Here is a 72,089-nt window from a genome sequence, read left to right as displayed (position 1 = left end):
TGTCTGTCTGTCTGTCTGTCTTTCTATCATCCATCCATTCATGTATCCATCTAAGAAATTCTAGAAAGTTTCTGTTTATATGTATGTATGTATGTATGTATGTATGTATGTATGTATGTGTGTATTATGTATGTAAATTCTCAAGGAAAACAACTCCTGGTGGGAGCCCCTATCAGTTTCCTCCAGTCTTCAGTCTCTGCCTTTGGACAGCCCAGGAAAATGGATGGCCCTGTGCTGTTCTTCCGGTGTTGCTATTCGAACAACAGGCTCTGGACCGAGATTTGCTTGCCTCTTTAAAATTGAACACTCAGATGACAGGTGCCTTTGTGGGAAGCTCTAACCTACCTGAGGCCATCATCTGTGGCTAAACTCTCCTCTAAGTGTATCCTAGAAGACCTTGACCATCATTTCCTCCAAGTAAAAGTGGAAACCCATCATTTCCAGTGCTCTCCTCCTCCTTTCTGAACTCTGGGAGGGCTCAACTTTTCAATGGTCCATGGCCAAAAGAGGTGGGGCTGTAGAGATGGCTGTGCAAGTGACAGTGGAGATGGCTGTAATAGCTCCCACTGAACATCTTTACTGTGGTTCTTTATTTTAAGCTATCACACCCAACCCCTAAAGCACCCAGGATATAGCGAGGATCATCTGAACAGGACAGCAAAGCGTGGGGAGATATTATAGGAGTAGTATTAAATGTAAGAAGTGAGTTTCGGTCAGTTGTTTATTTAGTCCAATTAAGACCGGCATTATTAACAACTTGAAGGAAAAACACAAGGATGCTAAGCAGAGACCCCAAAGGGCTTCTCGAGGAACTCCTCTTGGCCCCCACTTGGGCCTGTTCCCCATTTCCTGGCATTCTGCTTTGATAATGGAAGAGGAGCAGAGGCAGGGAGCTTTCTGAGAAACGTATTCAGTGATTCTAGAATTTAAGCTTTCATTACTGACCCCCCTCAATTGCAGGCAGCTGTGCAAGTAATAGTTTAAAAATTAAAGGGCTAAGTAGTGGTGAGAACTTTCCACTTTAAAGGTCTTTAAACGTCATGCCTGATGTTTCTTTGGCATTAAACTTGCTGTCCCAACAGTCAGTGATGACACAGCCTCTGGACCCCGACAGACCAAGTGCAGCCTGAAGAGAACAGCTTCTCTCTGGGCCTTGTAACCCTGCCATCAACCAGGCAAAACTTGCCCCACACTCTGTGATCAGGCCTGATCACTCATGCAGTTTTTATTGTGGCAAATGAAAATACTTCGGAAATTTCCATTTTGAAGGCCAGCCCTTGTGGAAAACTTTGAGCAGAATTTTATTTACTAGAAGAAACCAGTTAAGGTACTTTTTTTTTTGTATGTGGTACTTAAAAAAATAATATAGACCATTCTTTAGAAGAAAAAAAGGAAAGAAAACCACTTCTTTGTGGAAGACAAATAATAGACAAGAGGTAGAGAATCTTATGCACTAAGTACATAAATTATCACACATGAAAAATCTCTAGACATTATCCACCATTTTCTTTGCCTCTGGGAGAGCTATTTGTTGGTATTTACAAGTAAGGAAACTAAGACAAAATGCAATTTCTAGAGCAGCCTGAGTGTGCCTTTCCTCTTTACATGTTTATTGCACACATGTTCACAGTCACCACTGGAGAACCTAGCAGCTGAACAACAGCGACCGGGGTGGAGACACTTGGGGTCCCTGAACTGGAGGATCTCCTAATGAGAGGAAAACAGGTGGTGCTGTCAGAAGGGCTTGTCAGACCTTGGAAAACCTTATACTCCAGAGGGGACTCAGCACCTGCTACTTCCCCCCAAGGAGTGACTCTCAGGGATATGCTGATGTATTCAAGATGCTCCATGGCTAGCATGAATAAAAGAGGAAGTTGCCAGGCTGCCATCCTTCCAGGCTTCCTCTCCAGGGTCCTTTTAGGCTTTGCTGCTCAGATTGTCCAGCTAGTTGGTTATTGAGGGCTCCTTCAATTGTCTCTTCAATCTACCCACACTGTGTGTGTGTGTGTGTGTGTGTGTGTGTGTGTGTGTGTGTGTGTCTGTGTGTGCCTGTCTGTCTGTCTGTCTGTCTGTCTGTCTGCCTCTCTCTCTCTCTCTCTCTCTCTCTCTCTACGTGTCTGTACAGGTGTGTCTCACTCTGTGTGTGTTGTGTGTGTGTGTGTGTGTGTGTGTGTGTGTGTGTGTTGTGTGTGTGTGTCTGTGCAAGTCTGAGGGAGGAGGGATGGGGAGAGTGAGAGAGAGGAGATGAAAGAGAGCTTCATGAGGCTCTGGCACTTCTTTACTTGGGCACTGGAAGATATTTCAGGCTCATGATGTATGTTCTCGGTCCAGCACTGAAATCAGCCCCTACTCTAGGAACTCTGGGCTCCTTTTATAGGACATGGTATTAGAAACAGAGACTTGCTTCAGGTTTGTTGATTCCTTTTGTGATGGTGCTGCTTCCAGGCACTATAAGGTTAACAAAACAGTATATACTAACATCCTGTCTTAGCTTCTTTCCCATTGCTGTAATAAAATACCCAGACAAGAGAGACTTAGGGGAGTAAGGGTATATTTTGACTTACAATTCAAAAGAATACAGTCAGCCATGGTGGTGAAGACATGGCAACAAGGCAAGAAAGTGTGCTTAACAAGAGTCAAGGCTGGTTGGACCGATCACTCAGACAAACAGAGAGTGAACTATTGCCTCGTTACCACAACTCATGGCCTGTGATCCACTTCCCACAGGAAAGCTCTGTTGCAGGATCCTGATGGGTGTCCCACGGGAGTGGGGGGAAAGTAGGCACAACACCAATGACGCAGGCCTCGGGAACAAGTTGAAACAACAGTCTCAGTTTATTCCAGGAAGGGGAAAGCCTTATATACCCGTCAACCTTGCCCCAGGGGAGGAGATCCACTAAGCCAGCATCTGCTGAGGTGAGGTGGCCGCTGTCCATAAGTCCTCTTCGTCTCTGGTCTGCTGTTGTCAAGGCTCTCTGGCAGACCCAGGCTGGCTGTCAGGAGGTATCTACTGTGCATGCTTTTACTATCACTCTAGGCTGGCTGTCAGGCCCATTGAGGCTTAGTTTTCCCACAAGGCTCCTCCTCTAAAAGGTTTCACAACCTTCCCCCAAAGTGTCACCAACTAAGGACCAAATGTTCAAACACTTGAGCCTATCGGGGTGGGGTGAATGATAATTGCCCCCATAGGCTCACATATTTGAATGCTTAGTCACCAGTTAGTGGAACTGTTTGGGAAGGATTAGGAGGTTTGACCTTGTTGGAGTAGGTGTGGCCTTGGAAGAGGTTTGTCAAAGGACAGGCTTCTAGGTTTCAAAACCCAATGCCAACCCCAGGCTCCTCTCTGTCTGTTGCCTAAATTCAGGATGTAAAGCTCTCAGTTACTGCTCCAGCACTATACCTGTCTGTCTGCTTCCCACCATGGTCATGGACTAACCCTCTAAAAGTAAACAATCCCCTAAATGAAATTCATTTCATAAGAATTGCCTTGGTTATGGTGTCTCTTCATACAATAGAACAGTAGATAAGACAAGTTTAAAGACAATGGGAAACTACTACAACCCAATCAAGGATGACAAAGAGCACAGAGCCTTTAATAATAAAGGTGTGGGTCACTACTCCAGGAAAAGACCTAAGACCTGCCAAGGAGCTTGCTGAGAGTGGAGCAAATACAGAATGAATAGTAGAGGAAGGTAGTTATAAGTACTGGATTGTCATGTAACCAGTTGCAACAATGAGGATTATAATTGACATGAGTGTTTCTGCTATATTTTATTAAGAATATGTTTGTGCAGGGGTTGGAGAGATGGCTCATAATTTAAGAAGAGCACAGGCTACTCTTCCTGAGATCCTGAGTTCAATTACAAGCAGCCACATGGTGGCTCACAAGATCTATAATGAGATACGGTGCCCTCTTCTGGTGCACAGGCATACATGCAGGCAGAACACTGTATACATAATAAGTCTTTTAAAAAAATATCTTCGTGCAGATATTTGTGTTTTATTTTCTTGATTTATCATGTAATGTAACATCAACTGAGAGAATACCAGTAGATGTTATATTTAAGGTGGAGATTCTAAAATTATATTCCTTAAGCGACAGTGCCGCCTATTCTAAACTATATAATATGTTTGCCATAGTTCATGAGATAGTTATATCATGTTAGGCATATTTAAGACTTGGTAACTGTTTTTATTTGGAAACTAACCTTGATGTATGGAGAAACAGTTGTGTGTCAAGTTGACAAGGGGTGGACTTGTGACAGTTATTCTTGGTTGTCAACTTGACTACATCTGGACTTAACTAAAATCCAAGCAGTTGGGTATACCTGTGACAGATTTGTCTTAATTAAATCATTTGAAGTGGGAGGACCCATCTTTAATCCAGATCTTTTGAGGTGGTTAGATCAACCTTCTTGTGGCAGCCTATTATAGGACATGAAAGGAGGCAGCTTCTGCTCGTTGCCTCCTTGTCCTCAATCTCACTGGCAAGTTTAATCCTCCATTGGTATTAGAGCCCACTTCTTCAGGAATCTGGCATATACTGAAGACCAGCTGAGACATCCAGCCTCATGGACTGAACAACTACTAGATTCTAAGACTTTCTGTTAGAAGATGGCATCGTTGGACTAGCTGGACCATAGTCTGTAAGCCACTCTAATAACTCACATATATATGAGCACCCTGACTAGTAATACAGGGGACATTTTATGTTAAACCACAACACCTTTAGTATATGTACTCACTTCTGAGCTTATTTCTATACTCATTTATCTGCATCTATATTAAACTATAGATGAGTTCATATTGATGTCCCTTGCTATGTATTTGAAGGCAAAAAATGGCAGCAGATGGTGTCTCACAGTAAATTCTATTTCAGTTTTGCTATGATTGCATTTCCAAACTACTCAAAAATCAACATCTTAAATCTTTTCTTTAGGCTGCCTCTAAAAATTTGATTGTAGTAAAATCATAGTTCTGGGATCAGGGCCTTGCATAGGCCTCACAAGAAAACACAAGTTGGTCACAAGGTACATTCATGCTGCTCTCTGATGAGCAAAAGTGACAGGCCATATGAAGTATGGATATACTGTGAGGATTCAACAGTCCTATGTTTTGGAATGAGTATTCTGCAGTCACAGATAGAGGCATGATTCATTTGGTGAAGGAGATCTTTGTCTTATTTGATTGACAGAGACCATAGAATGTCACCCAGCATCAGGAACTGGTGCCGGGAAATTCCCTGTAATCATAAACAAGACTTAAAGTCCTCTGACTGAGGAGTGGATTGGGGAGAGGGAGCAGAGAGAGTGGGACGAGGGGCTGGGAAGAGAGGAGGGAGGGGAAACTGTGGCTGGGATGTAAAACAAACAAATTTATTTTTTAAAAATGTGTTCTGATACCCTAAGGCTTCTGCAAACCAGGTTGGTGGGAGAAAGCCTATGTCACAGACCTGGGTGTTAGCAATATGGTGTTGGGGGGGGGGGATGCAGTGTTTCCATTGCAGAGGCAATTGTGATCAGTTGGCCTGGCACAGCGCTCCCAAGAAATGTCTCTTACGGTTTGCAAATGAAATGCCCGAGGAGCATTCTAGTTGGCCAAGCCCAGCTTTATCTGAACATCTCTTAAACGTCCCTGCAAGCATAGCCTGACACTGAAGAAAATGTGGGAGAACCAGTTTTGAAGTGCCATGAGACGGCATAAAGATTTGGCAACAGGTGTTCATAAAAGTTCACATCCATGAACATTTAATGCAGGAAACTACGGTTCAGGCATGGAGAATTGTGTGTACAGAAAGAATGAAGGGGTGGGCCAGATTGAAAATATTAGTGGGTTAGTCAAGATGGAACACTTTCAATAGCAGAGTTGGCTTGATCAAAAAAAGTCAAAGAAATATCACATTATCTATGCAGCATGCTTTCATAGGCCAACAAAGATAAGATTTATGAAAACAATACTACACATTTATAGGATGGCTTTGGCTTCTATCTACTTGTATACAGACTTCATCAATGGACATTGGCATGGGCTGGGTTTTAAAAGATTTTTATGTGAGAATTCTATTTTGAGTGCAGAATATGAGTGCAATCATGTTTAATTGGTGAAGCATCTCAATAAATTCATTAAAAATATAATATATTTTTATATTATCCCAGACCGGGCGTTGGTGGCGCATACCTTTAATCCCAGCACTCGGGAGGCAGAGGCAGGCGGATCTCTGTGAGTTCGAGGCCAGCCTGGTCTCCAGAGCGAGTGCCAGGATAGGCTCCAAAGCTACACAGAAAACCCTGTCTCAAAAAAAAAACAAATATATATATATATATATATATATATATATATATATATATATATATATGCTAGTAGATCAGGTTTTTAACTTTGATGACAAACTGTAAATATGTTCTCTCTGGTTCTGCAAACATACCATAATACTCTTGGCATATGTCACACCGAAGTTAGAAGTGTTTTCAGGATTGCTTTTATTCTGTAAATGTTCAAATTCATAGCAGAATTGTGGGCGCCCTGCTGAGTGTGGTTTCCCATCTGCCTGCTAAGAAAAGGGGGCAACAGAAGCTGTGTGTGTGTGTCTGTGGTTAAGTGTTTCAAGCAAACAAAGCTAAAGAAGATGTGGTCACACAGGACCCTATATCCTGCTCATCAACTCTGGGGGCCTCACTATTTTACTTCATGAAGCAGTAACAGTTCCCAAGGATTTAAATTAGGAAGATTTGAAAACAAATTTTCTTTTGTAGAGTTATATTTACTTTTCTTCCACCAACAACAGAAAAAGCTTTAATGGCTCCCGATGCCCAAGCTTCAAAGTGAATGCCAATGTTTATATTTAATAATGGTAACACTGACTGCAAGTTTTCTCTATATAAATCACTTTATGTAGTTACATTAATTTCACCATTCCACAGATAGGTATTTGAAGTTTAAAATGTAGATAAGATTTTTGTGAATCATACAGTTAGTAAACAGCAGAGCCCAACTCTTACATTCAAATCTGACATAAAGAAATCTTTTGATTTGAAAGTTTGAACACAGTTCTAATACTTTCCTATAAGCAAAGAGGAAAATTATGGCAAAACACTGTTATGGATTTTTGGTATACAACTGGCTATGTGTCATTGTCTTACTTGATCTTGGTGTATGACTAGGATTCCAGGGATAAAAATAGAAGCTAAAAGTACTTGTAAGGGCTCCACAATATTCTGGACTAAGACTGGAGAAAGCTTTTTTGTGTGTGTGCCTGCTGAACTACCAAATCCGGATGCAAAGATCCTTTGTGCTAAAAATAAGTAGGAAAATCATGATTAAAGCCAAGTCGTAAATAGGTTGCCACTGCATGCTAGGGTGCCGGAGGGGGCACAGGACATGGTTTCTTTATAAATGAGTTCTTCTCTGACATTGAACAACTTATTTCAAACCATGCTTAGAGCTCAGAAAGTCTTTTTTTTTTTTTTTTTTTTTTTTTTTTTTTTATTCAAACTACTTTGAGAACTGGAACGGAGCCAGAGAGCTCAACCCAGAGTGTTGGAAACACCTATATCTGTCTACTCTTGAAATCTCCAGCTCAAAGACAAGCTTTGAAGATGACTTGCCCCACCTGAAGGACTGGGTGAGATAGGAATCTAAGCAGTTTATGTGCACAAAATGGAGGTTCTATGATTTTCAGTGGTGATATGGTAAGTACTTTTCCACCAGTGATTCCTAATACTGTCAGGAGGTCTTTGTTGGACATAGTCCTGCTTATAGTCCACAAAAAACTTTATTGCAAGTCATTATCTGACATGTAAGAAAAAGTAGGCAACACATCTAAATGCCCCTCTGGCCACCTTGACAAACTCGTTTAGAATGCAGTTATTTATATAGTACTCAGAAGAAGAGGGGGCCTCAAGCGATGAGATCTGCCTGGCTTTGCCTAATGAGTGCTGGGGTTAAAGAGGCATACTGCTACACCCAACTAAGAACAGGGCTTTTGGAAGGACTCAGGAACTACAGGAAGTGGAGGAAGGAAGAGAATGGAGTCTAGAGTAGATGATGCTTTTGTGTGACTTTGATCTTCTCCTGGAGACTGAAGGCTTTACATTGATATCTGCTCACTGGCCACCTCCATCCCTCAGACATGTTTGGAGATTGCTTTTGGCCAAAGCGCACTGCCTTCTGGGGTATGTGAGTGCCAAAGGGCACTCCATGGTGCTACCTAGGCCTGTTCTGACTACGGGCTAGACTCTCAGTCAGAGCTTGCTTCTTGTATTGCTCTCAGGTGCTGACCCCAGGGGCTTCTGATGTTCCTTGCATGATAATTTGTTCCGAGCCAACTTCCCAGGGAACTTGACCTAGAGTAAACACCCCAGCAGCCTAACTCTTAAGCTTTATTTGCAGACTATGCCCTATGAACATGGTTTGATTGACTAGTTTTTAACTTTACAATGGTGTGAAAGCAACACCATTCAATATAGACTGTACTTTGATTAGTTCCCAGGCTAGTGATATGCAGGAAGGCAGTCTTGTGAGATATGGCAATGAGCCATAGCTCTCAAATCATTCATAGGATCATAGGCATAAATAATTAACACTCTCCTGTGCCAATTTGCTAAACTATTATATTCTTGTGGTGAAGGTTAAATATATTTCCAACCCATGAAAGATATTTTCAACTCATGTTGGAATTATCAGAACACATTCACAGTTTTACAAGCCTCTGTATATGGAATACTCATGTAGGATTTTAGTGAAAGCAAATCAAAATGGCTTCACACTTAAATGCTTTACCTAGTAAGGAAAATTATCACATGATTTTATATGCAAGACTAATTTATTGTTCATCTTTGTGTTGTTTAAAAGAAAATGACCCCCCCCAAAGGGAGTGGTGCTATTAGGAGGTGTGGCCTTGTTGGAGGAAGTGTGTCACCATGGAGGTGGGCTTTGAGGTCTCATATATGCTCAAGCCACACCCAGTGAGACAGATCAGTTCCTGTTGCCTATGAGTCAATATGTAAGAATTCTCAATTCCTTCTCTAGCACCCTGTGTGCCTGAATACTACCTTGCTTTCCACCATGATGATAATGAAGTAAACCTCTGAGCAGTAAGTGAGCCCCAATTAAAAGTTTTTCTTTATAAGAGTGTCATGGTGTCTCTTCATAGCAATAGAAACCTTAACTAAAACCATCTTCCAAACAAACATCAAGGGAGAATTGTTCCTTTTTTCTTCTTAGCCTTTGTTTTTGTATTGTACTTATACACATATGCTTATGCCTTCGAACAGAAAATATACTAGCTAATAGAATGTATCATGGCTATTTTTAATATTACATACCTAAAACCAAGAATGCTTATTAACAAAGTGACTGTAATGAACCAAAGAAGGGCTTTCAGTACATGATGTATATTCTCAAGCAAGGGCAGTGTTTTTACATATTCCCCTAAAGAAGAATAATTAACTCTCTTCTTAAGTCAACTTATGGTTTAAGTTGCATGATTATAACATGCAGGTAAAGATTCATACTCATAAGTCATTTTACTCTCCAATGTTCTGGGAAATTTGAAAGAAAACTTCCAGCTATTGAAGGTTAAATTAAGATGTTAATTGTTGCAAAGATAGCTCAGATTTACTAAGCATATGAATGCCCGTTATAGACCTCACCAGGCTTCTAGAATTCTTCCAGAATTCTAATTTATACAATTGCCAAATCAACAGAAAGAATATACACAGCATGGAGATCCTGACTTCAGTTTCCTTTCTTTTCTGCTGTATTAAGGGCCACACACATACAAACAAGTCAGGCTCTGACTTTCTGCTCCAGCTGCAGGCCACCTGAGTAGGTACAGTTTACTCTGCCTCAGGTGTGCTGTTACTCTGGCAATTTCCAAACCTGATGTGGTAGTAATTACCTGAGGAGTAGCATACGGCACAGGGAGACAGAAGAAATGCTGAGAATGTTGGGTTGGAAAACAATATTGTTTATTAGAAAGATTAGCAAAGTACTTTGTGAGCTCATTATTTAACCTAGAATATTTGGGCTACTGGGCTAAGTGGAATGGTGAACTTGTTCTAGAGCCTAAAATATCAAGATTAGATATTTGGAAATTCTTGCTTTAAAGTTGTCTTTGAAAAAAATTTAAATTTAGCAGATAAAACCTGATTGAAAAATATTGGTAGAATGAAATTTTAGTACCATCAGTAAAGATATCTATTATAAAATATTCTTTCTTGAGAAATAGTTACTCAACCAAACATGGCATCAACAATACATTTTCTCCTAAAAATGTGAATGTATGTAATAGTACTCAAGGGAATAAATGTTATAATATACAACCCAACCGATCTCTTTTTGGAGTCAAAGAATTTTGACTTGCAGAAGTTTTCCTCCTTTTTTTTTTTTTTTTTTTTTTTCCTTCTCAGTGCTGGGGAAGGAGCCGAAGGCTTTAAGCATGCAAGGCAAGCACACTACCACAGAGCCATCAGCCACTATCTATGTGGTCCTTTGTAAATGGACAAAAGAGAGAATGCAAATAAATGAGGTTGATTCACTCATTTGGCAATTATTTTGCAAACCTATTACATGCCAGGTGTCCTGGTAGGCACTGGCAATGTAACTATAGACAGACAGACATGTTCTCTGCCCATGTGAAGCCTTTTATCTAATGAAAGAAACTGACAAATAGGCTGTATAGCATGAGTACTGTTGATCAATTTCTACATAAAAAGGGAACCAAGCACACGAGGTGTCCAAGTAGACTTAAAGGGGGAAGTTAAAAGATGTAAGCTGAGTACGCCAGGTAGTTGTTGGCCAGTTGGGGTAGGGGTAGGGGCTGAAGAGAGTAAAGCACATAGAAAGTTCTGGAAGAGAATGTGTCTCTCTCAAGAAACCGATGAAAGCATTTAGTGAAGCTGAGTCTTGGAAAGTGTAGTGACGTGGAAAGATAAGGTGGGGAAGAATAATTGTTCATGAAAGGCAACATAAGTATTATAGAATAGGTTTTGCCATATCAGCAACAAGAAGTCATTAAAAACATTGAAATCAAGGAGATCAAAGTAATAATATTGCTAACTACAGAGTGGGCAATGAAGGTAGGGAGACTAATTAAGATTCTCAGAGGTGAGGATTCTCCCAGGTGAGAAGATGACTGCATGGACTGTGAGTGATTCTGGGAATGAAGAGAAGTTGTGACATTTTGTTTGTGATATAACAAATAAAGATTGCCCGAAGATCAGAGTGGGGAGCTAAGCCACTGGTTAGCTATAGAAGCCAGGCAGTGGTGTCACACACCTTGAATCCCACACTAGGAAGGTGGAGACAGGAGTGATAAGGCTGGGCAGAGAGAGGAATATAAGGCAGTAGACAGGAGCTCATTACATTCAGTCTGAGGATTTGTGGAGACAGGATCTTGTCCCTTTGGTAGACGTAAAAGCTCATTGACTCTGGACTGACAGTGGGGAGTCCTACATAGGATCAAACTAGGCCATCTGAATGTGGGTGACAGTTGTGTGGCTTGGGCAGTCTGTGGCGCCACGGGCAGTGGACCAGGATTTATCCCTAGTGCTTGAACTGGCTTTTTGGAGCCTATTCTCTTTGGAGAGATACCTTGCTCAGCCTAGATATAGTGGGGAGGGCATTGGTCCTGCCTCAAAGTGATTTGCCAGACTTCCTTGACTCTCCATGGAAAGCTTTACCCTCTCTTAGGAGTGGATGGGGGATAGGGTAGGAGGAAGGTGGGGGAAGCAGGAGGAGGGGAGGGAGTGGGAACTGGGATTAGCACGAGAAAAGATGGTTTTATAAAACAGTCTCTCTAGTGGCTGGCTCTGTTACTTCTCTGATCTTTCAGCATTTACTCCGATAGCTGACTCTGGGTTTTTATTATTATGACCAATTAGAATTTGAACTACAAGAAGTAGAAAGATAAATGGCATTACTAGAAACAAAATAGATAGGACTTGGTATTGGTTGTATGTGGGTAGTATGGGAGAGACAGGAGCTAAAGATTATATTTACAGTTCCTTCTCAGTAGCTGGGGAGAGGATTGTGCCAATGCTGAAGGGCAGGGGAATGCAAAGAAAAGACTATGGAGAAAGATGGTGAGGTAAATCTTTTTTTGAATGTGCTGAGTTTGAGGAACTTGTAAGCAAGCTAGCAAGCCAGCCCTTAAACAGAGGGATCTTCTAGTCTTCCCAGTGCTCTGACCTGGAGATGCAGATGGAGGAGCCCTGAGTAGACAAATAGCAACAACCAGGAGACTTGTGGAGGGATGAGAGATCAGGCTGCTCGTCTGACCTCCAAGGAAAACCTTTAAATCTTGGGCAGAAAAACAGTAGTTACAAAAGGAAATCCACCCATAACACCAAAGCCTTGACCTGGGTATTCTTTAATTTGTACATTTGTCCTAGCCAAGTATTTACTACGGTTTTAATAAGTCTGAAAGCATAATTTGATTTTTTCCTTTTGTTCACTTTGTAAGGCAAAAGCAGTTTCAATAATCTGTAGTTAACAAACATTTGTGAAACAGCTTAAATAGAAGCTATAAACCAAAGATCTCTGGATTTCTCACTGCCTGGATCTGACTATATTTTTAGATTCTAAATTACAACTGGCCTTTACTTAAACCAAAAATTGTAGTGCCTTAAGTCTTGTCTCCCTTTCCTGGTCTCCTGGCTAGTCCTTTGTGGGTCTGCAGCTCACTGACAGCCCCGAGAGATTTTTTCTCATCAAAATGTTCAATGAGACATACTTCAAAGACAACCATGGTCCACCACCGAGAAAAGAAGTGGCTCTGGCTGGGTATGTGGGGACATACTTCATGTACTTCTCTTGTTTCAGAACATGGGTTGTCTTCTTTTCTTTGAAGACTGTGGTAGCCATGGAAATGTGGCCTCCAGGGTGGTTGATTGGGAATATGCTGAGGTTTTTAACAACTGGCTCTCTAGGAAAATAAAATAGTCCTTCTTTGTAGTGCTTGCCAGATTTTATGATGTAAACATTCTCATCACAGAGCCAATTTAATCTACCCAACTTGATGTCATTGAAGGCAGAAAAACATACAGTGTAGGCTCTTGTCAGCCAGTGCGAGCGGCTCCTGTGTACAAATGCACTCTGTTTCGACTAGAATGGCAGCTTAACACAAAAAGAGTTGTACAAAATATGTTCAGTTCAAAGAGAATGGATCTACTGACTGTGGTCAGTTGGTGTTAGCTCCTGACCTCTCCTTCCAACACAAGGCTAACAGTATGGGCATCGTGCACACCAGCAGTTGGAAGACCTTATTAGCATTTATCTGCTATTTCTTGGTTTATAAGAAATCTTGCTATAACTTACAATTAAAATTGAAATAATTGAATCATTTTTTTTATACCATGAACCAAAGAAATTATGTTTCACTTCAGGATAATACTACAATCTGTGTTCTAACACGTTTAACAAGAGAAAAATACTTTATATCAAGGTTCTTATCAATACCAAGCAAAAACTTTGATGGCATACTACATTAATCCATAGTGTATGTGAAGGTGATAGCAGCAAACTCACCCTATTTCTTCATAAAGCATACCCATTTACACCAGGGGGCACATACAGTGTTGATGGGGGATTGTATAATAAACACTAGGTCTTCTTTTAAAGCATTTACAACAAGCAGCACTGGTAGAACCAGAGCTGTTATTATGTACACTGCCTCTTTTATTTTGCATTCCAAAAGGAAATTAGCCTTCCTGGTAGCACTAGGGAAAAATGTACTCATTAGCATTTTGTGCACATATGCAGAATCTCATGGCTTCTGTCAGAACCTTGCAATCCTACTGTATACAAAGGGGACCTTTTCCCAAACACCCTGCATCCATATTCAACTCAGGAAGGTGATTACAAAAATATTGTCAATACAATAAAAACATGATATAGTACAAACTTTTGTTTTTCAAAAGCCAAATTTTAGAGCCTATGTTTATATGCACAAGACACAGGTGCACAATACATGTTAGTATTCCTGCTTTTTTATTTATTTATTTTTTGTGCAAAATTGATTTTAGAAAGCTAAGCTAAATGTTTTCATAATTTTCTGTTTCAGAATTTCTTACAGAATAATGTTTAAAACTGCAAGAATAAGAACTTTACAAAGTGGCCTAGTAAATACCCTATTGCTTTAGTTAATGCCCTGCCAAACAAAAATACCTCGATGCCCCATTTCTGTATTTAAATTTCTTTGTTCAAATAGATGACTCTTAGACAAAAGTGTACAGATTTTAGGTTCTTTAACAAAACCAGACATATCAAAGTCATTTTTCATTTTCAAAGTATATACAAAGAAATGCTTGTTTCAATATAAAACCCCATAGTACACATTAAAAACCTGGCTAGCCAATGGCTTTAATCCTAGAATATTACAAGTGGCTACCGAGTTCTTAATTTAAGCATGTGGTTTTATTCTGTACTCTTGTATTCTTCAATACAGGTATCAAAGAAAAATGATCTGACTTTTTTTATCTTTTATAAGATAGAAATCATTCTCTTGGGGACAAACTCCATGCCATGACAGGAAAGGCATTGTTTTAAACCTTCGAGTAATTGTTAGAAAAGAACTATAAAATTATAAACCCTTGGAAACAAATGCACTGAAAATGTCTCTAGGAAAAACATGCAACTGGCTAGGTACAAATCACAGGCACTGCCAGGTGTGCAGCCTTAAAAATTCACACAAAGAAATGAGCACCAGAATCAACTCTAACTTTACAAACCATGTAATGGGGGCCTAAGTATAACACATAAAAACTTACATTTAACCCCAAAACTTCACCGCCAATAATAAATATATTATTTTCAGTCTTCTGGAAACAGCACAGCACTACGGCGGTATGTGGCAGCTACCATTTACTTTGTTTTGGACGATGCAGAGATGACAGAGAAACAAACATCTTCCCCCAATGGGACTGTTCAATGGAAAGGGGGGTGGAACAGTTTTCCAATGAAAACTTATTCTTAGCTGCTTTTTCCTTTGTCTTCCAAAATGTTTTATTGGAACTTTACAAGATCTCCATCACTTCCCTGCAACTCCATGCCAAGCTATTTCCCCCATCACTGTCGGGTGATGTTCAGATTTGGCATGGGAAAGCAGGTGTCTAAAGGTAGGTCAGATCACAGGAGTGAAAAAGAGTTTGAATAAGCTAATATATAGTCAAAAATATATATTCATCCTTGTTATAACAAAGAGTTGCATTTTAAAGAAACTCATTTATAATTTTAATTACAAAACAGCCAGTATACAATATGAAATATGTCAAACAATTGGCTTTCAAAAAGCCCAAGTGTATAGCTCTATCAATTACATACATGGCTACCAAATGTCCGATGTTTTACTGCTGTACATAAATAATGACAAGGCAAAGAACAGCAACTAGTCCAAGGGCTTGCAGGCCAAGGAACCATAGCATAAGCCAAAAGAAAACGACCACTACTGGTTCCACAATTCGTTCTCCAAAATACATCCTTGTGAAGCCCATGTTGAGGAGGTTTTTGTTCAGTTCACCAAAAAGTGTTCCCATCTTTTTGTAGTCATCTCCAATGGGATTGCCAGTGTGGTTTTGTGATTCTTCAACATCCTGAAAAAAAAAAAAAAAGACAAACCAAGATATGGACATAAGAAACACATAAATATCTTTAGTAACAATGATCTCACTACATCTCCAAATAACTGGGAACACACTTCTTGTAATCTTTAGTAAAGTCTTATCATGAAGACATCCATAGTACATAACTTCACATGGCACCGGTAGTCTTTAAATGAAAGTAAGGTCCTGATGCTGAGAAGGGGGCCATCCTGAACTACCTCATGGACTGATCTAACCACAAGAAACTTTATAGTAGTGAGCTGGTATGAAGCATAAGAAGATGCTGTGTTCCTGGTTGGAAGATGGAAGGAGGAGCCATGAGTGGTGAATGTAGGCAGACTGTGAGGCTGGAGGAGAAAAAGGACATATTTTTGAGTACCTCTGAAAGGAGTACATCCTTGCTGATTTCAACTTCTGATCTCTAAGAATATAAGATAATAAATATGTGTTATTGAACAAAAATACTTGTTAACAATGGGAATGTTCCTTTGAATTGACATATTGTCTCTCCTACCTTTCCAAAATAGAGAAAGTACTTACTGGTTTTGTAGACTTAGCACTACTAAATCCGTAGTTAGACCATTGACCTGTAAGATGTGGGTACAGTTCATTCATCCTACTCACTCTCCAGATGCTTGGAATTGCACCAGGATGAAGAGTGATGCTTTTATTTTCTTCTCTGAGAGCCTGATTGCTGAGCCACCTTTCTGCCCATCTCCTGTTTCATGAAACAGAGTCCTGGCCCCTCTGTCTTGATGAAGACATTCCAGAAAACTAAGATTTTAACAGTTCAAGCTTAGCTGTCTGGAGAATGACTAGTTACTGTGAGGTAGTCCTTAGCCATTGCTGTTGTGATCTTTCATTTTAAACCTCAGCTAGCTATGCAGGCTTCCATGGGGCCCTTGAATAGCTTCCTGTCAAAACACTACTGAGACTGTAAACGCTTCCTGTTAATCTCAACAGGGGAGACAAAGTTTTGAAACAGGATTAATTTTACACAAGGCAGAAAGCCTACTGAGAAGTCAGTACCCCCAGGAAATCTCCATGTATACCCACAGGATCTTCCAAGAGTATTAATTTTTATTATTGTCCAATTGTATGACAATTCAGGTCATCATGTTAATTCTTGATGTTTCCAGCCCACTTCTGGGGTTGTGATATTTGTTTCCTCAATGGTTTATGTGATCTTTTAATATGATGATAGAAGGTGAAAGCTTTATGAGGTGGGGCTTAGTGGGCAATTACGCCAAATGGGGGTTCTAAGAAAGATTATCAGGCTTGGGCCTTGTTTCAGCCAAGCTTTTGTCTGGATTCCAGTTCCACTATGCAGTCACTGTGCCTGAGATTTCAGTCTACTTGGAGGTGAGGTGGCCAAGGTGGAGCCCTCATCAGCCTATACCAGTGTATTTGAATTTTTAGAATCCAAAACCATTAGCTAAATAAAACATGTTTTCTTTATATATTAACCTGTCTCTGGTATTTCGAGACAGTAATGAAAAAAACTGACCAAAAACAGTCCTTTGGAATTTTGCAAACATTTCTGGTTCCTATTAGGCTCTGCCAACAGAAGGACCAGAAAGACACCACACAGGTGAAAAGAGAAAGTGATTTGCTTGGATTAATCTTATGTTTATTAGCATCTCATACTTTTATGTGTTACATGATACCATACTGCACTGAAACATGCAAATTTTCCTTGTCTGATATTAAGCCATGTCCCTCCACAGCAGCATTTGAAGGATCTTTCATTTAGTTTGCAATTGTTCTGAGTCCACATCTTGATTTCTCTAGTGTTTAATGTTTCTCTAGTATTTGGTGTTTAATATTGATAGTGTTTTTGGTTTCTTTTTAAAGTGCTTTAAAATAAACCCCCTTTATAATCAATTGTTGTCTGTGTACTCATTGTATTCAGGTTTTTGGCAGTTCTTAAAGGTTTCTAGGACTTTTTTTTTTTTTTAGCATTTTTTTGTGGTTTTAATATAAACAAAGTACCCCCGACCACACACAATAGTTATTTACTTTAATGTTCATGTAAAATGAATTAAGTCTATGAATGTCCCGGTTTTGAGGGGGAGAGGTAGGTCTTGCAATACATAACTCTGGCTGGGAATTAGTTAACTTTGCTGTCCAAGCGTAGTGACAGCAAGGATCCTGTACGAGTTGGTGGACTGATAAGACAAGGTAGGAAGAGTACATTTGGACAAACTGTAGTTATTGCAGCCTGCTTCTTTCTTTCTCTCTCTATACACAGACACAGACACAGACACAGACACAGACACAGACACACACACACACACACACACACACACACACACACACACAGATACAGACACAGACGCACACAAGCACACACAAATATCCTTCAAATATATGCAAATTAGAGAAAATAAGTACAACGAACTACTACATACCTATCAGCCAAATGGGATGATTACTAAATTTTGCCCACTCACTATGGTACTGCTCAATGTGGCCAACTAAGAAAAGGTTACTAGGAAAATGCCCCCCTGCCCCAAATGGGTCTTTGCAAATGCAGTCCCGTGAAAACATCAGATTCCTACAATGAACTCAATAGAGGTTCAAACAAACCAAAGATGACACGGAAAACACGGGGAGGAAATGGGCAGTGCTGGTAAGTTAGCAAGGGCTAGTAGGCCTCAAAGTGCTGTGCTTTCTGTATCCACAGAGAAGCTTTGGGGTCCTTGTGTGTCTCTCAGAGGTTTGTTATTTGCAGGGCAGTGAGATTTCAGTAGCGCTGTTGACGACGGGGCATAAGTGCTGACACTGAGGGCCGACTGTGCATGGGCACAGCACTATCCTGATGAGTCCCCAGCAGTGTCTGTTTGTGCACAGGAAAGGAAGCTGCCAGCTTTGACTCACACTCAGCAGTGGTCAGTTCTGTGAGTGTGAGTACACACCCCCATCCCCACACATTGCTAAAATCTCAATACCTCAGTTTTCACAGACAGCTTATAATCACCTCTGAAAAAAGAAGGCTAGGGTAACATTTTGTTTAACCCATAAACAGAGCAAACTGAATGTCAGTATGAATCTTGCTTCACATCTTTTCTAACAGCTCTAAAGTAAGTTTATCAAACAGGAAAATTGTTCAAGCTTCTATTTTCATCTTGTGTAAAAATTTAAATGAGGTACAGCTATTTGTAGAATAGTACATTCATAGCTTATAAAGTAGTGACTGGAATTCACATTAAAATGTCAAAAGAAAAAAAAAGACAGCGAGAATGAAGAAATACACCTAGCATAAAGAAAGTCTACTTTACAAACACAGTAAACCGAAGCAGAGATGCAGATGGAACTTTCCCTGCTCTGACATTAATCACCCGTGTTTCTGCCAGACTTCCTTCTTTGAGTGTGAGGCTCCAGGGAAGAACATTTGTCAAACGGACGGCTCCTTTTAGGGTTACACAGGACTACCAGAGCGTGTTCTCAGCAAGGTACTGACAGCCCTTGTTTGTCCATGATTGAAGACATACACAAAGATTCAGGAGTGACCCAACTTATTCAAAATCCTTTAAAAATTTCCCCATTATTTATTACTATTGTTGCCTGCAAGTGTGTGCATGTGTGATGTCTGCATGGGTATCCACGGCACACATGTGGTGATCAGAGAATGACTTTGTGTAGTTGGTCCTCTCCTTCCACATTTACACGGACTCTGGGGGACTGACTTAGCTCATGTTTCCAGGCTTGTACAGCAAGCAGCTTTACCACGTGAACTACCTTGCTGGCCCTCAGAATCCTTCTTAATGATAACAAATTAAAGGTAAGACTTTAAATAGGATATTTGAGAAAAACCCTTAAAAGAATTACAGTCTCATATTTTAGGAACCATGCATAAAGAGGTCAGTTTCCATAAGCCTACTAACAAAAACCAAGGCACAGTTTTAAAATGCTGCATACAAATATAGAGAGAAGCCATTATTGTAAATACTCAGAGGATAGAAATGATTACAGTAAAAAGTGAGATTGGATTTATCTTCAGTAAAATGAACCCATGTAAGTCCTAAGAAGGAAGGTAAATTTATTGCAGTACACATGCCAGGATGTATAACAACAGAGAAATGTCGTTGGGATAGTATTTGCGGACAGTTCGTGACTGAGCTTTACTAACAGAGGAATGAACAAATGGCAGACAAAGCTTGCTGGATTTTCTCAACTTGTTTATTCAATTGCTTCTATCAATTGTTTCTCAGATTCACTGGCATTCTAGCCTACTGGCCTCTGCTCTGCCCAAACCAATCTCTTTTCTTTACTTACCACAATGACAATTTCTCGTAAGTTAGTTGCTAGTTTCCTCAAGTTCTCCTGCATGTGATAAGTTGTTTTCTCCTGTTGCTTTTAGGGTTTTCTACCTTTCAACATTTTAACTAACACATGTCTGTGTGTTTCCTCATGTTTATGCTACTTGGATTTGCCTGAATTCTATGTGCACCTTAAACTTTTTCATCAAGTTTGAGAAGTTTTATCTTAAATGTTCTATCTTCTCTTTCTCCTCATTATCTCATTACTTGTATGCTGATGTGACTGAAGTTGCCCCGCAGATCTTGAGATTGTATAGCTTTATTGACCTACATTTGGATTACTCCAGAATTCTCATAAGAAAGACCTATTAAGTTCTTTGGTTCATCCATTCTTTAAGCATAGTTTCCCTCATTATTTATTTATTTTTTTGACACAGGGTCTTATTATGTAGACCAGGCTGACCTCAAGTTCACAAGAGATTTGCCTGCCTCTACCTCTGCCTCCTGAGTGCTGGGGTTAAAGGTGTGTGTCAACATGTCCAGCTTGGTGTAGTTTTAAAACAATGATCACAGCTGCTTGTTTCTTTTGTTTACCCCCATTATGGATTATACCCCCTTTCTCAGTGGAGGCTGGCTGGAGAGGTACAGGCCTGCTCCCACTGGCCATGCCTACACAGAAAAGAGCTCCATACAGGGAACTGGGAGTGAAGGGGAAGGGATGAGAAACACTGGAGGCCACCTTTCAGGTGAAATTCTAGTTCTAGATCAGAGATGGCCACAGAGATTCTAATGCAGCACCACGAGGGTGAATGATGAAGGAGTGGGGTGTCGCTCAAATGCCACAAACACTGTTTTTATGAAGACAGAGTAGATCTGCCTGAATAAATGTTTCTGCATTTGCTACCTCCCTTTAAAATGGCTCCAGACACTTTAGACTATTGTTGTAGTTAGTATCTCAACAGTTAACTATTGCTTTGCAGGGAGGGTCTGCTGAATTCCTTATTGTTCCAGAACCCTGATATTGGTTATTTGTGGGTATCAGTTACTTTTGATGACAAATTGAAGTCCAGTTTCTATAAGGCTGGACCAGAGTATTTTAGTTGGCTGAAAATGAGTATTCTGAGTCTGGAACTTTAAGAAATCTGGGGGTTTATTATTTTTATTTTTAATATTGCATGGTGGTCAAATTCTGGTGATAAAAGTTTGATTTTTGAGCATCCACTTAGTCAGATAGCTCTTAGCCCTCAAAGACCCTCTCTCCCTCTTTCATCATTTCTCATGTAGACTGTTAAACTGGCAATTTCCCTTCTCTGCTCTGCAGATTCTACCAAGTTCTTTAGCTGTAATTGATTCAGTTTTCATTAAGCCTAAAGAAAGCTAGTGGGAATCTAATATCTAAAGTCCTACTTTTCCTCTTAGCTGTGTGTGCCTAACAGATTAAATTTCATACACAGATTTGTTTGTTAAAACATTTTAGTATAACTAAAATATCTATCCATAACATACAATTGTAAGAGCTCCAGAATAATACTAAAAACTTCAGTTGTCAGAATTAAGCAAAGAATGCTCTGTGTCAAAATGATCTCCTTTGCATTCCTACCGGACAAAAATATACACATTAAGACAAGTAAAAGCAAGGCTGCGTAAGCTGTCACTTACATTCAGCACATTTGTCATTTTATTGGTTTCAAAAATATGTTTATCCACTAAAATCAATTCAACAAACACTTTCCTGGTGTCAATAATGTATTAAATAGAGGACTATACCTTAACTTCAAAAGGCTAGCAATCTAGTATAAAAGTTAGTATTAAGCAAGCATATTTTTGGTGGAAATCTGATATTTTAAAAGTTACAAAATGCTTTTGTTATTTTGGCTTAACTTGAATGAAAATTTAGAAGAGAGCTGGCAAAATCTGGATATTCAAATATTTATTTTTATGTTTTTAAAAGTGAGGTGTTTAGGGGCTGGAGAGATGGCTCTGAGGTTAAGAGCACTGACTGCTCTTCCAGAGGTCCTGAGTTCAATTCCCAGCAACCACATGGTGGCTCGCAACCATCCGTAATGAGATATGGTGCCCTCTTCTGGTGTGCAGATATATATGGAAGCAGAATGTTGTATACATAATAAATAAATAAAATCTTTAAAAAAAATGAGGTGTTTAAATGTCTTTTGTTTATAGCACAACCTATTTTGTGGTTGAACAAAAGTAAGAAAGATACAAAAACCCCTGACTGAAAGGACTTTAGACCAACTTGCAATTTCAGTTTGCCAGATGATCTGGATTTGTACCACAGGCTTCTTTCGAAAAAGCAGTGCTGTCCTGTCAAAGAGAGACAGTTATCCTAACTATCCCTTCTGCAGGACAGGTCAATTTATTTGTAGAAAATAACTTGATCGTCCCTACCATGCAATCTTGTTCAAGACAATCACATTCTCTGTGGCCTTGCTCCTTTATTTAGTTGGAGAACATAGTTTTCTTTTGGAGAAGAAAACTAAAAGCTATCCATTGGCAAACAAACAAGAAAACCCTTTACCTCAATATTTAATTTCTTACAAGGATTATTTTTTCCACTTTATTTCTCTTTATCTCAAAAAAGAAATATGATGTTAACCTTGAAAACCAGCAAACAGATAATGTTGAAATGAAGTTTTCAACTGGTTTTATAACACAGTATTAATAAAAGCAAAATTTATTAAATATCCAGTGCTCATGCGTCAAAGTTTTAATTATATTGATATTCAGAGCAGAAAAAACTGAAGAGAAGGGCATATGTAACTTGGTCAAATCACCTTATAGCTTATAGTTGCTCTAGGCAAACGCATTTAGCAACATGGCTCCAATGACCATGTTTCTAAAGCCTTGTGCTAATTGGCATATATGCCTTCTTATCAATATTAAACCAATCATGTCATCATTCCAATTCTAATCACCTTAATAGTTCAGTTCTTGATAGCACTTTAAATAGCTACACATATCTTCACTGCCCCCCCCCCTTTTTTTCGAGACAGGGTTTCTCTGTGTAGCTTTGTAGACCAGACTGGCCTTGAACTCACAGAGATCCACCTGCCTCGGCCTCCCGAGTGCTGGGATTAAAGGTGTGTGCCACCACTGCCTGGCATTTTCACCCATTTTATTTAGTAAAAATAGTAATTTTAAATGGCCTTATATGGCTATCATATTGCACCTACACTTAATTGTGATACTTATGATATAAATTTTCTTAAAAAAAAACCAAATAAGTCAAAATCCAAACCATTGTCTAACCTGAGTCTTATCCTTGTCTGTCAGATGAAAACAAAGCAAGAGAAGTTGGCAAAAGGACCAAGCATGTCAACAGGAGTGTCTCAGGGTCTAACATCCCAGCTCCTCAGGAGGATGAGTCAGGAGGAGCTCAAGTATTAAGGTCTTTTGGGGTTACTTGATGAAATACTAAAGCAAAAGGCAGGGGTAGAGTTCACCAAGGAACCCTAAATCCAATCCCAACTTCCACAAGAAATACAAATCACAGAAAATACCAGGAATATAAGAAACATCAGAGACTGGTAATTTCCCCAGTCTCCTAACTATACACAGTAACGAGAGAAATGTATTTCAGTCAACAGAGCTAACTACCACCATCTCCTTCCAAGCCCTTCTTGACTCTATAGCAGTTTACTTAGGAAGATTTTCAGAGCAAAGGCCTGCAGAGTGAGATCCAATGATCATGACTGCCTACAGACATCACAATTCTTAAAAAAAAAAAATCCATTTTAGTTACAGAGATTAAAAAAAAGAGTAAGAAAGGTGAGAAGAAATTGGAGCCACTCACTAAGGCCTTTTATACTGAAGTCTCCTTCTTTCACTTAATCAAATCGCCTCCATATCCCACTCAGCCTCTCAAAAGAAAGGCTGCTATGAAAACTGCCTTGGTACCCTCTTGGGAGGAGACTCACATGCAAAGCACAATAGGACATAACATATACATAAGGGAAATAGCATGACTATCTCTACCAAGCTTTCAAAGCCCCTGAACTCCTTACACATTTAGCTCTTTTGGCTTGTATTTTCTCCTAGCAACTTAGAACTTACTTTACAAGACAATTGTGAGTTTATGAACACTGTTCTTCCTCATTCCTCCTGAAGGAATCTCCATGCTCCCTTTGCTAGAACACTGTGTGTTGCTGGTAAACATCGTGTTCAGATGCCTTGTTGTAAGAGGATCATGTCTCATGGTTCCTAGTCTGCTTCCCACAGTCCCAAATCCTTTCAGTCACTTCTTAATTCACTGTTCATACAATTTCTCACGTGAATCGACCCAATCTTTTTCACTGAAGTATATTTTCCTAAATATACTATTTCTGTTTAAGATTAAATTTATAATCCTATTTACATATTCATGTTTTGTTGTATGTCTGTGCATGTATTTGTGTGTGTGAGAGTGCATGAGTGTACAGTATGAATATGGAGGTCAGAGGGTAACTTCAAGTCTCCACTCTTGCCTCTTTTGAGACGGGGTGTCTCTGCTACACAAACTAGGCTGACTGGTCACAATCTTTTGGCAATTCTCCTGCCTCAGCAGCCCATCTCCCAGGAGGACATGCTAGGATAACAGAGTTATTAGCTTTTTAGAATGTGGGTTCTGAGGACCCAAATTCATGTTATCAGGCTTGCACACCAAGTGCACACCATCGAGCATCTCTCCAGGTCCACTTATGGGTTTTTGTACTATAACATATACTTTTTATTCCCATAGTAAAGGAGAAAAAAAAGGATCTTGAGTTGAACTAAAATAGATCAATATTAGGCAATTTACACTTCCATTTAGAGAAAAGCCAGGTAAGGATATTGCAGAATGAGAAGCTATGACAGAACATCACCTAGACGAGGGCTGGCTTCTCAGAGTACTGATGCCACTGTCTGAAGATAACTTAACTGAAAATGATTTTAAAATGCTGATGGCTTGTAAATACTCTTTTGTTAAAGTTTAGAATAGAGTTTGCCAGTTTGTACTTAGGCCAAGGAAAGTACAGTTTTACAGAAGTTTATAAGCTCCCCTGTTCTTGTTTTAGAATGTGCTGAGATGTTTATAAGAAATATTCAAATTTATGAATGGTCATTGCTAGAATTAAGTTTCTTTAAAATTCATTTCTCATTAATTTCAAAGGCCTATAGTGGGATTTGTTTCACCAAAGTAAATAGTACTTATGAGTCTGACAATTTTTCAGAAACTTATATAAATACTACCCATAAAGTGAGACTTAGGCGTTGTTCGTTATATCCTGTATAACAAAAGCTTCTTGTTTTGTGTACTGTTCTTTCTGTCAAGTCCGGTGACGTGGTTGATTCTTTTCTTTGCTGTTCTGAAATAACCACTGTGCAATTCTTACTTAGTGAAGTGTCTAAGTTATCAATCATTGGACTAAGTGGGGAAAATGGTTTTAATAGCTTTTCACCATTCATAGCACTAAAGAATCTGCAGGGATCTACCTTTGTATGATAAAGACAATTGTATGCTGAATGGATGACAGGCTTGTGAGTGTGATAGCAGGTTAGAAATGCCTCTCTGTGAGTTGATGAAGCAGAGACAGAATACGAAAAAAATAGACTATATCCCAGGGAGAGAAATAAAGGAGGAGCTTGGGAAACCCACAAAGGGAATGAGAATGTACCAGAAAAGATGAGAAAGCCAGGATGGACAATGCAGTGAAATTGAATCAGCCTCTTCCATGCTGTTCCTTGGCCATGGGAGGGGAAACAAAAGCCTGTAAAAGGCAAACCAGATACAAGTTGGGCAGCCCCATCCTCAGGACTCGTCCATAGCTTTCATGAGCCTCAGATCTACTTGTGGCATATGGGTCAGTAAGTAGTGTCATGTTGTATGACTCATAGGGCCTGGAGCCATCTCGAGAGAGGAATTATTGTTAAAAACTGACCCTATAGGCCTCAGACCAAGTCAGGGAGGCTTAATTTGACCTGGCACAACTCCTGGGTGAGAGAAGGCCCAGCGAGAGAACAGCAAGAGTCAGGTACTACTGAGAAGCCGAAGGGTGTAGGTGGAAGGACATGGCTAAGGCAGGGAAGTACACTGTCGGGGGCTGGCAACAGATCTATCAGATGAGAATAACTGTGGCATCTGAAAGCTTTGAGCCCATGGGCAGACCACAGTCTGGAGCCACCTTATCTGTCATTCACTGCTGTAGAACTTGACCACTCTAGTGGAGTGCAGACTACTTGAAAGTATGAAGACAGGTCCTATGCCTGTACCAACCTCACTCTGTGACTGTAACTTGTAAGACATCCTCCAGTTGAAACATTAGCCACATTAGTACACCGGCTCCTGATACACAAACAAAGAAAGCAGCTATTACAGGAAGAGAGCTCAGGTGGATATCCAACACTTGCCTGGTGCAGACATCATCACTGCAGGTCATTATCTCCTTGTGGGCAGCACTGGGGAATTGAGCATGTTCAATCATCTGTCTAGTAAGATACCATGCTGAAACACCATAAGAGATAGCCAAACAAGGAAATGTTCAAATCCAAAGGCAGGAAGTCAAGAAATATAAAAAAAAAGACACTCCCAGGTTATACTCTGAAACTATCAGAGATACTGAAACAAGTAAACTGCTTGATGAAAATTTCAATAGTTTTCTGGTAAAAAGAAATGATCTCTGATCTCAGAGAGGATACAAAGAAGCAAACATATTTAGCTCAACACCTGGAAAGGAAAGCCAGCAACAGAAAGGGCAAAGTCAACAAAATGGATGAAAAAGTTACTGACCTGAAAAGAAAATCCAGCAAGGAAATTGAGATTTTTGAAAGAAAACAACAAATGTATCTTCCCAGAAACCAAGCAAACCAAAACCACCAAACAGAAATGTTGGAAAAGAAACAAACGAATCAAATAAAAACACAGTGAAGAGTATCACCAACATACTTGGCCAGGCACAGTAAAGAATACATGAGGAAAAACTGGGGATGGAGGACAAGGTTGAACAAACAGTGAATTCAAATATCAATAGGGGGAAATATACTTGACTGAAGTAATTAAAAACTCCGAGACATGATCAAACCTAAGCATACACAGGAAGGAGGTAAGATAAACAGTACAGATATAGTGAACCTATTCAAGGAAATTATAGCAGGAAACTTCTGGAATTTAGAGGAAGACACGACATTCAAACACAAGAAACAAGTAGAATGCCAAAGGGATATGATCAAGTTAGAATTGCTTCATATCATGTTATAGTCAAGATATCAAAACTAAAAATCTCGGGCTGGAGCGATGGCTCAGTGGTTAATAGTGCTTGCTGTTCTTCCAGGGGACTCCAGTTCAGTTCCTAGCACCCACATCAAGGTGGTTCCCAGTGGCTTGTTACCCAGCTCCGGGGTATCTGATGCCCTCTTCTGGCCTCCATAGGAAATGCACCCCAGACACACATCCATTCACAAATACACACACACACACACACACACACACACACACACGATGAACCTAAAAAAAAAATCCAAGGCATATTCTGAAAACTGTAAGGGAAAAAAACAAGTCACACACAGAGGCAGAAACATCAGAATAATATCACATGTCTTGTAAACAAAAGCCAGAAAAGCCTGCAATTATTATATTTCAAGCCCAGAAAGCAAATAACTGCCAAGCAGATTGCTATTTCCAGCAAGGCTATTCCTTAAAATGGACAGACAAATAACATGTCTAGACAAGCAAAGGAAAGGCAATTCTTGACTATAAGCCACCACTGCAGAATAAACTTAAAGGAGTAGTGCACAGAGAGAAGGAAGAAAGGCTCTCTCGTAAGAACACATTTTACAAGAGGAACAGATGAATCAATGAGAGCTAGGAAGGATTCCATCACGTCCAACGTGATAAAGCAGTTAACTCCTAATGCTAAAGAGGAAAGAACAGACAATCTAATAAGAAAAACAACCAGAAAATTACAGGACTTAGTAAATGTCGCTCAAGAAAAAAAAAAATCAAATGTCAATAGCATGCCTCAGCTCACCAACAGAGGCAGAGTAGCTGATTGAACTGAAAAAAAAAAAAATCAACTATCTGTTGTCTCCAAGAAACACCCACAGACTAAGAGTTAAAGGATAAAAAACAAACTGTGGGTAGTGAGGTCGTGTCTTGTACAGTGGGGGGTCTCCGTTGCTACGTGACCAGCAAGACTCAGCATGCCCAGTGTGAAGCTGACCACCCAGGCCTACGGCAAGATGGTGCTACATGGCGCTAAGCACCTGCACTGTGCGGTCAACGGGCTTCTGGTGGCCGAGAGGCAGAGGTCACGCAAGGAGCATCAGCCGGGCGAGGGCAGCCATACTCTCTTCGTGGACTGCATCCCGCTTTTCCACGGCACTGGTGCCCATGCTGGAGGTGGCGCTCACTCTGATTGACTCAGGGTGCAGAGAGAACAGCTATGTGATCCCCAGCTATTATCAAGCTAATGAGCGTGTGAAGGATGCCAGCCCAAACCAGGTGGCAGAGAAGGTGGCCTCCAGGATTGCTGAGGGCTTCAGTGACACTGCACTCATAATGGTGGACATTGCCAAGTTCACGATGGACTGCGCAGCACCTACGATCCATGTATATGAGCACCATGAGAACAGGTGGCGATGCAGAGACCCACACTACGACCACTGTGAAGATTGGCCAGAGGCACAGAGGATCTCAGCGTCACTCCTGGACAGCCGCTCCTATGAAATGCTCGTTGATTTTGATAACCACTGGATGACATTCGGAATGACTGGACAAACCCCGAGATCAACAAAGCAGTTCTGCCCCTGTGCTTGACTAGGGCCACCACAACTGGAGACTCCACTACAGAGAAAAGAGAAACATATTTTTGAATTTAGAGAATAGTGAGTTAGCCTGATGGAAGCTGCAAGGCTGCGATGTGTGCCTTGGAAGGGGAGTCCGGTCGGCATCCTTCAGGGCAGGGCTGTGGAGAGATCTGGGCCACCTAGGCTTTAGTCCTATGCTGCCCAATGCTGCCCATCAAAGCTCTTTCTGTTTGTTTCAGGTTGTTCTATTAAACAAGTCTAGTCTTTTATAATCTAGAGAGAATGAATTTCATTCAGTCTTTACTCCAGTGAGTGTGTAAGTCTTTACTTTGACTGAGCCAACGCCAGGCATCCTGGCATCAGGCAGCCTTATGGACTGCTGCTGGAGCACCATCTGATCAGCCATGTTGGTATCCGGGCTAGGAGCTGTGGGCTGCACAGGGCTGCACAAGGGAAAGAGCCAGCACCATTACCTGAGAAACCTCACTGTGCAATGAACACAAGCACATTGGTGATGAGAGCAGAGATCCCATGAGGAGAGGAAGCCGAGCCCATGAACATTCCCAAAGCCTGACTCAGCTGCTCTGGGTCTTCAAAATGAGAGCTGCTTTGTATTTAAAATAAGCAAAACCCAAACTTACCAAAACAAAAACAAAAACAAAAACAAAAAACAAAAACCCTAGTGTCCAATGTCCCTAGATATCCCAAGCGATGTGCTTGTTAACTTGGATCATTTGACCAAGTGTTCTGACCATTTTAGGAAATAGTATGCAGATTTTTGGTAAAAACAAAACAAAACAAAAAACTGTGAAGTGAATAGAAACCCCAAACATGCTGGCATAGTTATTTTGATACCTGGTAAAGTAGATATCAACTCAGAATTCCTAAGAAAATCTAAAGGAGTTTACTACATATTAGTAAGGAGAACAATTACTTGAGAATAGGTAACAATTGTGAATAAGTACACCCACACCCCATGCTGGGGTTTCTAATTTCATAAAACAAACCACTAAGGGACATAATGGACATAAAGGTCAAATGGATCTAGATACAAGTGTACTGGGTGACTCCAATAGGGCCACTCTCATCTCTAGTGAGGTCACTAAAACGGAAAAACAACAAGGGAGTGTCAATTGGATTACAACAATCAAATGGAACAGATATGTTCAGAGTATTCCACCCACTAGATAGAAAATACACATTTTTCTCAGTTATCACAGACTGATTCTTCTTCAAAACAACACAGTCTAGGACAAAAAGCAAGCTTTAACATATATAAGATAATTAAAATAATTTCTTATATCTTCTCAGCCCACAGAGGAACAAAAGTAGAGACCTTAAGAAGGCAGACAGGCTGGGAAGCCTGGTACTTGGTATAAAGAAGAGACCACAGACAGGCTGGGAAGCTGAGCATTTGGTAGAGTAGAGACCACAGACAGGCTGGGAAGCTGGGCATTTGGTAAAGTACTTGCCATTCAAGCATGAGGGCACAAGTTTGGCCCCTTACACCTACATAAGAAGCCAGGTGTGGTTGGTATACTTGTAACTCCAGAATTGGAGAAGTGGAGATAGGTGGTTCCCTGGGGACTTTCTGGCCAGCCAGCCTAGCCAGGTCTAAGTGAGAGAACTCATCTCAAAACACAAGGTGGATCACTGTACTGAGCAGTAACGTCCAACCTCTAGTCTCCACACATGTGAATGCATACCCCTACACATGTACACACACACACACACACACACACACACACACACACACACACACACACACACACACACACACACGAACCACAGAAACTGTACAAATCTTAGATACAAACAAAGCAATCTTGAATGACCAAAGGGCCATTGAAGAAATAAGGGCAATTTAAAAATTCACAAAATCAACTGAAAATAAAAGCATAACCTACCAGAACTTTCAGAATAAGAGGCAATTTTATAGGCAGTACCAGGCTGCTTCTGCTTCCATGACTCTACAATTTGATAAGGGGGTAAACCTTTGCCGATGACATATCAGATGGAATTAACAGCAAAGGCATAAAAAGAACTACAAAAATTAAACACCCAATCCAACTAACAGTCAATAAATGGGATAATGAAAAAAGGGAAAATGCATACAGGAAAAAAATATTGAAAAAGTATTTATTATCCTTAGCCATTAGGAAAATGCACATTAACACTGACATTTATAGGAAATAGGTGGAATTGGAAAACATTATGTTAAGGGAAGCGAGTCAGACTCAGAAAGAGAAACACATGTTTTCTTTGTGTGGAATCCAGATTTAAATCTGTGTATGTGTCCGTGTCCGTGTCCGTGTCCGTGTCCGTGTGTGTGTGTGTGTGTGTGTGTGTGTGTGTGTGTGTGTACATGTGCATGTGTAAGTCTCAAAAATAGGAAATGTGTCATGATGGGGGAGGAAGAAATCTTAAGGGAGATAGGAAAGTAGACAATGGAAAAAAAGCAGAAGTGGAGACTAGCTGGGAGGAGGGAAGAAACTGGCTGCAGGGGAAGAGGACAGTGGCAGTGAGGAACAAATGAAAACCAAGTAGAATGATATATTTGTGTGAGTAGGCCATGGTGAAACTCATTATTTTGTATGTTAGTCTGAATAATTAACAGAATAATTTAAAAATAAAAGAGTATGGATTTACCACATTTCTTATGGAAAAAAAATCTTTGAAAAATAGCACATAGAAATAAAGTCAACTGATTTTATCAGAGTCTATGTGTTACTTTAGGAGAATGGTGGCATTGTGGACAAGAAGTTTTCTGCTTAGACACACAGTCTATAGTTGCATTCCAAACCTAGAAACATTTCCTCGAGGCAAGTTTTGCACTGGTATTTTATGCAGGACGAGTTTTGCCCCACTTGTGGTAGACAAGCCTGCAGACTTGATGGATTTGTAGACTGACTGATGGCCACTGTCTTCCAGGAACCGCACTCTGGTTCTTGGTGTACCCGAGAACCACCTGACTTAACATGGAAGCTTGCAAAACAAACAAACCCTGTAGTCAGTTTGCTCCAGTTTAACAAATGATCAACTGTACATCACAAGCAAGCAGGTGCTGTGAGGTATGCAAAGGAACTCTCTCCGTCACCAAGCTGCTTAGTGTGTAAAGATAGGTTGGCATACATATCCTCATATTTAAACAGGGCTTCCCTCTGCCTTCCTAATCACAAGAGACAGTTCAGTGCACTATTTCTGAGCCCATGCAGCTCTTCAGGTTTCTAGTCTGACATGCTCAACTGCAGTTCTACATTTCCTAGCAGATATCCTGAAATCCCAAATTCACCATGTTCCATACCAAGCTCAATCATTCACTCTGAATTGTTTTTTCTCTAGGATACTCTGCTTTAGTGAACTGCATTGTCTGAAGTGTAACTGAAAAGCCTGGGGCTCTCTCTCGACATCTTCCTCTTTCATCCTTTGCTCTACTTTTGTCAAGTCATTTCCTTCTAAGACATAGGTTAGAACTCGTCATTTACTTGGAGGTGATCTTATTTACTCTGCACTTTCTCCCAGTGGAGATCTTATCTACTTTAGTGATATTATTAATGCTGACATAGTTTACATGATGAAGATCTTTTTTTGAGACAGGGTCTTATTTAGCCCAGGATGAGGGAAAAGGGAGGGAGGGATGGAAGGAGAGAGATAGGGAGGAGGGAGCAAGGCACTAAAACTAACTAAAACAAGTCCCGGAGTCAGGGAAATGACTCAGAAGGCAAAGGTATGAGCTCAATCCACACAAAGCTGGAAGGACAGAACTGACTACAGAGTTGCCTGACCTACTCTGTGGAACACGCATACCCCTCCATATATAATGATGATCATAGTAATAATTAAAACATGTCCATAATTTACTTATCCTTTGATCTTTTCAGAAGGATTTGAACTTGCTACAGTAGAAATGAGTAATATGGTAATAACATACAGAGAAGCGTAAGTATGGCTGGGAAAAATGTGAGAACCTGATTGGGGAACCTCAGTCTCTGAGAAGGTCCACCATCACCTCAGTGGACCCTTCTGAGGCCACCCATTCTAAACAACAATCCCATCCACACCTGTCATCCCAAGGCATCTTCTCCACTTTTATTTTTTCACAGCACCTATAATCCACTGATTGACTAGTTCCTTTATGCTTGGTCTCCTCTCACCCCATGGAGAATGCCAGAATAATTAGAGGAGAAATATACCAGCCTAGAATAGGGCCTGGAAAACAGTGGAGTCATGAGATGACTCCACTCTGAATATTTGGTTGAAAAGATGAAAAGCCATCAAGGGAACATATGCAAGCAAACCCAAAACCAAACCTGTAAGTAATACAACCATTATAATCATTTTCTAAGGTAATTAACATTCAACATGATATGAGTGGATAGGAAAAGCCCACTCATAGTATTGGGTCATGTTGTTAGAAGAATGGTGTTTGAAAGCAGTAATCAAATACAGAGTGCCTAAAGACTTAGACTCAGTGGGATTGCATAAACATCCTGAATCATCACAATTGCCACAGCCTTTTCATTACATTGTCAAATGCACTGTAACATAACTGAACAACGCAATAAAAAAGGGGATAGGACACATCACTAAGCATAAAATGTATTTGTGACTTATACCTCATCAGCCCTGGCTAAGAATAAATGAATACATTTTTTTCCCCGTGTACTTGAGTTGTTGGGTCAGGTGTAAAATTTACCACTTGTGGCATCTTGTCAGATTTGGATTTTGGAGGACTTGAGGTTTTTAGTTGAGAGACGCAGCCTATTTTGTACGTCATGATTTTCTGTAAACGCCCGAGATACACTCGTGCATCTTACAATCTCCACAATAACAATGACCTGCTCATGGGGTGTGAAAGAGATCTCCCACCGAAACACTGAACTCACTCCTGCCTCTCTGAGAATGTTCTTACTTCGGACTTTATTTCTATAAACTCACACCCACACCAGTCGTCTTTTTTATCCTTTAATAACGTTAGGTGAGAAGTCACTCTTAAGTGTTTAATTTTTTATTTCCTTATACGTTTTTATTTATTCTTAGGAAACTTCAAATAATGTATTTTGATCATATTCTTTTCCCTCCCCACAACTACTCCAAGATCTCTCCCACCTCCCTGCCCTCCTAACCTGTAAGTTCTTTTATTTATAATAGGGCTGTGTATGTTTCATGTTTCCTGGACATCACATGTTACAGTTTTCATTGCCTGCAAATGTAAAGATGATACACATTTATAATTATTAACTTTATAAGTTTTACCTAATCATAGCACTTCATGTTATACAACTTACCAATGTATTTATGGTTTGCTTGTCATTTATCACTATATGCAAAGTTACAGTATTCTTTTATACTTATCTCCCTCTAAACTACATAGAGCCAATAAAGATAAATGGACTTTTTGAGGAATAGATAAAAATCACTGAGACAATTAGCTAGGTCTTAAGTAGTCTTTGAAATTATTACAAACTGAAAAAATACTAGAATTTTTATTTTTAATTTTAGCTAACTGTAGTCAATGGCTTTAAAATAATTCATAGTTGCAAGCATCAAATAACATGATATTCAAAAATATGCTCCATATCACTGATAGCTATCAAAGACAGTAACACAGTTGTAGTAGAAGTGGATGGTTGTATGATAAAAAACAAATTACTGAAATAAGACTTTGTATGCACTAATGATAAACAGTAGCGTATACAGTAAACTAGAAGTCATTGTTTGAATTTATAATAGACAGTAGTGTATACAGTAAACTAGAAGCCATTGTATGAACTAATGATAGACAGTAATGTATACAATAAGCTAGAAGTCATTGTATGAACTAATGATAGATAGTAGTGTATACAGTAAGCTAGAAGTCACCACAAAGGAATTGGCCCAAGTCAAACACTTTTCCTACAACGTAATTTTCCTTCTCAATTCTCAATTTGTAGGGGTATAAAATTACTTTCTGGTATATGGAAAATTACCCTGAAAACTATGGAATGAGAAATTCTGAATAAGACTGAGGAAATTTGTAACACACAAGACCTCAGATTTAAATTCTCTACCTCTGTAGACACTCTGCACATAAGCAGATAAAAATATAAACAAAGGGATTAAAATAATTTTTACTAATTCGAAGAATGAAAAATATTCTCTAAAACTGGTATCAGAGAATTATATTAAAGGAAATACAACAAAACCTTAATTAAGATTATGTTTAAATAGTAGATATAATGATTTTGTTCTTCATTTTCCCAAGCACTTGCACTATGCTTTCCTTTTGGTCAGAATAAGCTGCAGGTGTTGCTGCAGGAAAATAGGCACAAACAAGACAGGTCATTTCCTCTTTGTAGGCCAAGATTAAGCACAGATGCCAATGATGTTAAATGAAAGACAGAAAAGCCCTTTAGATACAAGAAAAAATTAAATTGCAGAGTAGAAAATATATTTTGTACCAAGTTTATTGAAAATCCAGTTTATCTGCTCAAAATAAGCTAATTTTCAAATGTCTTATCAATACCTGTATTCAGGCAGGTGTACACGTACACACACACACACACACACACACACACACACACACACACACACACACGTAATATATTTTTGCAGATAAATGGTTGCTATTGAAGATAAGACTGTGAACCAGAGAGAACAAAAACTGAAGATAGTAGACTAAGGTGTAAAGGTGCAAAGGTAAGGCTTCAACTTATGCTCCCTGAGGCAACTTGGCAGTCATGGTGTCTTTAGTTGTCCCTTTAATCTTGCTTTATCATTTCTCTTAGGTAGAAAGTGAGAAAATAATATTGGGGTTATTTTTTCTCCTGTCAAAGATTAGTGACATACAAAGGGGAAAAAGTCAACTTAAGATCTTTATAAAAAGACAAAACAAATTTAAGTTGGTCAGTCTTTTTTCTTAGAGAATTATAAAACAATTTATCTAATTTTTTAGATTAGAAAATTGTAGTATTTATTCAATAGATGACATTGATTCCATGAAGCAGAGAGCAGCATTTACTAAAGTGCAGTTCTATGATGTGATTAGTTGAGGGGAATAAGAATAGAACCAGAGGGAAAGGAAACAAAGAGGAAACACAAAGTAGAAATAAGTAGCTAATACCCATTAAAGGCCCACTGTGTGTTGGACATTTCGTATAAAGAACGTCTCACTGAAGAGGTGGACGGCACCATAGCTGTTACAACCGAGGAAACTGGTCACGGGGTTCAGGTTACTAAAGCAGTAAAGTCAGGTTCAAACTTAGAACTGTCACACCATAAAACCTACACTGTTTCAGAATAATGTCAACAAAGACAAGGAAGATGTGACAAGGAGAGTGAGGTAGAGGTGGATGGAAAGGAACAGAAGTGCCGTGGGAGAGTGAGCCCAACAGGAAAAATGCAGAAAAGAGTGTGGAGAAGAGAAAAAGCAAGTTAGTTAGATGTGTGTGAAGAGACACAAGTAAGTGGTCAACTGGGATTATCTGTTGTAAATACAGACTGCAAGACAAGATATACGCTATTTTTACTTCACTTTTTGGGACAGAGACTATCAGGGTAATTGCTTTCTACAACTCATAGCACTGTACACCCCCCCCCCCCATCTCAAATTTTTGAGTAGGGTTTGGCATGGCTGACATTCTAAGCCAGGTAATACTTTTGCGGTGGTATTGGTTCCTTTCCATCACTCTGAGCAAAGTGCCTCCCCTAGATTCCTTAAAGGAGCAAGGATTCACTTTGGCTCGAGGATTCTGAATTAGGGCATAGTGGGCATGGAGAGAACAGTTCTCATCAGGCAGCCACAAGCAGAAAGGGAGGCAAACAGGAAGGGGTTTTCCTCACCTCCCGGTGTTATCATAGTAGGAGCGATCCACTCATTAGGGGAGAGCTTTATGATCTAACTATCTCTAACCTTCTGTGACCTTGCACACTACCCAGAGGTGTGTTTTACTAATCTTCCAGGCAACCCTCCTTCTCCAGACAGTTTTACTCTCGTACAGTCTAAGCTGACCTTGAACTCACTGTGCAGCCTGGACCAGGATTACAAGTGTGCACTACAGTACCTAGTTTACTCTCTTTCTTAACTCAGTGATGCTGCCAATCATAACTAATCGTCCCAAGGGGACTGTTTTCTACACAGGCTGTTTGGCAGTACTCTTCTATTGGATACCCATCGATACCAGTCCATGTATCAACAACCGAAAATGTCAACACATTGACCCATGGATCGTAAGGCAAAACTATCTTCACTTAACTACGGATCATCTAAACTCAGCATCAGCACAGTTGTTTGCAAACTGATTTTTAAAGATGTGAAACAGTGTGGGTATAGATAAATACCTGGTTCTGAGCTACATAATCTAAGGGAAAGCAACTGAGACTGCTCTTTGTGAAGGTGATTCTGGGTGGAGATAAGAGAACTGGCTTTGGAGTCCAGAGACCCGGGTTCTCCTCTGCTCTGTTTCAGACTAATAGGACTGAGAGCAAACTTCTTGGCTTTAACTCTTGCCTTACCAAGAGTTCAGATTCACAATCAGGGAAAAACTGTGAAACAGCTTCCTTACATACATCTATTACTGATACTATTGATGAAAGGCAATGACAGTGAATACTGTGGATTGGCGTGCTTATGCTTCTCCCGTTTCCTTGCCAACGTGTGCTCTGCGGTTATGGCACTGGTACCACCTGAGAAGCTGTTAAGAGAGACCACGTGTGAGAGACCTTACTTCAGATTAGCTGCATCAAAATCCTTGTTAGCAGATACTTACCGCCGGGACGCTAGGGTGCCTCTCCAGGGCACCTTCAGTCCAGGCTCCCTGTTAACCGTAGATGTGGAAATTCTTAAAAACTACTCTTGTCAGATTTCATTTCTGGCTGATTTGTCAATTAGGTCTCCCAGCTAACACTTGCATGCTAGCGAAAATACTAGGGACCCCTCTAAGAGTACTTTTCACACATTATTAACTGGTGTGGTCCTCCCAACCCTCCTAGAAGGCTGAGGTTATTCTCATTACACAAATGAAGAAACTGAAGCCCACAGAGGAGGGCTCATTTCCTCATTTCCTCACCTAAAGCTTCAGTTGTCAGTACAATCTTCTGTACTCTGGATCCAGAACCCATACTGAATCCTACTTTTTTTTTTTTTTTTTTCGAGACAGGGTTTCTCTGTGTAGCTTTGGAGCCTATCCTGGCATTCGCTCTGGAGACCAGGCTGGCCTCGAACTCACAGAGATCCACCTGCCTCTGCCTCCCGAGTGCTGGGATTATAAAGGTGTGCGCCACCAACGCCCAGCTGAATCCTATCTAACGACAAGATCAAAAAGGACACGCAGGCTATTTTTCCAGATCATCTGTGAAAAGCTTTGATAAATACTGCCATGGAAGTCCCTCTTATTTACTTAAATTTCTAAGCCAGTATCATTCTTTGTAAAATTCTAGACATGACAAAATGCGAAAAACAGAAATGAAGCATCATTATTTTAAAGGAAGCAGGAGAGAGTTGAGTTGAAGGCCAGCTCCTGTTTTACAAGCAAGACCTTGTTTTGACAAAAAAGGAGGAAGAAGAGAGAAGGAAGAATCAGCATTCATAGAAAACCAGACAGTGGTCGGGGCGTTGGTGGAGCACGCCTTTAATCCCAGCACTCAGGAGGCAGAGGCAGATGGTTCTCTGTGAGTTCGGAGCCCAGCCTGGTCTACAAAGCGAGTTCCAGGACAGGTTCCAAAGCAACACAGAGAAACACTGTCTCGAAAAACAAAAACAAAAACAAAAACAAAAACAAAAACAAAAAAAAGAAAGAAAAAAGAAAAGAAAAGAAAAGCAGACAGTGTGTTCTAAAGGACTCATCCCCTGAACAAACCAAGGTCTGCATGTTCCATCCAGCCAGAACTGCACAATCAAGTCCTGTCTCAAAAAACAAACAGCAACCAAACCAAACCAAACCAAACCAAACAACGAAAAGGTGGGACACTTGTTGAATGCACTCTTTGGGCTGTTTCAAGCCACTTCCAAGGTTTTGACTCGCTGACCTACTTTTTCCCACTTCTAGGAATCTATTTCAATACAGAAGTGTTATGATTAGTAATGGTTATTTTTTTATTTAAATTAGAAACAAGCTTGCTTCACATGTCAATCCCAGCTCCCTCTCCTTCCCCTCCTCCCCCACTGCCCCAACTTCCCCACCCCATCCCCACTCCACTCCCCAGGGAGGGTAAAGCCCTCCATGGGGCATCTAGTAATGGATATTTTTTATACAGCATTATTTAATGACAGAAACTTTGAAGCCACTTATGTGTGCACTGTTAGGAGGACAGACTATTAGGGAGCTCTGAAAATCATTTTTTTTTCCCACGGGAATTTTCAGACATGGGAAATAATGCCAACTTGTAAATATATTCAATCAGATAGAAAACTTTGTTAAAGCACATGATGTCTATATGGATCCATAAGCAAAAAACGCAGAGCTACAGTAACACCAATTGCTTGACTTCAAGGACTAATTCCTAACAAGCATTTGTTTTCTTCACAAGCATTTTTAAGTTTCTGAAGTACACATTACTTTTACAATAATAAAGACCTTAAAATTAATAGCTTCTTGTAAATACAGCAGTCTCAGGCTATTGTGAGTTGCAAACTATGTTGTAATAAAGCAAATGCCACTGACATTACAGATGCAGAATAATACCTAGAGAGCTTTAGCCTTCTAGCTATTAAGTGGCAGGAGGGGGTGGGGACACGGGGATATGGGACGATGATGACAACACATGACATGGGGACTTACCGACCATAAAACCACCATTTGGTCACTGTAACCAGTATGCTTAGCTCATCTATCATGAACACAATTATCAACATATGTGGTATAGCTATGCCTAATCTCTCAGGATGCCCGGAGAACAGCACACATTACTTCTTGTCCTTGCTTATCTCTCTGCCAGGCTTGACTTGTTCTTCTAATCAGACAGTTATTTTTTCTCAAGGCTGCCTTCTTAAGGGTACTTGATTTTAACTGGACCTCTTTTGTCAATCACCCTGCCTGCAAAGATTCAGGCCAGAATACCACTTAGCTTTCCTTCAGATGGAATATGAACTAAGGACAAACTGTAAATGATGGAGAGATGAATGTGGAGACTACAGGCTGGGAAGGAACCCAGGGGAGGGGCCTGTTTCTTATCAGAAAAGGAAACAGAAACAGAGTGAGATATAACATACAAGATTAGGAACTGGCAAAAAGCTGAGAAGCACATGTGAGGTGATTCTAGAACACACCACATTGGCCCCACCCAAGATTAAGAAGGCCTTTCAGAGGGCTCTAGCCTTTGAGTTCCCTCTCAACATCCAGGAGGCAGAGACTCTGACATTCAGACCAACTGAACACACTAAGCAGAAAGAAGGCAGGAAAATGGCCCCTGCCTCATTTCAAGTTACTAGTGTGGTTTTCATTTTGGATTCTATCATTGATTTTGTGAAAAATTCAATGTAAACTTTAAGTAACACAGGAAGCAATTTTCCAGAATTATCCCATTTACAATGTGAAGTCCTGGAACACTTAAAACCAACCATAAAAAATGAACAAGAGATCTCCATAATGAAAAATGTAAATGACTACTTGGAATATGTTTTGTAGTTGGCAACTCTAATTCTCCTCCAGATATTGTATGTCTAAAAACAGTTCTATGTGACATTGTATAGATTTTAAAATTTCATTTGCAGGTTGTAAAGAAACCTAGAAAATAGGCTTTGTGATACTGTCACCAAAATATGATGGATCACAAAAGTTTGCTGTGTTAGGGCGATAGGCTGTGACAATTCTGACTTCCTGATAAGAGGTTCCCAGGTACCATAGGTAAGAGTTGAGGTGTTGCCAGGCATTGGCGGCACACGCCTTTAATCCCAGCACTCGGGAGGCAGAGGCAGGTGGATCTCTGTGAGTTCGAGGCCAGCCTGGTCTCCAGAGCGAGTGCCAGGATAGGCTCCAAAGCTACACAGAGAAACCTTGTCTTGAAAAACCAAAAAAAAAAAAAAAAAAAAAAAAAAGGAGTTGAGGTGTTTTCTTCATGATTGTGAGAGCTTACACAAGCAAATAATGCAATAAAAAGTAACCCACCTAAGGAGCGCAGAAAAATGAAATTCCATGACACAATGAAGGAAGCAGTTATGTGATAGGATATCTCTGTTCTAGAATGTGTTTTTTAATTTTTTGTTTCATCCTTTTTCTTAGTTCTATTACAATTTCAGTAAGACTAGAGTTCATGATACCGTCCATGGCATTGTCCTGGTAAAATCCAGAGACACTTAGGGGAAGTATTTCACTTATACCATTCCAACCAGGCGTACATTGACTTTTGGGAAGGGAGTTTTAGTGGCTGTCTTTTCCAGGTGAGCAACTAAGGTAAGAGGAAATCAAGACCTTATCAACTTTGTCAAGCATGATACAGTTAAATAGGAATGCCACCAGAAAGGGAACCCGGAAGAAGACCTCCTAGCTACCAATTCTTTGCTTCTGTCACTAGCTCCTCTATTGTCACAAAAATGAACAATTACTCTCCATATGGTGAACAAGTCCAAAGCCACACAGCATTATTTGTTTCTTAAGCAATGTGTTAAATGTTTCTATTTTATCAATGTATTTAGTTATTTAGTGATATTAGAGTTCTCGAAATGTGAGAGAAAAGGACAAATAGAGAGTGATGACAAGAGACAGGTTTTAAATTGATTATTCCAGCAGTATAGGCTTGCTTATGTGATTTCTAAAGGTCTGCTTCTCGGGAGGATTTCTGAGTAGCTAACTACTGTAACTGAATGTAAAAAAAAAAAAAAAATCGTCCCACGTAGAATTCAATTTTGACATTCAAAATGAGATCAAATTCAGAGAACTTAGAAAGTACCCAGTTTCTCTCTCTATTATGTCTGGCCTCTTAGAAAAGCCTCCTTCGCTTTGGTGCTCACGGAAAGCAATTTTCTTTTTTCACTTCTAAAATGAAGTTGAGCTCTGGTCGCCGGCGCTGTGAAACTTGCTCCGGGAGAGTCCCAGTGTCACCCAGGCTCCCACAGACACTCGATTCCCCACCCGCTGTGCCCGCCGCCCGGCCGGCCGCCCACACCGTCCAGGGCGCGTGCAGTGCCCTGAATCCCGGCGAGCGGAGGGCCCACGTAGCACAAGTTGCCGGTGTTTTCAGGTGAGGCACCGGAGGGCACGTCCACCGAGCCCGGCCCCGCCCGTCAACCGCTCGCCGCGTGCCCAGCCGCCTGCCCGCGGCCCGCGCTCACCTGCTCGCCCTCGTCCTGCCGCCGCCTGCGCCGCGGGCTCGCCCGGGCTCCCGCTCCTCCGCCTGCTCTGCCGGCGCCGCCCGGTCCTCGTCGCACTCCCCGCCGCCGCCGGCGCCGCCCCGCAGCAGCTCCCCGGCCGAGCACATCCCGCCGCCGACACCGACCGTCCGCACGGCCGCCGCTGGCCACACCGGGACGCCGCTCGAGAGCCCAGCACAGACGTGAAGCCCAGAAGCGCGCCCACCGGCCTGGGCGCCAGAAGTGCAGGAGCCGCCAGCCCCTCCTGTCAGCCGCTCGCCCCGCCCCCAGCTCGGGGGCGGAGCCCCGGGGGCGGGGCCGTATGGGAGGGGCGGGGCCGAGGCGGGCTGCTGTCCAATGGAGGCGGGACTTGGTAGGGTGGGCCGGGCTCTGGGGGGCGGAGTCAGGGAGGGGCGTAACCAAAGGGTGGTGTAGCATTATCTCTGTAACTGCATGAAAGAAGCCTTGGGTGCTTAAGGGAGATTGCGTGTGAGAGCTTCTGTGTAATTGTGTCTGTAACTAACGATCTGTACACAACAGACCTATTCTGTGTGATGTGTCGTGTGTGTGAGAGAGACAGAGACAGACACAGACACAGAGACACAGAAAGAGATGAGAGTCAGGTGAGGAAGCAGTGGGTAAGAAACACCGTAACAAGAACCCCCCTGACCAAAGTGGGAGCCCGGGTGGGGGTGGAGGTGGGGTGGAGAGGAAGGAGGTGGGAAGGGAAGAAGGGGAGGGAGGGAGTAGAACAAGAGGACTGAGGCAGGGGAGGAATAGAGGAGGGCAAGAAAGGAGATGCCTTGATGGAGACAGTACAGGTTTGGATAGAGGTCTGGCACAGGGAAAATGTTAGGGGATCCACAGGGATGACCCCAACTAAGAATCTAGGCAGTGGTGAAGAGGCTGCCTTTGATGCCCCTCCCCTATAATGAGACTGATGCCTACCTTGGTTACCATTCCTAGAAGGACTTTGAAGGTCCCCCGTGGAGGGCCTCACTAGCCCTGAGGAAGAGTTGGGGGGGTTGGTGGGGAACATGGGAGGATGGGAGAGCAAGGGAATGGGGAAATGGATATGTAAATATGAGTAGTAATTAAAGAATTTTACAAGATTACAAAAAAGAAACACCACAACAGATTGTAACCAACTGCCTGAGATCATACATACATACATACATACACACATACATACATACATCTGAAAGAGGCCATAGGTACATGGAGGAGGTTGTGATTGATTGGCTATTAATGTATATGACAGCCCCTGTGTAATCGTGTGTCTGTGAGTAACTTTATACAACAGACTGAGCTGTTTATACTGTTGTGTGTTTGTGTATGCCAGACTGAGAGTGTCAGAAGAGAGGACACGTTTCGAGAATGTGTGTGAGAGAAACATTGTAACACTGTGTCAGACTGCATGAAGGAGATAGTATAAAAGAGGCCATTAGATACATGAGAGTGTGTCTGACGGAGTATTAGGAAAGCCTGTGTATATTTGGGGGCGCCTGTGAGAGACTCCTATCTCCAGACTGCGGAAGACTGTATACCAGTCTTTGTGACAAGATAATATGGGAGCTCACAGGTGTTGGAAGTCTCTGTGAGAATATAGGTATAAAGGAGAGGGCAATAAAGTGAGAAGCTCCATGTGAGAGGGGAGCTGTGTGTGTGAAAATGTCAGCACATATAAGAGGTTTTGTGAGTGTGAAAGACAGAACAAGAATTATACACACATACCGCCATACACTCTGCAGCAGGCACTGGGGTGTGTCTGGGATGTTGATGGCTGCTTGTCCTTTGTAAGGAACGCAGGATTCTCTGTCACTTTCTTCTCTCATTTTGCCTCCTCTCCCTAAGTACATCTTCGAGTGGCTGTGTCTATTTCTCTCTGCTTTCTGGTGTGTGTTGCTTGTTGGGGCCCTGGGATCATATAGTAATCTATATGCCATTGTGTATATGTCTAGAAATGATCAAAAAACTCCCAGTGATGCTGGGTGTTGGTGGCGCACACCTTTAATCCTAGCACTCAGGAGGCAGAGGCAGGTGTCTGGAACAACCAACCAACCAACCAACCAAACAAACAAACAAACAAACAAAAAAGCAAAAAACTCCCAGTGACAAGGGAAGCAATCCAGTTTATTTTTCCTTTTCTTGATAGCCCATCCATATAAGGGTAAACTGAGGGACATGAAAGTAAAAGATCAAGTTCTTGTGCTTGCCTTTTATCTGCATTGAGAAAAAGGTTATGGTGTAGATGGCATACCAGACTTTCAATGGAAATTATTCCCATATTTAATACATAGATCTGGAGATGAATAAGTCACTTGGCGATCCTCTTTTAAAATGTCTTCAGGCCTAGCCAAGGAATTAAATAGGCAGGAATTCACAGGCTTTCTTTAGATGTCTGTTTTGTTTGGGGTGATCAAGAGACAGAGTCTCTTATACCTTTGCTCACACATAACTCACATGATCTCTCTTGTGTACACACCACCTCACATAAGCATCGTTTCTTACACACAGTCCCTTTGCCACAGTTTATAATGTAACTCAGTTTCTCACAAATCCTCTGTAATAGTTTCTGCCAAACATACACTCTCCCTGAAGACTAAAAAAAATACATATATGCTTTAGACATCACGAATGAGAAAGAAAATGAATATGTTTTAATGTCTGTCTTATAGGACTTTAAAATCTTAGATGACAGTGATTAATGTTATATGTACATAAGCAGAAGTTAATGTCACCCTGTTTGGAAAGTGGAAGGTGCCTAGTGGGAGGAGGATAGGAGGGAGTAACACGCGTGTGTGTGTGTGTGTGTGTGTGTGTGTGTGTGTGAATATGATTGAAATACATTATATGCATATATAAAAATGTCATGATAAATCCCACTATCCTGTATAATTAATGGAAATGGTGAAAAAAAATGTCACCTCGAGAATTCGAGCATCTGTGGTGAGTCTCATTTGTTTTCTCTAACAGCAACATTTCAATTCATTTTTTAATTTTGTTTTGGCTGTTGTTCATTATAAAGAAACAGTATTTTATTTAACAATTAAATCTTATTGAAAAAACAAGTCTAGGATTATATGTGGCGACACAGAGAGCATTGGTGGCCTTTACTGCCAGCACTGTGAACATTATGTCTGTGCTTGGCACACATCCATTAATGCAGCGAGTCCAGCAGCTATGCCCCAGTAGTTAGGTCCAGAATGAAGAGAAACTGCTTGGATATGTGAGCACAGATGGGTTCCTGAAAACATGCAGACCTTGGTTTGTTCAGGGGACGAGTCCTTTAGAACACACTGTCTGCTTTTCTTTTCTTTTCTTTTTCCTTCCTTCCTTCCTTCCTTCCTTCCTTTCCTTTCCTTCTTTCTCTCTCTCTTTCTTTCTTTTTTTGTTTTTTGAGACAGGGTTTCTCTGTGTAGCTTTGGAGCCTGTCCTGGCACTCACTCTGTAGACCAGGCTGGCCTCAAACTCACAGAGATCCGCCTGCCTCTGCCTCCCAAGTGCTGGGATTAAAGGCGTGCTCCACCAAACGCCCCGCCCACTGTCCGGTTTTCTATTAATGCTGATTCTTCCTCCTCTTCTCCTCTTCCTCCTCTTTTGTCAAAACAAGGTCTTGCTTGTAAAACAGGAGCTGGCCTTCAACTCAAATCTCCCCTGCCTCTATCCCCCAAAGGGCTGAAAATGCAGGTATATGGCAACATGCCTGACTCAGGCTCCTTGATCCTTTGAGAAGGGTTGTAGTTCAGTGTTTCAGTAGGTTCTTATTGAAGGCTAGGAGGCACTGAGCTTAGAATATAGCCCTGGTCTCAGGAAACTTCCATTTTAAACACTTCATTCTACTATGCATCTTTTGGCCAAAGTAAAAAATTAAAAATAAAAAGAACTTTTTACCAAGGCATGAGCAGAGTCCTATGTCAGTAGTCTTTTACTATGGTATGCATTCAGGTTTTTTGTTTGTTTGTTTTTGTTTTTGGAAATGATACACTTTTGTTCCCGAGAACCTGTTTTTCCTAGAGACTGGAGAATTACATCTTTCTACAAATGTAGTAATAGGATCTACACAAGACAGTACTCAGATTATATCTTAGACCATACACTTTCAAGTGCATTTTATGGGGAGAGTGAGCTATTTTTACTTTCTCAGCCATATGAGTAACATCTAAAGAAAGCTATCAGCCACTTGCCCGTGGGGAATATGAGGCTGTTATTACCTAGGCAACTACAACATGTCAGATTGCAATCTTGTTAGTGTATTTACCTGTTTCCCTAGGAATTAAGTGGCACTGTGTGCTTGTGTAAGCAGTGCCCCTTGTAGCGCTACATGGCCTGTGCCATTCCTCTAAGAATGGCTTTAATATCACACTGCTATCCCTCTTATACGTTATTTTTAATACTCCTTCATTCATTTCATTTGCTCATCTTCCTATGGCAAAGAATGAACAAGCCGTCACGATCCACTTACCCCAGCCTTCATTATTCTGTTTGATTGTTGGTACACTATGGCGTAATTTTCTTACAGTTTTTCAGTATTTTCTCTTGGCTCCTCATATTAATTTGATTCTGCTTATTTCTTCTTTGCCAGAACCTTTAGAATGAGGGGTCAGTTTTGAACTGTTTGAGATTGTAGGTAAAAGTTCAAAAACCCCTAGTTTTTCATGGAGATTATCTATCTATCTATCTATCTATCTATCTATCTATCTATCTATCTACCTACCTACCTATATATATTAAAGGAAGAGGGACATATTGGTAAATTCTCACTTTGTTTTGGGTTCCTGGAGAAAAAGGCAAGTGGGTGTGAAGAGTTAGCTATTGACAGCTTGACACACATTCCTGAGAAGAGAGAATTGTGATTGACTTGCTCACATCAGATTGGCCTGTGGGGGTGGCAAATCTATATGGCATTTTCTTAATTTCTAAGTGATGAAGTCCAACCACTGTGTGGTGTTATTCCAGGGCAGATGGACCCGGGCTGTGTAAGAAATGTAGCCGCAAGGCAGGCTAAGAAAGCCAGAGAGTGGCATTCTTTAGGTCTCTGCTTTAGTTCCTGCCTTGAATTCCGGCCCTGATTTCCCTCAATGATGGACAGTGTCTTGTAGACCAAACAAACTCTTTCCTCTACAAGTTGCTCTTGGTCATGCTGTTCATCCACAGCAGCAGAAACAAACTAGAACAATGGATCGGGGATTCAGATTCGCTATTCCAGAGGGTCAGTTGTCTGAGGAGAAAATTTACCCTTCTTGGAATTAATTCACACCCTCTGTTCTCTTTCTTTTCTTTGGTATGTTTCTTCTCTCTCCCTACCCTGTTGATTTCTTTCCATGCACTAGGAATGTTGTTGTAATGGCGGTGGGGGTGGGCAGAAACAAGCACGAGAAAGCTGTCAAACTCACTAGTAGAGAGAGACAGAGGAGAAAAAGGAAAAGGAACCAATTACAAACTACTGTTCAACGTCTGTCTGCTGACTTTAAAATATAGATAATACTTTCAGGTGATAGTGGTGCAAACTGATGGCATTTTTAGGACAATAAACACTCATCTATAAAGATATCTATAGCCTGTTGCTCACTAAACTCAGGGAGGAGCTAGTTGAACAGGGTGTGTCCTGGACAAAAGGGAAGTTATTCATAAGAGAACAAAGTTGCCATTAGATAGGCGGAGTAAGCTTTCCTCTTGTGTAATGTAATGACCACAGTTAATAACATTCAATTATATACTTCAAAGTTGCCGAACACAGTCGTTTAAAAGGCTCTAGTCATAAGAAATGGCTCTGGATACGTTGATTAGCTTGACATAATAACTCTATGATACCATATGTCAAAATGTCCCATTGCCTCATGAATGCATGTAATTGTTACTTGTCAAACATAAAAACATTTTTAAATGCTTTAAAGTCATTTGTATAAAAATGTTCAAGTAGAACTATAGTCTAAGATGATGTTTTATGGTGAACAATTTAAAAATATAAGATAAGTGGAAGACTGCAGTGGAAGACTGTTGGGTTTCGGGAAATATGCTTATAATCCTAGCACTTAGGCGATGGAGGCAGGAAGATGGAGAGTTCAAGGTCAGCTTGAACTATACAGTGAGTTTGAGACCAGTCTTGGCTACCATACCTATTGAAAACATTTTTCAAAAACAACAAAGAGAGACCAAAAACAGATGAACAAGAAAAGTCACTTCAGACTGAGAGTAGCAGAGCAACTCTGTTATCTTGTGTTCCAGGAGCCAGGCAGAAAACAGCAGTTAAGGATTTAGCTTTGTTCATCTTAGATATTAAAATTTTTCATATGTGAAATTCTGTGAACAAATAGATCAAGTTTTAAAAAGAATTTTAAAATGCTTTTTCTTCTTCAGAGACATGACTATGGATGATGCTATTTATAAAATTAATTGTAATGTTTTGATTTAAAAATACATTTATTATCCAAGATCTCTATTTTCCTTGTAAAGCAGGATTGTGATCACTCAAAGCCTAGTTGACTCAACTTCATAGCTGTAAGTTCTATTACTGTTTGTTGAATAATTTAGTTCATGAATGGGCTTGGATCTTTTATTCATGCTAGTCTCAATAATTTAGAATCAGCTGGAAAGGAACTTGAGAGGCAGTTTTGAGCACATCCACCCAATGTGGAAGTCCTTCTTTGACACTCCTGACAGCTGGTCACCCTCACCCTACTTGAAGGTTTCTGTGGTGGTTAGTTTTTGTCACCTTGACAAAAACTAGAATCACCCGGGAAGAGGGAACTGTAATTGAAAAACCACCACCATCAGATTGGCCTGTGGTTATTTTTTTTTACTTAGTAATTGAAGTGAGTAGGCCAAGCCCCTTATAGCAGGGCCACCTCTGGGCTGGTAGTCCCGGCCTATATAAGAAAGCAAGCTGAGAAATCATGGAAGGTAGGCTATGATTTCTCCACGGCCTCTGCTTCAGTTCCTGCCTCTAGGTTCCTGCCTTGAACTCCTGCCCTGAATTCCCTCATTAATGGACTGTAACCCAGGACTAACTGTAAGATGTAATAAATCCTCTCCTCCACCACGTTGGTTTTGGTCAGCGTTTTATCACAACAACAGAAAGCAAAGTAGGACAGCTGTCAGCTGTGACAAAGTGACTACTTCCTGATACCATCCGCTCACACACTGGATAACTCTAACTGCTAGCAAGTTGTTTCCACCTATTTAAATGCTTTTAAACTTACATTTATTTATCTGCTTGTTTATGGAGGAAGGTTCCTAAATGCAGCCACAAGTAAGAGGACAACTTGAAGGAGTTGCTTGTCTCCTTCCACTTTGTAGGTCTCTGGGCCTGACAGCAAGCTCCTTTACTTCCTGAGTATTCCCCATATACTAACTTTAATTTGTATCCTTACCTCCTCTGCCTGTAGACACAAGTCAATTCCTCAAGTACAAGAGAACAAATAAATCTATTCTCCCCCAAGACAATAGTTTGAAAACTTAAAAATACTTAGTTATTAATTTTTTCATGTGTGTGTGAACATGCATTCCACAGCATGTGTGTGCAGGTCTAAGGACAGTTGTTGAAATTCATTCTTTTCTTCATATAGGTTCCAAGGATTGAACTCAAGTTATCAGGCTTGCTGAGCCATCTTGCATCTCCCTTTTGAATTTCTTTTAAAAGTAGTTTTTTATCTTCTCTTAATCTTTATTCTTTCAGTTGTTATTTATAGGTAGGTATTGTATTTTGCTGTTGCTATCTGTACCTCCTTTTGTTTTCTTTTAAGGTGACATATATTTGTCATTACCAGGAAGCAGGATGTACCTCCTTCTTTTATTAAGAACACTCCAACTGTTAAAAATTATTCTATCTAGTCTGGCAGTGCCCTCACATGCCCTTAATGCCAGCACTAGGGGAGTAGAGGCAGGTGGATCTCTGAGTTCAAGGCCAGCCTGGTCTACAAAATCAGTTCTGGGACAGCCAGGGCAAAACAAACAAAAAAGCAAGACAAAACAAAACAAAATCTTCATTTTGCCAGTGCTGTCTGTGATTTCAGTGTCAGTGAATCTACTCCTGGCCCAGCATAGGAGAATATGATAATGACTAAAAATTCAAATGTATTTCACCCCTTCTTACCTTCAGTGGCCACTGTGATTGATTTGAAGATTGGTACATCATCCAACTCAGGCCAGTCAGGACCAATGAAGCTCAACTCTGGGACTTTGGTTTGTATAATGGGATAAAGAACATCTTGTCCAGAGAGGACTGATGTGCGAAGACATGTGTAGGACTGCAAGAAAACCACCTCACAGCATCCAAGGCTGAGTTAACCTAACAGAACCTACAGCTGACTAGTGAACATTGTCAGTCAACTGTTGGCTTTTCATCAAGTACTAAGAGTCAGAAGGACTCTGGGATACAGGAGAAAGAATAGTGCTTTTATGATTAGGCTTCAGAAGTTTGGGCAGTTCATTTAGGATGTCCACTTCTGGCTTTCATCATCAGAAAAAAAAAAAGAGCATAAGAGCAGAGCCCTCATGGATGGGATTGAGATGTGTGGATGAGACATAGTCCTCAAAAATTCATACTAAGCAAGGTCGAAATCATTCAGGAGGTGCCAGATGGCACAATTTGTTCTCTACAATATGCTTCTTAGCTTTAACTCACTTCTTTGTGTGGTTTCATTATCAGGGAAAACAATGTAATTGAAGAGTAGACATATATCTCAACATTATTCCTATAAGGAGCTGGAGAGATGGCTCCGTGATTAAGAGCACTTGCTGCTCTTGAAAAAGACCTGGGTTATGATCCCAGCATCTACATGACGGCTGCCTGTCAAACATCTGTAGCTCCAGTTCCAGAGGACCTGGCACCCCTTCTGACCTCCATGGACACCAGACACACCACACACACACACACGGTGCACGTACATACTCATGCGAAAATACTCAAGCACATAAAATCAAACAAAAATGAATCTAGAAACCAATACAAACATCATTCCTTTAGGATAATCTACAGAGTTTTTACAGGTTTTCAGTCCTCTGTGAAGAGGCACATTTGACTGATGCATACATGAAAATACATGAAAGAAAGCAGAAGGCAGCTTCGTTTATTTTCTTGTATGGCTGCCTCTTTTTATCAAATTAGATGAGGCATCTTCAGCTTTTCCTTCTTGTCTTGCTCTTCCATATCTCTGAATCTTAATAACCTAGAACACAGTAAAGGTCAAGGAAGTACAAAAAGACCTTCTAAATGTCTCTAGAACCACCTGCGTATTAATTAATTCATCCGCTTAGAAATAAGTGCTTCTTAGGTCCTCAGAGGAAGTATGCTTACTCATAAACCATAGCTGCAATAGGCAGGGAGTGCAAAGGTGCCAGGTGCTATTTGGGCTGTCTATGCCAGGCATCATAGGGGGTGATTTGTGTGAAGGGGCATAGAGACTATTAAAGAACCTTGCTTGTTCTCAGTTTCTAAACTCTGATGGAGCTTACAAAGCATGTGGGCATGGAAGAGTGAAGCCCAATGTGAGCCTCATGGGGACTTGCAAATGGAGTGCTATGCAGTTCAGAAGCAGGGCGATTACTCACACCTACAGCACATAGCTGAAATGGCAACTCCAGAACAGGGGGAGTTACTTTCGGTAGGATATTGTCTTGTCAGCAGCTGCAATTTTGTTTCTCAAGTTAGCACAGAGTGGAAACTTAAAGGTACTTTATGTTAGTACCTGAACGGAAGTCCAGGAGCCACTTAGTGTAGCGGCAAACTTTGAAAGACTTTGAGGCCATCACAGAATAATACAATAACCAGTACACTAATGCTTCATAGCTTTTGCAATCAGGAGCTCCCTTGGAGGCTGTCTGGGCTCCAAATTGCATGGAGGACACTTAGAAAGGAAAAGTGACTTGCTAGATATGAGGGGCTGTGCCATCCCTGACACACCTTTTTCTTCCCTTTCCCATCAATCAATCTATCTATCTATCTATCTATCTATCTATCTATCTATCTATCTATCTATCTGTCATCTATTTATCTATCTTTATTTACTTATGTAATTTTTTTGTTTTTTTTCGAGACAGGGTTTCTCTGTGGCTTTGGAGGCTGTCCTGGAAATAGCTCTTATAGACCAGGCTGGTCTTGAACCCACAGAGATTCACCTGCCTCTGCTTCCTGAGTGCTGGGACTAAAGGCATGTGCCCCCCCCCCCATTATCTGGCTGTTTGAGACAAAGGAAAACAGGGCTGGGGATGTCACGAGACTTCTGGCTTTGTTGGGGCAGCTGAGTTCTTTCCCACCCTTCTTGCATCACTTTCTCTTCTAGTCAGTCATTCTCCCTGACCCACCTTTATATCAGATGTGCTCGCCTCAAGTCGTTCGGTGACTCAGACTTTTCCTTCTTAAATCTCCATTCCAAGATGAGTGTGGTCATGCACACCTAGAATTCCAGCACTTGGGAGAGTATGGTTTGGATTTCAAACTCAGGCAAGCTAGGGGTCCATAGTGAGATCCTATGTTAAAAGCAAACAAACAAAACCATCACCGCCAACCACGACCATCACCATCATCACCATGACCACCACCACTCCCCGACCACATTCGATTACTAGAAAGTCACCGTGCAAATCTGACAGTGGTAACCTTGTATGCCCACGTGTTTTCGCCGACTATAGGATAAACCTGGAAGTATGGCTATCTTTTCCTTACCTTCCACCATCAACTCCGAATTCCCTGACTGTCATTCCTCTCCAACGTCACTTGACTAACAAACACAGCAGCATTTATTTTATTTTATTTTATTAACAAGAAAATTATTTTGCATGTCAATCCAAGGTCCCTCTCCCTCCCCTCCTCCCCTGCCCCCCCCCCCCATTAGTGCCACACTCATCCCATACCCTTTCTGCTCCCCAGGAAGGGTGAGACCTTCCACAGGGGGTCTTCAAATTCTGTCATCTTCTTTGGCATAGGGTCTAGGCCAACCCCCTTGTGTCTAGGGAGTATCCCTCCATGTGGGATGGGCTCCTAAAGTCCATTCCTATGCTAGGGATAAGTACTAATCCACTACAAGAGGCCTCATTCCAAGGTCTCCTCACTGACACCCACACTCAGGGGGTCTGGACCCCTTTGCTCATCAGTCCTTCTCTGCATTTCAGTTCAGTTCAAGGTTTAGCTATGGGTGTCTGCTTCTACTTCCACCAGCTGCTGGATGAGGGCTATGCAATGGCATATGAATTAGTCATCAATCTCATTATCAGGAGAGGGCATTTAAGGTAGCCTCTCCTCTGTTGCTTAGATTGTTAGTGGGTGTCATCTTTGTAGCTCTCTAGACATTTCCCTAGTGCCTGATTTCTCTTTAAACCTATAATGTCTCCCTCTATTATATTATCTCTTGCTCTCTTCTGTTCTTCCCCCAACTCAACCTCCCTGTCCCATCATGGCTTCCTCACCTCTCCTCTTCTCCCCTTCTCATTCTCCTAGTTCCCTCCCCCTCCCCCATGCTCCCAATTTGATCAGGAGATCTTGTCCCTTTCCCCTTCTCCAGGGGACCATGTATGTCTCTCTTAGGGTCCTCCTTGTTTACCAGCCTTTCCGGCAGCCAGGGTTGCAGGCTGGTAATCCTTTACTCAATGTCTTATATGGTGAGTACATACCATGTTTGTCTTTTTGTGACTGGGTTACCTCACTCAGAATGGTTTCTTCGAGTTCCATCCTTTTGCCTGAGAATTTCAAGATTCTATTCTGTCATCTTCTTTGGGATAGGGTCTAGGCCAACCTAGAGCACATATTGCCTTTTATTCTGTTGAGTAGTACTCCATTGTGTAAATATACCACATTTTTTTCTATCCATTATTCAGTTGAGGGGCATCTAGGCTGCTTCCAGGTTCTGGCTATTACAAATAATACTGATATGAACATAGTTGAACAGATGTCCTTGTTGTAGGAATGTGCTTCTTTTGGGTATATGCCTAAAATTGGAATTGCTGGATCTTGTGGTAGACCGATTCCCATTTTCCTGAGGAATCGCCATACAGATTTCCAAAGTGGCTGTGTGAGTTGGCACTCCCACCAGCAGTGGAGGAGTGTTCCCCTTTGTCCACATCCTCTCCAGCATAAACTGTCATTGGTGTTTTGATTTTAGCCATTCTGATAGGTGTAAGATGGTATCTCAGAGTTGTTTTGATTTGCATTTCTCTGATGGCTAAGGATGTTGAACACTTTCTTATGTGTCTTTCAGCCATTTTAGATTCCTCTATTGAGAATTGTCTATTTAGTTCTGTACCCCACTTTTTAATTGGATTATTTGGTGTTTTGGAGACTAGCTTTTTGAGTTCTTTGTAAATTTTGGAGATCAGCCCTCTGTCGGATGTGGGGTTGGTGAATATCTTTTTCCAATCCGTGGGCTGTTGCTTTGTCTTGTTGACTGTGTCCTTTGCCTTACAGAAGCTTCTCAGTTTCAGGAGGTCCCATTTAATAATTGTGGATCTCAGTGTCTGTGCTACTGGTCACCTCAGCATTTAGAAGTGCCCCTTGTATATCTTTGCTTCAAGAAGTCCAGGCTAGATTAGAAGCCCTGTTCCTATTAGACTGACCTCCTTGTTTCTAATTATGTACTCATGCCCCCCTCATTATTGAATAGGAATGCTTTGATAACCATTTTTTCTTCATCTTTGTTTGTCAGAGCACATATTAGGAGCTTACTTTAGACTGAATATTTGCATGCACACACCCCAAATTCCTATGCTGAAATGTAATCTATAATATGATGGTCTTTAGGGGCAGAGAGATCAAAACTTATCCCTGTAAGAGAGAACAGAGAATTCCTTTGCTCTTTCTGCTATATGAAGAGACAGAAAGATGGCTGTCCATGAGTCAAAACGTGGGATTTCATCAGGCATTGAATTTGATGATGGTTTTCTTTCTATTTTGATATCATATGGATGGGATTTGCCTGCATGTCTGACTGTTGACCATGGGCATGTGGGCCACAGAGCCTAGAACTGCAACTGTAACTGGAGTCATAGATGGTTGTGAGTCACCATGTGGGTTCCAGGAACTGAATCTAGGTCCTCTGGAAGAGCAGCCAGTGCTCCTAATCACTGTATCTTTCCAGGCCCAAATTCCTATTATTTATTTGCCACTTAGTATATGACATTTGATTAAGACCCATTCTCAATAAGTGAGTGTGGGACGCAAGCACAGGTACCTGAAAGAACAGCCTGAGTACAGACGACCAGGTGAGTATTCTATTACATACTTGCTGCCTGCAGTGAGCCATGGGGCAAAATTGTATGAGAAGGTTTTGTTTTTTGCTTCTTGGTTTTGTTTTGTTTTGTTTTGTTTTGTTTTGTTTTTTGAGACAGGGTTTCTCTGTGACTTTGGAGCCTGTCCTGGAGCTTGCTCTGTAGACCAGGCTGGCTTCGAACTCACAGAGATTGGCCTGCCTCTGCCTCCTGAGTGTTGGGATTAAAGGTGTGCGCCGCCAATGCCAGGTGGTCTGAGAAAGTTTTTTGAAAAAAGCACAAAATTCTAGCACTCACCCTTTCCCACAAATATCAGATGTCTTTCCTGCATTTTTATTTTCTCACTAGATTCTAGTGAGTGAACTGGGCATGTACTCCAGAATTCCTTCCTTCTTTCCTTCCTCCCTCTCTTCCCTCCCTCCCTCTCTCCCTCCCTCCTTCCCTCCCTTCCTCCCTCCCTTACTCCTTCCCTCCTTTTCTCCCTTTCTTTCCTTCTTTTCTTATTGTTGTTTGTTGGTTTTTCAAGGCGTGGTTTCTCTGTGCAGCGCTGGCTTACCTGAAACTCGTTCTGTAGAGCAGACTGGCCTGGCACTCAGAGATCTACCTGCCTCTGCCTCCTGAGTCTGGCATAAAAAGTTTGCACAACCACTTGCCAGCTAGTATTTTATTTCACATGGTTTTAAAAATAATCATGTTGAAGAAATCAAAGCAATGTGCAATAGATTTAGAAAGATTTGCATTTAAGATGGGTAAATTTGTTTAAATGTATATTGAAGGATTAACCCCCTCTCTAGGAAATAGCCCATCATAATAACTTTCACTAATGATTACAGGCAGATAAGGCTCAATTTTTTGTCTCCTGCTGTTCAATTATTTAGTTTTTTACTTTTCTACCTCTTCTGAAGTAGGTTTCATTTGTCATAATTATTCATTTTTTCTTTGCACTTGTTTCTTAACATCTTATGCTCATTTTCCCAGTTGTAGTTAGTGGACTTCCATTTTTTTCTCCCCTGTCTCCTTCTCTGATGAAATGCCTCTTTTCAGCTCTTCCTTTTTGATACTCACACTTCTCTTAGACTGCCTGGCTGCATCTCTGCAAAGTAGCTGAAGGTTCCCCTTTACAAGGGGTTTCTTCTGCCATCTCATTGAGCCTGTTGGTTTCTGTGGATTGTCGGGCCTCCGAGGACAGATGCTGCTGTGGGTGGGAATTTGGCTGGATTCACAGTTTTCCATGGTCATCACATGCTCCTTGGGCTTGGGCAGGAAGCCTGTTTGCACAGGCCATCCTGGAGCAGGAAGACAGCCCCTATGTAGGTGGATTTGAAGAAACCTCCTTCTGGCTTTCCTGTTCCCAGCTGGCTTTAGGTTTCCAGGTCCTGGTGCTGAGACACCCTCCGAGCTTTACCCTTGACTGAGCAGGATCACACTTCACGTGTTTGTGAGACAATTCATGTGCAGCTTGGGTTTGAAGTAATTGTATATTATGTGACTGCTGATTTTCAGGTTTGAGTTTGCGATTTGATTCAACTTTAATGATGTCCTAGTGGACATTTATGCTATTTTCATCCTACTTGGAGAGAGAAAATGAATATATGATTCCTATTAGTGTTATGACTTGTTAGATTCTAGATAAACAAAAAAAGACTTTTTTTCTAAGTTCTTTTCTGAAGAATAGACTAATTAGTTACCATGGACTATTTAGTGCTTATATCTTTGTTTATTATTATTATAATTATTATTATTATTTTGTTAACTACAAATGCATATTGATTTTATGTTAGGTCCTTGTTCCTAATTGCTTAAAAGCTAGTAAGAAATATAAGGCATCTATCCAACTCAGAACACATGTTGTGGAGTTAAGAAAATGTCAAGATGAGTTAAGGAAACATGTCTGGGGTTTTCAAAGACCTCTATTCTGAAAGAATTTTCATTCTTTCTTGATACAGACTCATATTTGCTGATTCATATAAGAAGAGGGGACAATACAAGTGCATGGCCTACAATTACTTATATTTGTTGACTGATTAATGTCCTGAGCATGTACATTGGCAAAGGCTCCCACCCCCAGTGTTATACAGGGTGAGGAAGTGGTTCACGTTGGCGATTTTAATGAAATATCTTTTATCAATATTTTATTTAACTTTTCCAAATATGCTTCTCCAGGAAAATCTACATTATGATTTTGGATGCTGGCTTAGAATACTAGGTTTCAAGGTCAATACTTAATACCTTTTTATTATTTAGGCAGGGAGTGTATCTCACAGTTAGAGAGTAGCCTAGCAAGTCTCTGGTTCAAGTGCAATCACCCCAAAGAAGTGTTTCGTTAATCTAATGTGATGTCTCATAGAAATGCAGTGTGATACCACTGTGCTACAGAGCCAGTTGGTGTCCTTTAAAGCATATATATCAGTAGCCATTTCTTTTCTTTTTTGTTTTGTTTGTTTTGCTGTTTTGAGACAGGTTTCTCTGTGTAGTTCTGGCTGTCCTGGAACTTACTCTATAGACCAGGCTGGCCTCAAACTCAGAGATACGCCTGCCTCTGCCTCCTGAGTGCTGAGGTTAAGGGTGTGCATCACCACCTGGCCACAATTTCTTAATACTGAAAACAGTGGAAAATTCCATATTCTATTTTTATATAATCCTTAGGAGGTATTTTAAGGGGGTTAAGGAGACAGCACGGTTAGTAATGTGCCTGCCATGGAAACATGGGACCCCAAGTGTGATCCCTAGCATCTGTCCTAAAGTCAGGCAGGGAAGCGTGCTCCAGTAGTCTCAGTACAGAGCAGGTAGAGATGAGAAGATCCCTGGGGCTCCCTGGCTGGAGTATCCAAGTTGTCAAGTTCCAAGATCAGTGAGAGACCATGTTTCAAACAACAGGGTGGAGAGCAATTGAGGAAGACCCTTGGCATCAACCTCTGTCCTCTATGTGCTATGTGCATATATGATCATGCATGCATTCATACCTACACACACAGGCACACCAATATGTACATGCCCATGCAAATTTTTGTTTAAGGTTTTGTCTTAAAAACCTTGATAGTTTTGAAAACACACGGGGTGGTTTTTAGATCATTTAAAGAATTCTTTTAGCTGCCATTCTGTCCTCACGTTTATAGCTATTTCACAGTCAAAGACATGGTCCTTTGTGAACTATTTCTTTAAAAAATTGGTCCCAGAAGACTTGGGCTTTAAATTTTACTACTAAGCACCGAAAATATTGTTTGCTCGTCTAAATCATGATGCCTATTATCACTCAGTGTGTTAATAAACGCCTAATTGATTGGCAATATGCTGTCCAGGGAATATGGTGTTTGGGACTATGCCAGAGTTACAGACAGAGGGAAGGGAAAGTTCAAAGTAGAAAAAGTACTTGGTAAATGCATGAACTTTGACATGGAAGAGCCCAGTATCTGCGTTTGAAATAAACCTTAAGAAAGCATCTATTCCCTGGTAGGATGCTGAGTCCTGCAGAATTTATCTTACTAGAAAGTGAAGTCACTGCAGAAAAAACTGTTCAGCTGTGATCACATCTATGGTGGCAGGCATTAGCCTTGTTTGGAAAGCAGTGAAATAGGACAGTTATTTGGACTATAAAGACTGATGCCTTTTACAATGAGCTGATGAGGGCTGGTGAGACAGCTCAGTGGAAAAAGGAGCTTGCTACCAAGCCTGATAACCCGAATTTGCCCCCTGGAACCCACATGGTAGAGGGAGAGAACTGACTCCTTCAAGTTGTCCTTTCACCCCCCCCCCACATCAGGGGTGGGGACATGGCACATGCATGTTAACACATGGGCACAAAATATATGTGAAAAATGAATGAGCTGTCAAAATAGTTAATAGTTATTTTCTTTCTGTGGACTATAAACCTGTTTGCTGTCTTGATGGAGTTGTCACTTCTCTCCCTTTTAGAAGCGTCTTGGTTGATGCATTATGTGCTTCTCTTGTTTAATTGTGTCATTCAAAGAGTAGCAGCTGCCAGTAAAATTGTGGATAGCAAGGCTAGCTTGTTAGGGCTGTAATGTGCCAGGCATGGGTAGAAGACCTGTTAGCCTGTGGGAATTACCCGCATGTTTTCTAGGATATTATACATACATACATACATACATACATACATACATACATACTACATGCATGCATGCATACACACATATTTCCTTCCTTTTTGTTTTTCTGGATGATTTTTGTTTGTTGTTTTGAGAGAGGTTCCTTTTCTTTTCCTGGTGTTAGAGATTGAACCCAGGGCCTTGTGCACGCAAGGCGAGACTCTACCACTAAGTTACACCCTAGCTCCAAACATCCATGTTTCCTTACAGATTGTAAAAATCCCTATGACATCCTAAAAGACAATGAACAATTGCTCGCTCCTGGCCCCTGTTGCCCTGTGGTGCTCAGAGAATGACTTCATTGAACAATAAGAAATATTTACAAAGTCCCTTGAAGTCAAGGCGGTTGATAGGAGAACCTGTGCTGGGAGGTGATTAGAAATCTTGCCAATGGTGCCGGCCGGGAAGTGGCGGCCAGGGCTGCACAGAGAAACCCTGTCTTGAATAGACCATTTTAAAAAAAGAAGAAAAAGAAAAAGAAAAAAGAAATCTTGCCAATGTTTGAGCCGAGGAAACTACCACTTCAATCAGCTACGAAGTCACTGTCCACAGGACTGTTCGAAGAATAAGCATGCTCTCCGTTTTAGAATTTAGAGCAGGAGACAGACATTTAAGTAACCAATCAATACGCAGTAGCGAGGCTCCAAAGTTCAGTGGGAGCTTGGATGCTTGGAGCAAAGCCAGGGTGTGCTCGGAGCAGGGGCAGCAACAGGCTCTGCCCTTGTGGAAAGCCCCGGGGGAACACATACTCTCGACTCAACTTGAGTTTTTCTTACTCATGATCTTTCCTTCCTGCTTTAACTTATTTCTTCTCTGTGATCCCTCATGGATTTTATCCCACCGTAAATGGCAAGGGGGAAAAGGATTTCTTAAAATGACTAACAGAAGAACACATGCTCTGCCTACAACCCTCGGACTCCCTAGGATAGTCTAAATATGGACTACAATCTAAATCCAGACCACAGAGTTCCGGCTGTGCTTAAAGACAGCACACTGACCAGCCAAGGGAAGCTCTTGCATTATTCTGTGCTATTTCTTTAAAGGGAAATGGCGTGAGTTTTTTGAAAAGATAACCACTAGAAGAAAAGACACTGCAATTGCTCAATTTTAAGTAATTGCCTAACTAGGGAGCAGAGTCCCAGGAGAGGGCTGACAAAAATAGCTCAGGCTTTTTTTAGCTGCCAGTATTTTAACTATATACAGAGAAAAATGAAATCTGTGTAATTAAAGTACAAGTATTCTCAGAGTTAGAAGTTCCAAGCAGTTAAATAGGTAAAGAATTCATTGAAACAATGTCAAACACTCAAATGTAAGGGTAATTTATACACCCATTGCTAGAATCATGCACTTTAACCCAGTGAAAAGAAGGTACAAGATGTTTCAGAAGGGAGAGAAATGCACACAGTACAGTTTCTTTTTATTTATTTATTTATTTATTTATTTATTTATCTATTTATTTATTTATTTATTATTAGTTCAAATTAGGAACAAGCTTGTTTCACATATCAATCCCTTCTCCCTCTCCCTCCCCTCACCCCCACCCCCTTCCCCCCCACCCCTGACCTACCTCACACCCCATCCACCCTCCACTTCCCAGGCAGGGTAGGGCCCTCAACGGGAGCTCCCCAAAGTCCACCACATCATCCTAGGCGGGGCCTAGGCCCTTCCCCATGTGTCGAGGGCAAGAGTGCATCCCTTCACGTAGGATGGGCTCTCAAAGTCCCTTCTTACACCAGAGAAAAATACTAATCCACTACCAGGAGCCCCTTGGAGTGCAGAGGCCTCCTCATTGACATCCATGTTCAGGGGTCTGGATCAGTCCTGTACTGGCCTCCCAGACAGCAGTCTGGGGTCCATGTGCTCTCCCTTGTTCAGGCCAGCTGTTTGGCACACAGTACAGTTTCATCCGTATTTAATAGAGACATTTTTCCAGGGATCACTGAAATTATTTATTTATTTATTTATTTGACCATGATAAGTCTTTGAGAATCTTGTCTGAAAGCTAATTTTGGGAAGGACAATAATGAAAAGAGGATGATGCTAGTCAGGCTTTCCACTGGAAGCCCTGGGAGACTTGGTTTGAGCAACCTCTGCCCCACTGGTATCCAACCCTCTAGCTTCCCCCATTATCCCACTGTTTCCAGGATCTGTCAAAGTTCATGGCAGCCAATCATTGTCGTTAGGAATTTTAATAAGAATATGGCAGACTTGAGGTCAGAGATTACTAATTTCCATTTATTTCTGATTTTTTTTTTTTAGCACAAGTTTTCTGGATGTAACTCTTTGGAAAGCCAGAGGGTAAATGGCAGTAAATATCAAAATATTAGATCAGTTTTTCCACTAACAGCTTTATACAGTTAGACTTGAGATGCCACAATGGCTTCCTTGAAAGCATACAGCTTGATGGCTTTTAGCATGCTGTGCACACATTATTACCTACCATCCTACAGCAGCTTCATCTCTCCTCTCCCCAAACCCATCGCATCATTTCTACTCTCCCGTCCCCCAAGTCCCTGGCAACCACTCATCTCCTTTGTCTTTATGGATTTGCCTGTTTGAGGAGTTTATATTGATGGAATCTACAATGTGCAGACTTTGTTATATGGCTTATTTCACACACTGTAACACTTATATTAATGTTCTAGCATGCACCAGTACTTAGAGTACAGGACTTTCCCTTCAAGTCAAACTGTGGCCATCTTCAAGAGCTGCTAGGCTTGCTTGCAGAAGATCACCATATCTGGGCTTGTTGACTACTTCTCATCCCTTGAGATGAGAAAGGTCATAGGGCCCTCACTTGAGTATCCAGCCAGTCATCCCAACCAGTTGTATAGAGTTTACCTTAGTTGCATACAGCCTTGTGGTCTTATGGGTTGGGCTGGTATAGATGGGGAAGACTGAGGAGAGGGACTTTATTTACACTGCCAATATCCCTGCCAGGTGCAGACCTCTCAGTGTGGCTGCTTCTGCCCATACCTCCTCCTCACTGCTCTGCATGTAAGCATAATTAAACTCATTGATTCTCTTGGGTGTACTTTTGCAGAATCATACTTCACTTTGTTGTTGGAACCTTAGGAGGAGGGATAGTAGATATTGTTTCTATTATCACAGGGAAGGGATTTTAGCAGCAGTACTTTATTCTTTTAATAGTCTTATATGTTTAGTTGTTCCTTGTTATCTATGAACGATGGGTTTCAGGAGCTCCCTTGGATGCCAAACACTACAAACATGTAAATTCCATGTATAAAAATGCAAGGTGAGAGCTGGGTGTAGTGGTGAACACCTATAATCCTAACACTCAGGTTAAGGCAGGAAGGTGGCAGGTTTGGGATGAGCCTGGGCTATGTAGTAAGACTGTCTCAAAAACTCAAAATAGTGAACAAAAACCTAACCAAATGAATAAATAGAAATGCCTTTGCATTTTCCTATGTATAGCCTGGCTCTATGGCTAGCTAGTATGGCTGCTGAGATTAAAGGTGTGTATCACCATTGCCTGGCTCTATGGCTTGTGGCTAGCTTTGCTTTCTGTACCTGCAGGCAAGCTTTAATAAATTATATATACCACCACATGAATATACAATATTTTGTCTAGTTTAATAGATTAATGGATATTTAAGTCATTTCTACTTTTTGTCTGTGTCAAATAATGTTTCTAACAAAGCATCATTCAAGTACTTTCTTTGTATGTATATTTTTAATTTTCTTGTTGCAAAATCTTAGGAATGGAATCAATGGGTTGTTGATGAAGGAGGTCCTTCTGTGTATATGATTGTCTTATTGGTTGGTAAATAAAGTACTGTTAGCCAATAGGAAAACCAGATAGGTGGGACTAGGAATCAAGGAGGATTCTGGGAAAGGTAGCAGAAAGTGCAGAATCACCATGTGAGCCTGGGAAGACAGGATGCTTACCGCTGGTGTCTGATAAGATAAGTCTTATAAAATATATAGATTTATAATAATTAAGACTGAGCTAGCAGTTGAGAAATCCTAGTCATTGGCCAAGCAGCATTTGTACCTACCTAATATAAGTCTCTCTGTGTTACTTGGGACCTTAATGTGGTGGTGGGTGGAAAACACCCATGTGGCAGCAGGACTTGGGTGACTTGGTGGAAAGATTTATTGTTACAGGTTGTGTGTTAAATTTTGGAAAAGTTAGCAGGCTCTTTGTGGTGATTTAAATAAGAAATTTCCCTCATAGTCTTGGGCATTTGAACACTTGGTTACCAATTAGTGGCACGATTTCAGGAGGTTTAGGAGGTATGACCTTGCTGGAGGAAGTATGTCTCTAGGAGTGGGTTTTAAGAGTTTAAAGTCTTGCCTTTCTTCCAGTTAGCTCCCTCTCTTTGTGGTTGAAGATGTGAGCTTTCAGCTTCCTGCTCTTGACACTTGGCATGCCCTCAATGCTAAGCTTTTTCAGCAGCATCTGTTAGAATGATGTCTACTGCTATTCCCGACAGCTGCTGCATGGTCAGTCCAAAATGTGGGTTGGAGGACAACTTGGGAAACTCTGCTTTGGCCAACATACTAAAAATGTGTTGACACTGGGTGATCTTCCTGTACAAAGCCAGCCTGGCAAAAAACTTTAGAGACTCTGTATCACAGAAATTGAAGCCCCGAAGTCTTCTTGTTCACCTACATTCATGTTTGCATGAGGCTTGCCAGTACAGGGCTCTACTGAAACATTAATCTCTTTCCAGGCTCCGTGGCTTGCCTGTTCCCTGGATTCCCACACTCAAAGCTTGTCTGTACTACTGGTAGCTGATCAGCTGGCACTGTAACAGGGCCCGAGACCTTACCACAACTCACTCCATGATGGAAGTACCACACACACCATAAAACTCAGCATGTAGACAGTACCACCTGCCGTGGTGAAAATCCATCTAAGTCCAGAGATCTAGGGAAGTCTCTAAAATAAACTAATTTTGCATTTTGGCTTCTGTAGTTCCACTTTTGGATAACTGTCCTTCTTCACTGAAGTATGTCAACTCAGGAAATTTTTTTGTGTGTGTTTAAAAGTCCACCTTGAATAAGACTCGACGCTACAATGGGATCTTGAGCACCCAGTTTTAGCTGACTGGCTAATAATTATTTTCTATTGGCTTAAACCCATGCCAGAGTAGTCTTCTCTGGTGACCACTCCTCAACAGTACTGCCTGCCTCTTGCTTTCCCAGTGACTCCAGATCAGTCCTGGCCAGGACAAACTTTTGAACATTTTTGTTTCCACAATGAAACTAAACTATCCCTTCTTCATTGAAGTTTGAGAGAATGCCTCTGTCCTTCCAACTTTGTTCATCCTTGGCTACCTCTATCAGATCTAGCTTTCTTATACTTGTCTACCTTTACTTTCTATGAGAGCTTACTAATGCTTTATCATATTTCTCTTGTTTCATCTACTTTGCAATCCTACTTACTATAATCCAAGAAATATTATTGATAAGTCATAGTATAGTAGACAGTATATTAAGAAAGCCAAGAGAAAGAGGAAGATTTGGGGCTCACAGTCTATTGATGGGGTATGGAATGACTTAATGAACAATATGACATGAACCTTGGAGGATTAAAAAAAGGATTGCCTTTGAACTTGCTTATATTTTTAAGATGACTGCTTCTGCTTCACTTGAAGGATAAAGACATTTACAAACCAAATTGTTCTCTTTGTCCCAAACAAATGTCCTTTACTTCTAACAGAAAAATCTCTACTTGGGTTTTGTCAGTAGGTTGGTAGGAATTGATGAAGAAGGCACTGGAGAGAGCAGGAGAGCTATTCATATGAACCACTTAATTTCCCCTCCAGATGTTCTCATGCTGTTATGAAGAAGTGGCCTGCTTCAGGATTCCTTGCCTTGAAAGTAGTCATTCATTACATTATTTAATTTCATTTCCAAGATGGACATCCAAGTGCTCATTACTTTTTCTTTTCCCTTTTGCTTGCCAAGGCCTGTTAATTTTCCATCATCTCTTCACAGATATCTAATAAATAATTCTGATTCATGTAGCTATTCAAAGCATGGCCTTTGGAGAAAAAGAATTGGCATCACTCGAGATCTTATTAGAGAAGCAAATTCTTGGCCCTTTGCCTTGGACTGTCTGCTTCCAAATCCCTGGTGTGTGCCACCCTGGTCATGCCCAGTAGATCTCGTCTCTAGGAGATACCTATGCAAGCCCATTTTGGGGGAGTTAAGATCTTACTGTTCAGTTGGAACCTCCAGCTTTCCCCTGCATGGTCCTGAAAGCCCCTTTCCTCCCTCTCTTCCTCCCCGCCTCTCTCCAAATCCCACCCTCTCAATGAATCTCCAACAAAGAAAAGGCACCAAAAAGCGTAGTTTGGCATTCCTGGTGACCATTGCAACTTCCTTCCCTCTTGCCACCATCAGCCCAAGTCCCCACCTAAGAAGTCCAGCTTCTGACCATGCTTGGGAACAAACACAACTTGTGGTGGACACATCATCACCCCTCAGCTATGGGTTACATAATCTCCCTGCTTCAGGTGCCTGGCTTCTCTGGTCTCTGGGACTGGAGAACCCACCTGGCAGTTCCTTTGCTCAAATAAACCTGTTCTACTTTTTCAGTTTGGCTTGATCTGGCTTACTGTGTTCTTGGAGAAACCTATTATTGGTGTACAGAAAACCTATTACTTACTGACTGCATTTCACTTGGAGCACCCTCTGGAACTTAAAAAGGTCATGAGCTTGTGAAAGCTGTCTGATCAATGCTGATTAAGAGTGTGCACCTCTAATAACCCAGCGTCTAACCGTTGCTTGCTATTTTTTAGTAGGGGGTCATGTTCTCACAAGTCAGCCTGTCTTATTTGGAACAATTCTAAGTTTTGGGAACACGATTTCCTGTGCATTTAACCCACACTGGCTTCAATGTTCTTTTTACCCATTATTCTCAGTCCTCCTCAGGAGGAACAAAAAACAAAGCTGGCTCCCACAATCCAGACAGTGAGGTATTTAAAGCTGGTGTCTGCTCTAAGAATTGTCTTTTTGAGAAAGTTCTTTTGACTTCACCTGAAAATGCCTTTTAGATCCACCACTCACAGGAAGTGTTTTTTTCACCGGCCTTCTGTTTAAAACATGACTTCCACAGTCAACAGTGGGGCACTCCATGGGTGGCCCCCTGGGTACTGTCATGGGACTGCTCAATTTGGTCCTCCAAACAACCAAACATGCTTAGACTTCATGAAATCTGTTACAAATATGTTTTTGTCACTGGATTTGGGCAGAACACTCACTTTTCATGAACTGTGTGGCTCTTAGCCTGAGGAAATGCTAGTGTTTGGGGAGCAAGCACAGCCAGTGGCACTTTTGGAAGAAAAGGGAGGGGGGGTGGAATTGTCAGGAAAACATGACAAAACAAAAGAGTCAGTAGAAAGCACTTCCATTGTTGTCTGACTCCCTTTCTTGATAGGTGAGTCCTCAGCTCAAGAGCTCACAGAAGCTGGGCAGGACTCCAAGGTAGGTGTCTCTTACCCCAGGTGTCAGAGCTCCCCACAGGGAGTTGGTGTGTCATGATCAGGTGTGCTGATCTGTCAGTGTGCAAGGTTAGAGTGAGGACAAGCTGCCCAAATCTGGGTCACACAGCTCTTTGAGGACAGCTTGCTAGTGAAAAGGGAGATGGGAGCCTGGATTTACAGTGAGGAGCTACTGTTCCACAGACACACTGGGTGGCTTTAAAGATCAAAAGAAGGACGAAAGGGGAAGTCCCAAGAACACAAAATGTTGACAGTGTCAAATAATAAAGAAAAGTTAAAACAGGGCCGGAGAGACAGCTCAGCAGTTGAGAGCACTTGCTGCTTTTTCAGAGGGCTTGGGTTTGGTTCCCAGCACCCAAATCTGGCTACACAACTGCCTGTAGCACTAGTTCCAGGGAAATCCATGCCCTCTTCTGCCCTCTCTGGGTTCTTGCACACCTGTAGTGCACTTAAATTCACTCTCAGGCACACATACACATGCTATAAACAAACAAATATTTTTTTTATTTTTAAAGAAAAAAGTTAAAACAAAGCCATACCCACCAAAAGTATAATTTTAAGTTAAACCCAATGAAATGCTTTTGTTGCAGTAAAAAGTTAAATTTGAATTGTCTCAAGGAAAGGGATTTGCATATATTTTTAAAAAGGGAAGAAGGACCTTCTTCAAGAGTTGCTCCTTCAGAGTTTTGGGTCTTGTTCTGGGTGCTCAGCCTTTGCCATGCTCCTCATGTTAGATTTAGTCTCTGACCTTTTTCATGACCCACCAGGAATTAGTGGGTCACCTTATTAGGAAGTGATGAGGTGCCCGATCACAGTCTTGAGCCTTGTGTTGACTGGAATGCTCTGGTCAATCACGGTAGCTATGGAGAGCATCTTAACTTGTACCAGCAGACAGGGTGATTAGGATTCTTGATTCTTTTTTGCTTGGTTTTTTTGAGACAGAGTTTCTCTGTGTAGCTCTGACTATCCTGGAATTCATGCTATAGACCAGGCTGGTCTTGAACTCAGAGATTTACCTGCCTCTGCCTCTCTAGTGCTGGCATTAAAGGCGTGTGCCACCACTGCCCAGCTGGCACTGGATATTTTAAATCCTTCTCATGGCTGCTAAGTAGTGTGAGAAAAGTGATTTGTCCCTCAAGAAAGATGTGGTTTCCACCTCCACTTCATCTTCATGTCTGAGAGGTGCTTCTGTCTTGATCCTGCCAGCACACGACCCAGAGAAGTTTCTGGAAAAAGACAGATGCATTTACTCTTTCCAAATTGAGAGGAATAGAGAAGTAAGGTATAGAGGTCACAGACTGAGGAGAGCCAGACTGTTTGGTCGGCACGGAAGGAGCTCCCCGTCATCACCACAGCTCACCTGTCCAGCTTGCTGGGTTCTGGATAAGGCTTTCTGATGTTATAAAATAGTGTCTTAACTTCTGCTCTGAGAATGGACTGATGTTCTTTTAACCTTCATCATTTGAAGGTCTGCATCTTATTTATGTAGTTTAATAATCCATTGAGTTAAATTTTTTTTAAAAAATTGTATCTTTCTTTTACTTTTATGGGAAGGAGCTTCAACTTCCTTATTGTTAACCTGCAAATTCATTCCTTCAAAGCAGTTTATAAGTTTTTAATTTTTAAACTATATGTCTGTTGCTGGGCCTTGGTGGTGCACGCCTTTAATCCCAGCACTAGGGAGGCAGAGGCAGGTGGATCTCTGTGAGTTCGAGGCCAGCCTGGTCTCCAGAGCAAGTGCCTGGATAGGCTCCAAAGCTACACAGAGAAACCTTGCCTCGGAAAAAATAATAAAAAAAACAAAATATATGTCTGTTGAAGACTTGCTATCAGTTTATTCATGGCCATTCAGGACATCCATAACAGTGTGATCAAGATGGCTCTTTGGGCATTCTAAAGTTGGTGGACAAATATCCTGTTGTGAAGTCATCAGCCTCTTCAATTTGTCTGGGGGGGGGGGAGGTATTTTCACACAGGGATTGGAAACAGTGTGGACGAACCAGTACTCTACTCCTTAGCTGCCAGCAAGTTACCTGCGAATCATTAGCATGCATATGAACAAAATGAACCTGAAATAGAGAAAAGACGCAAACATAACTGCTAAAAATATAAATGTTCGAGAAGGTTGCCTGCAGATGTGTATGCAGAAACAGGGCCTTCAGGAGGTACCCACAATAGATCTTGATGTGTGCTGCCATCATGAATGGGAGTAGTATCTTTCCAAAGATCCCGAGACCTCTGTCACCTCTTCTCCACACGAGGATACAGTGGGACAACAGCAGCTGGCGAAACAGGAAGCAGTCCCTTGCAGGTTACTACATCTGTCAGCTTCTTGATCACAGACTTCCCCGGGGCTGTGAGACAGCCTTCTACTGTCTAACAGTTACCCCATGTTTGGTGATTTGTTATAGTGACCTAAATACACAACAACAGAGGCAGGGGCTTTTAGAAGATGTGTTAAGTCAGGTTGCATTGATCTTTAGGCAGTGTGTTAGTCAGGGCTCTCTATAGAACAGAACCAAACAAATGAATGTACATTGGGAAGGAAATTTGCTAATTAGCAGACACAATACCGGTTGAGTAGTCCAGCCGTGGGTGTCTGTATATTAGAGGGTCTGAGAACCTGGTGTCTGCTTAGTCCAGGCAGGTACCATGCCTTAGTAGTCCCAATCAGGTGCGGAAGGCCTGGAGGTTTCCTGGGGTGACACTGTGTTGAAAGACTGGAGTCCTCTGCCTGTGAAGGATTGTAGTTGCAGCATCAATAACAGAGCTGATGTACTCCTCAGCATGTAAAGAGCACCAGTGCTATACAGCACAAGAGGGACCTTGGCAGGAAGTCCGAGCTTATATGGGGAGTTTTATTGGGGAAAGGGAAGGGAGAAAGGGGAGAGAGAAAGAGAAAAAGAGAGAAAGAGAGAGAAAGGGAGGAAGAGAGAGAGAGACAGGAAAAGACCTGCCTGCCTCTTCAGAAGAATAGTGGGGAAGAGATTACAGGGAGTGGGTGGAACTTGTCTCTTAAAGAGACCTTTTGCACCTGTGTACAGAGCCAGGGTACTGACTGCTATGGCCCTTAAGGGGCAGGGCCAAAGTGTGCCTGGATGCTAACAGCCAGTACTGTCCCCTCAGACCTGTTTATATGTGGACCACCACCAGAAGGTGGTTCCCACTTGGGGTTAGTCCCACCCTCTCAGGTAATCCTCCTAGGGTATATATCCTCACAGACCTACCCAGCAATGTGTCTCTCTCTCGATTCCATATCCAATTAACTTGACAACTGAGATTACCTACCACAGTGAGCAAGGCCATGATAAAAACTAAAGTCTGTATGAAAGGGAAAAGACCAAAATGTATCCCATTGTATAAAGCAGGAAGCCCCTGCTTGATGCATAACTTTGCAGACTGCCAGATCTCTGTTACATTGGTTGGATTGGAGGGAAGACTGAAGAGGGAAAGTTCCATAGTGCATTGTCCTTCATGGGTCAGAAGCTTGAAGCTAAACTTTTCTGAAGGATAGAGAGGCTGCCCCTAGGCTGTCACCAGTTAAGATCTATCTGTTTATAATAGGCTTATTGAAGCTAAGGATATTTTTTATCTTTAAATCACTACTCTTATATTAAGGTATGTTCCTGGGCTTGGAGAGATGGTTCATAGGTTAAGAGTGAGCACAAGGTTGCGGATGACCAAGTTTGGTTCATAGTGATTATGTTGGTTGGGCAGCTCACAATTACCTGTAACTCCGGGATACAACCCCCTCTTCTGACGTCTATGGGCAACTACACTTATGTATGTATACCCTCCTCTCCACACACTTATTCTAAAATAAGATGTTAAGAAAGTTACTACCAAAGTTGTTTTCTATAATATAGTTCGTTTCCTAGAGAACAAACTTTAATTCTATCTTTGGAATTGTGTCTGTATGTCTTAGAAACTGTTATCATTTGTGGTTGAGAATTTTAAGAAAAGGCTGAGGACAAATACATACCGGGCAGTTATCAAAGTCACAGGCAGTGTTAGGAATTTTGGGAAACTGGAGAGCCATGCTGGACTAGTGCTGACCTGATTTAGTGTATTTCCAACCTCTGAGCTTGCCTTATCCCTGGAAAACCACCAAGAAGACTGGCTAATTCAAGGACACCGTGTGGTGCCTGACTTGGCCTCCAGGGGGCGAGTAAGAAGGCAGTGGTCCTGAGCTGGGTCTCATTCCCTGGGGTGGGGCACTGCACACATCAGGTTATAGCCTTTCTTCTGGAGAATCTCTTTATGGAAGTTTGGGGCAAGAATGAGGCTGGGTGAGTCTACTCCAGGCTGTACCTTCTACTTTCTGATTCCCCCCTCCCTTGACACACACACACACACACACACACACACACACACACACACGGAGTAAGAATTTTATTTTCAGGACCATCAGAGTTTCTTTGCCTCATCTTTCGTATTCACTCTATCCAGAGGCTTGGCTATTTTTCTTTTCATAATGTTTTCAAACATGCCACATTCTAATTTCCTCTTGGCATTACCTTCAACTTTTTCAGTCGTACTCATAACCAGGAAGTCATTCTTCATGAGTGAGTTAAGGCCTCTCTCCTTACAGCTCACCTTGGGGCACTTGCTGCCACCACTGACAAGAACTTGAGGGAGGAAGGGTTCACCGTGTTTCACAGTTTGAGGAGACAGTGTCTACCTTGGAGGAAAGGCCTTGAAGCTGGCAGGAGTGCAGCTGGGTTGCGTGTCTTCGAACAACACAAAGCAGAGAGCAGATAGAAGTGGAGTCTAGCTGTAAAATCCACAAAGATCACCCCACAGACCCACTCCCACTCCCTCCACAGAGGCACCAACTCCTAATGTCACCAGCTGGAGCCTGAGAGTTCAAGCACACAAACCCATGGTGGACCGTCCATGTTCAAATGGCAAATCTGTTCTGAAAACGTGCTGTCTCAGACTAGTGCTCAGATCAAAGTCTCCGCTGCCTCTCTGTATGCCAGAGGTCACAGATGCATTTGATGAAGTCTGGAGTGACCCCAATGCTTCTCTATAAGAAAACATGGTTTGTATCCTTCTTCTCCCCCAAATGCCTTGTAATTGGAATCTGGTCCATGATACCTGTTCCTTTAGAAGGTGATAAACTGAGGTAGGGATTGAATGCTAAAACTGCTTTATTCAGAGAGCCAGAAATCTGAGAAAGCAGTGGATTGACATCCTAAAATCCACTACACACATCATCCCTAGCCAGCAGGTCACACAGGTAGAAGGGGGTGGGACAGGGTAGAAGGCAGTTGGAACTCAGACTTGCTCTTCTGGTCAGGTGGTCAGTTATGTCTTCAAGACTTGTGATGCCCGTGCTTTTATTTACTCTCTCTTGCCCGTGGTGTGTGCGTGTTCATGTTCATGTGTGTGAGTGGTGGTAT

General features: G+C 41.3%; 1 protein-coding gene and 1 pseudogene across 1 annotated transcript; one reads left to right on the top strand and one right to left on the bottom strand.

Moving 5' to 3' along the window:
* Window positions 1-14,229: 14,229 nt before the first annotated feature.
* On the bottom strand, window positions 14,230-42,179 carry Fam241a (family with sequence similarity 241 member A). Its single transcript, XM_027395689.2, is given in 3 exon segments — window positions 14,230-15,590; window positions 41,886-41,926; window positions 41,929-42,179. Coding segments are annotated over 3 exon segments (390 nt in total). The 5' UTR covers window positions 42,032-42,179; the 3' UTR covers window positions 14,230-15,344.
* Window positions 28,034-28,705, top strand: LOC100772523 (annotated as a pseudogene).
* Window positions 42,180-72,089: the final 29,910 nt, after the last annotated feature.

The sequence above is a fragment of the Cricetulus griseus genome, assembly GCF_003668045.3.
Source record: "Cricetulus griseus strain 17A/GY chromosome 1 unlocalized genomic scaffold, alternate assembly CriGri-PICRH-1.0 chr1_0, whole genome shotgun sequence".
In the NCBI taxonomy this organism is placed as follows: Eukaryota; Metazoa; Chordata; class Mammalia; order Rodentia; family Cricetidae; genus Cricetulus; species Cricetulus griseus.
The sequence above is the reverse complement of the archived record's forward strand: the minus strand, read 5'-3'. Positions and strand labels throughout refer to the sequence as shown.